This window comes from Astyanax mexicanus, chromosome 13 (assembly GCF_023375975.1).
Source record: "Astyanax mexicanus isolate ESR-SI-001 chromosome 13, AstMex3_surface, whole genome shotgun sequence".
In the NCBI taxonomy this organism is placed as follows: domain Eukaryota; kingdom Metazoa; phylum Chordata; class Actinopteri; order Characiformes; family Acestrorhamphidae; genus Astyanax; species Astyanax mexicanus.
In genome coordinates this window covers 45,999,962-46,072,050 of record NC_064420.1, presented here as the reverse complement: position 1 = coordinate 46,072,050, position 72,089 = coordinate 45,999,962, and the positions used below count along the sequence as shown (strand labels likewise).

Genomic DNA, 72,089 nt, shown 5'->3' with positions numbered 1-72,089 from the left:
TAGATTTTTTTTTTTTTTACCAGGGTTGTACTGGTACATTTATTTAACATCAATTCTTCTTTTTTAAGTACATTTCAAATATACCTGGTATATAATAAATAGTGATACAGTTGTAATACTCATTAAATGTATTATAATTTTACTGTAAGCATATTTAAAATATGTGGATACATACATGAAGTAGTTTAAATGTTTAAATGTTACTTAAGTATATTTAAAATAGTTCCATTTTAGTACAGTTAAGTACACTTAGCACAATTTAAGTAAGACTTTTGTACTATTTTTATACTGTAATTAAAATATAATAAGTATTAAAAAAAGTTGTTCCATTTAAAATTTTAACTCTTTAAATATACTGATTAATAGTAATGAGGCTACAAGAACACTTTAGTGCACTAAAGCATAATAATAATGCTTAGTATACTTTAATCTACTTTTTTTTTATATCACTAGGGTTAACAGTGGTAACAGGTTTGAGCAGTATATTGAGTGGAGTCCCACAGGGCTCTATGTTAGGGCCTATTAAACTGCAGTATAGCTGGAAAACCACGACGTCACCTGCATGTCGTTTTCGGACCAAAACAGGAGGTCAAACATCAGAGGTGAACTTTTAAACAGACCATAAACACAACTGAAGTGGAGCTCTGTGGACTGAGGGAGGTTATGCAAATGGGAAAGGGCAGCAGCAGGGCATCTTTATGAATGTGTGCGGTTATGGAAATCATTTAGAAAAAAACAGGTTATTTTTATTAATATTCACCTTAATTTCCGTGATGCTCATTTTGAGCCCTATTTTAGTGATCTATAGCTCAAAAAAGAGCTCAAAACACGCAAAAGACATGAACTAATTCTCTTTATTCTCTTAATTAATCATAGGTGTGTTTTGGGTGCAACATGAACCAAAAATAAACCCGTCAAATCAGTGTGCCAGTCATCATTCCCTTTAAGAACCAGGTGAGCTCTGACTTTGGCACGTTCGTATCTTAACAGCGCAACGCTTTTGTGTGTCTAAGCAGATCCAGATACTGACCTGAGTGTTCATGCTGTTTAGATACTCCAGCAGCTCATTTATTATGGGAACAGTAATGTTATTTTATTCTTTATTCTGTTAATTGTTAAGTTAAATATCAGGTTTGCACTCTGCAGTGTGTCCATGTGTATGTGTGTTTAACAAGCAGGGCTCCTGCATGGCTGAGATAGGATTGTGCAGCTGATTGTTGACTGTTGTCAGGGTTTTAATCAGTCAGTGGAGCACCTGTATGGAGTCAAAAAAAGGGTCATAAAGATTTTGAGTTTGTAAAACAGAAGTCACAAATGTACTGAAACTTGTAACTGCGTTTAAACAACTGCATGCACGAAAATCCAAATCCACAAATTAACTGGAATGTGCAAACTTGAAACAGAAAGTAATATTAATAATAATTCAAATGTACAAATGCGAAAAAATATTTTAATTATATATAAATATATATTTTTTAATTTGTAAATCCAATCTCTTGAATGTGTGAATCAGTACTGCTCAAATGGCTTAAGCTGGGTCAGACCAAAAATCACATTGAATTTGTGAGGTTGTAAATGTGACAGTGGGTGTTTTTCACTGTGGAGCTAAAAATCCTCTCATTCACCTTCTCTGCTGCGGGTGCGAAGCTCTAGCTGCAGTTGCGAATTTTGACCCTGTTTTGACGCCTGATTGATGAACCAATAGGAAAGCTTTATCTGGACCAATCAGATTACGGGGTTTGTTTAACCAATCAGAACAACGGGTGGGTCTCTGCAGCTCAGAGTACTGGGCATGTCGAAAGGTGGTCGTCTATTGGTCTATTGGAGCTGACGTTCCACGTGGCCGACATTTTGGAGTCGGCCACCATGCGCCCCCCAGTGGATCAATTTACACTGAGGAAGGAGTTTAATAAACCGATAATATTCACAACTCTACCAATTTACACACGGTTTGGTTTGTTACAAACAGCAGAGATGTAGTAATGATACAGGACGCTGTCACACATTACAAATATGTGCTTTCATGCTGAAATACTTTACATTATGCTCTTTATCAAAGACAGACATATGGTATAGCATATTAATTAGTACATAAATTAATTAATTTATTAATATATATATATATATATATATATATATATATATATATATGTGTGTGTGTGTGTGTGTGTGTGTGTGTGTGTGTGTGTGCATCTATGTACATAAATATAAAATTAATTCATATAATTAGAACATAATATAAAGTATTTCAGCATGAAAGCACGTATTTGTAATGTGTAAATCAGGTAAAAAATTGGTAGAGTTATGAATATTATTGTTTTATTAAACTCCTTCCTCTGTGTAAATTAATCCACCGGGGGCGCATGGTGGCTGACTCCAAAATGGCGGCCACACTTTCGACACGCCCACACCTTTCGACACGCCCAGTACTCTGAGCTGCAGAGACCCACCCATTGTTCTGATTGGTTAAACAAACCCCGTAATCTGATTGGTCCAGATAAAGCTTTCCTATTGGTTCATCAATCAGGCGTCAAAACAGGGTCAAAATTCGCAACTGCAGCTAGAGCTTCGCACCCGCAGCAGAGAAGATGAATGAGAGGATTTTTAGCTCCACAGTGAAAAACACCCACTGTCACATTTACAACCTCACAAATTCAATGTGATTTTTGGTCTGACCCAGCTTAAGCCATTTGAGCAGTACTGATTCACACATTCAAGAGATTGGATTTACAAATTAAAAAATATATATTTATATATAATTAAAATATTTTTTCGCATTCGTACATTTGAATTATTATTAATATTACTTTCTGTTTCAAGTTTGCACATTCCAGTTAATTTGTGGATTTGGATTTTCGTGCATGCAGTTGTTTAAACGCAGTTACAAGTTTCAGTACATTTGTGACTTCTGTTTTACAAACTCAAAATCTTTATGACCCTTTTTTGACTCCATACACCTGTGCTTTCCGATACTAAAATATATATAGAAACACACCAGAAATGTACCTGAACACACCTCACTTCCAGCCACCAGACCAAACAATCAGTGTAGATTTATTCCTAAACTCTGATGCTATTTTAGAAGCGCTGGCATAAAACGTGAAAACTGACTGTTGACAGGGTGTAAGATAGCAATGAGCATCGCAAAGCTCCTTGCACAGTGTGTATGATAGGACCATATATGTTAGAACTTCCAGTACAGAAGCAGATCCTTTGATATAGTTGATATATTATATACGTGATATGAGTAGTAATTTAAAGCAGTATGAGTAATTTTGCTTTGTTAAGATTTGTTGTTGAGAATGTTCTAGAGCTATATATATATATATATATATATATAATGCAGATCCACCAGAAGAATGTGGTTGAATGAGCTAAGAAAATATATATAAAATATATACATCTGTCTTTATCTATTTTGGAGGAGAAACCAACACCAGAACTTCCTTACCCCCCAAAGTATTGGCTTGCTTCAAAGTTAAATCCTCTTAAACCTAGCTTAAATATCTGAAAATTCTCATTTGTTCATTGTTGCCAGACATTTATAAGAACATTCAACTTACTTCTAATTAGTCCTTGTTTAAGTTTTATTTAATCTATTCAAAGTTTCTTATTCCATTAGCAGATATTTAACTTTTTTTTAAACACTATTTTTTTTTGGCAAAATATAAATTGTGTTATTTTCTGAATTAGGCAAAATTGTCCACAACAATACAATTATCACAGGATGATCAAGGATTAGACCCAAGCCCAAGCCCAAAAAGCCCCTAAAAAATATATTTTTAATATTATTATTTACTTATTTATTTTTTAGCTGCTGATATGAATGGTTATAATAATAGGATGACGTAGGGACACTGACAGGGACTTTTAACTGAGCGAGAGGGATTACACCCCCTTAAACAAGAAGAGAAAAAAGGCGGGAAATGAAAACAAAGGAAAAGCAACATAGCATAGAAATAGAAAAAACTTGCTGTGAGCAGTCTTTTTATTTTTTTCTTATTTTCTTGTAAGATCCCTTTCATTTCTTTTAAGATCTCTTTGATTCTTTTAAGATATCTTTAATTTCATGCAGGATCTTTTTGATTTCTTTGACTCTTTTAAGATCTCTTTGATTTCTTTTTTATTTCAAGAAAGATCTTTTTGATATTTGTTTATTTTAAAGACTCATTTTTATTCCTTGGCTTTTAACCCAACTTAAGACTTTGTTCTTGTTTTATTTACTAATTAATTAATTTTTTATTTTTTTTTATTTATTTTTATTTATTTTATTTCTGTTTTTATTTTATTTTGTTTTTACTTTTACTTTACTTAGTTCTTAGATTTATCTGAAACTTTTTATTGATACCTATATTTTAATTTGTCATTGTTTCTAGTATTTTGTTTCTTATCTTATAATGTGCTATGTACAGCACTTTGTTGCAGCTGTTGTTGTTTTTAAAGTGCTCTATAAATAAAGTTGAGTTGAGTTGAGTTGAGAGTTAAGATCGTTTTGGTTTCTTTTCAAATCTTTTTGATTTCATGTAAGATCTTTTTAATTCTTTTAAGATCTCTTTGATTTCTTGTAAGATCTTTTTGATTTCTTGTAAGATCTCTTTTATTCTTTTAAGATCTCTTTGATTTCTTGTAAGATTTTTTGTTTGTTTTTTTTAAGATCTCTTTGATTTTCTTTTAAGATCTATTTGATTTCTTGTAAGATCTCATTGATCTCTTGTAAGATCTCTTTGATTTTTTTGGTAAGATCTTCTTATTTTATTTTAACATCTCTTTGATTTGCCTGCCCTCTGTTACAAATCTCCCCTCTATAAAGGTGTGGAAAAGGTATGCTGCTTGCCATGGCCTTATATACCAGTTCCAACAGGTGTGCCTGGTTTGCACTGATCACCGCTTGGAACTCTGGGATTTGTAGTTCCTTTGGGTGACAGTGCATTTTTGTCTTCGCCCCCTGCTGGCAGCTAGAAGCACAGGCTGAACCCTTACAGCAATAAGACATTTTTAGTAGATAAAATCTCCTAAAACAAGTAAAGGAACAGTAGAAATAAGTTATTAATAATCATAGTATTGCTTTAATAATCTCAAAAAGCGAATTAATAATTAGACATTTAAGCTACATTTAGATGATTTTATTGCCAAGATACAATGTTTTGCAGTGTATGAATCAGTGCTCCTGTGCTTGTAGATTAGTTTCTTAGGCTATCCTTGTAAAAGAAAAGTGCATTTAAGTATATTTTTTTAAAGTATACTTAACATGGAAAAGTCCATAATTTTAGCATTAAAATTCATACACAATTAAATACATACTAAATGTACTATTTTAGAACAACTTGAGAACTGAAAGTACATTTCAATTGTATGAGCGCAGAGTGGTCCACTATGATCGGGAGATTGAGGGTTTGAATCCAGGTCAGGCAGCTTGCCATCAGCTGGTGGAGCCCTGAGAGAGCACAGTTGGCCTGGGTGAGTAGAGGGCGTCTGTGAGCTGATGTATCGAAACCGAATTGCTGCACTTTTTTTGGCAATATTTTATGCCAAGACATATATACAGTATTTTCTATCAACATAATGTTTAATTTAAAGCATATTGCATAAGATTACATTATTTGGAAATACAGAGAAAGTGTATTTAATGTGCATTTTTTTAAAGCACAATGAATTGAAAATGTACTTTTAGTATTCTTTCCCTAATTTTACGTAGCACCTTTCCTAACGTTTTAAATTTAGCTCCTTCAACCACAGACGCAGCTCCTCTTCTATGGAAAGTGGTGGATCTACGTACTGTAAGTATGCTGTAAATAGCTGTAAACAATGTAAAATAGGCTGTTAGAATGTTGAATTAGCATAGCTAGCTACTTATTGATGAGTGTCTGCAATAGTAGCTACTATTTGTAAGGCACTTACAAGTCAAACACAAATGCAGAAGAAATGGACTCTTAAAAGTGGGTCAAGCCTTCATTCTCTGAGAATTCTCTTTGTTCTCTCTGAGTCTTTTCTTTGTTTTTTTGTGTGTTTTTAGTCCTTTTTTGTTATTAATTCACAAAATGTTCATTGATCAGTCACTGCTAATGTTCATGGTTGCCATAATCAGTGTGTTGAGGGTCTCAGGACCACTTAGGGTGGCTGGATGAAGATTAAAATCAAGTCAAAGTCCATTGATTCTTCACCAGCCATTGAAACAACACTAAGTCTTTGGTTTCTGGTTTCATTTTTTTTTGTTTTATCTTTGATCCCGTCCACCAATCAGCTTCTCAGGTTGTCTCAAACTGGATGAACGAACTGGTAGACGAGTCGCTGAGAGACGTCCGGCTTCTTGATGATGCCCTTCTTGTAGTACTGGCGGATGGAGCGGCTCAGCTTGTCGTAGTTCATGGCCGGGCGGTTTTTCCTGATCCCCCACAGTTTGGCCACGTGAGCCGAGTCCTCGATTTTAAAGATCCCTGCAAAGTAAGAAGAGCAACACAATCTAAGCTCCAGGCTAATGAATAATAAAGCTGTCACTCATGTTTGCTTCCAGTGCGTGCCAAAACAGGCCAGATCAGGTGTCTCTACATCTGCCAGGACTTCTCTGGAGAAGATCCTAATAGCTTTTTTATTTGCCTGTAGATGAGATGATCATTTCCTGATAAATAATGATACAACTAATTCCAGTTTAGCCACTGCTTAAAGTGAAACTAAAAAAGGTGTCAGTACTTTATTTATTTTTCAAGTAATTAATCATGTTTATTTGAAATGTGAGCAGAGTTGATAGCTTGCTAATAGAGAATGTAAATATATGATATGTAAATATAATGATATTGTACACCCTGTGCAAGGCATTCAATTATTATTACTTATGGGGACTATATCTTTTCTTGTCTTTTCTTTTTTCTCTCTCTTTCTTCTCTCTTTCCTCCTTTCTTACTTATGCATTTTGTACATTTATATATAAATATTTTTTTGCATGTCTTATCATGTTCCCATTTATAGCCAAAAAAAAAAGGATTCCAAGTAGGTCCCCATTACTTTTCTCCCATCACCCAAGTTCCCAAAACCCAAGCTACACATGAAGGATCTCACAAACAGACACAGACAAACATTACCAGAGGTACACAGACAGGATCGACAAAGATTAACACTACAAAATATATATATACACGCAAATATATATTACAATACACAATAAGCTGTTTCGACCATCTAAGCTGTCTGTCAGACTAGATAAACAAGAAACCTGGACTATGCTATTATATAGAATCTTATTGCCTTTAGTGATGACAAATCCAGGTTCTTGGATCTGGCAACAGTGGGGTTTCTCACTTGTCAGATAGCAAAATAAAGGCAATAAGATTCTGATCACTGATCACTTAAATCCTGCCTTTGCTTTGAAGCAACACACAAACTGCAGGTGTGACGATGTGTAAAGCCATCACTTACTGCAGTCATTACATTACATTACATTTGGCAGACGCTTTTGTCCAAAGCGACTTACAATAGTCAAGTACAAAAGTAATAGAAGTTAAAGGTAAAAACATTTTTTAGATAGGGCTTAAAGGAGGTCGAAGGGAAATAAGGGGATAGAGAAATGAAGGAGGGGAAGAAGGAAATGGGGTTAGAAAAGGTTAGTTTGTTGTTAGGGGTGTTAGGAGAGTAAAGCTCTTTGAAGAGCTCTGTCTTCAGGAGTTTATTAAAGATAGTGAGAGATTCTCCTGATCTGGTAGTAGAAGGTAGTTAGTTAGAGGTGTTAGGAGAGTAAAGCTCTTTGAAGAGCTCTGTCTTCAGGAGTTTATTAAAGATAGTGAGAGATTCTCCTGATCTGGTAGTAGAAGGTAGTTTGTTCCACCATTGGGGAACTCTGTATGAGAACAGTCTGGATTGCTTTGTGTGACAGTCAGTCACCCCTAGTAGTGATACGAGGCACTCTAACAGCATAGTCACTGATATGTGCAGAATATCTTATGGTATGGAGTTGCAACTGACATATACACTAGTTCAGAGCACATATGTGGCCTAGTTGACCATAAAAGAGGTCTTCTACAGAAGCTCACCTTTCTCTTTGTTGAGCCAGCGGATGGAGCGTCCGTAGTTGTGAGGTTTGAGGAGCAGCTCCCGGAGGAACTGCCACAGGTGGATGGGTTGACCAGTGCAGGAGGAGTCGGCTTCAGTACACACCTCATCTGCTCCTGAACACAAAACACACCAGTACAGTACAGGTCAGTCTTCTGAGTCACATGTTTCTTTCCATCTCAAAACTGGGGGTGGAGCTGAGAAGAACCTTACCAAGAAATGTGTGGTTGCTCTCAGAAGAACATCGCTCTTTCATCCAGGCAGCTAAAGGGAAAGAAAAAAGACCAGAATGAGTCATATTAATATTTATATTTATTGATAGCAGTTTCTGCTCTTTATCAACAATAATGATACACACTAAGAAAAATAAGTACAGATTTGTACTTAAAAGAGTACAAAGCTTGTCGCTGGGGCTGTACCTTATATTGAGGTATAAAAAAGTACCTTTCAGTGGGAGTCCTTTTTTGTACCCATGGTTTTTGTTCCAATAAAGATTATAAAGATTATAAAAATTATAAACATTATCATCAACTAAATATGGCTCAAAAACTTGATGATCCAAAATTGTCTGGCTTTCAAATAAAACAATTTTATAATTAAAATATATATTGTTTATTAGTACAGTGATACAGAATACTGAATGTACCTTTTGGCTGGATAAATGGTACAAATTTGTACTTATTGCTGTTAGAAATTACTTTGTACTTCAGAGGGAACAAATCTGACCCCGTAAAGACCAATATTGTACCTTTGAGGGTACAATTATGAAGAGTGTAACTTTGAGTACAAAAAAGTACTCATATCGTACCTCTGTTTTTTAAAAGTGTATAAGTTGATATAAAAATGATCAGTGCACTTTATAATCCGGTGCGCATTATGTGTGAATTCTACCAGTCGGATATTAAGAAGCAGTAAAGCCACTTCCGTAGCATTAGCGCTAGCTCTTTTGCTGTTTAGAGGTGTCTATTATCAGCCTGTAGGCTGCTGCTAACCCTGGCTAGCACTGCTGGAGCAGCATTAGCATTAGCCACAAGCTGCAGCGCTAGCTCTTTTGCTTTTAAGAGGTGAGTATTATCAGACTTTAGTCTGTGCGTTAACTGTTTTAAAACAATGTGGGATAAACCGCTATTATCCCCCTGGCTTACCAGAACACTCAGCTTCCTCAGTGTAGTTATACTGAGACAAATTTATAAGAGTAAAGTTTAAATAAAATTATGAACTCAGAAGACATATTTTTATGGTTCTTTATTTCTCCATGTTTTGTAATGTATACATAGGAAAAATTGGCTATACAAAGACAATATAAATATATTTGTATTTGAAAAACTTAACAAAAAAACTGTTTTGCCAAAATGTATTCATTTTGACTATTTGTAATAGGGATGATTTAGATTAAGATTAGTTTAGGTATATAGATTAGTAATATTTAGATATATTAGATATATTTAGATTAATTTAGTTTTATATATTAATCATATATAGTTTACTTCCTACAATTATTCTTTTTCATTTTTTTAATCTTACATTTATAATTCTTTTCTGTTTGTCTTTTTTATTGACAGATTAGATTTTTAACAATCCCTGATTATCAGTAAATTTTGCATTTTATTTGTCTGGAGGAAGAGTGGAGAGACACACAGTCCAAACTGCTTGAGGTCTAGTGTGAAGTTTCCACCAATCAGTGATGGTTTCCCAAAAAATCTTACACAACTTTTATGGGGATGCAGATTTCATTTCCCAGCAGGACTTGGACACAAGTACCAATAGTACCAAAAGTACCAATAGGTCTTATATAATAGTCTAGTTTTCTGAGACACTGATTTTAAAATAAAATAAATGCTTAAAATAGATCAATCTGTGTGTGTTCTCAACTTCTCAATATTATTCTAATAATAACTTCTCAATATTATTCTAATATTTTGAGACGCACTAGTAGATCTGAAGCAGTTCTTCACTACAGTTACTTTTGATTTCCTAAAGGTACTCTGCTCGGAGAATAGAGAACATCTTCAAGATGTAGGATGATCTTAATTGAAAATTATATCAAGACTGATGTCAAATAAAATAAAGCTTTGATTAGTTTCTAATTACCTGATTTCCAAATGTCCAGGTGTGCGTGCAGCACATCTCCGCACTGTGAGGCTCTCTGTCTGAAATCGTCTTCACTCATCATGCACAGCTCACTGCCGCTCAGGTCCTGGAAGGCCCGGCCCACCGGCGGGAGTCTGTACAGGTGTTCAGTCCAGAGCAGCCACTTCTGAACCTGGCCTGAGGTCCACTCTGCAGGGTCTGGAGAACATTAAATACAAAGATCAGTTAATATAAAACTTGTAGGAGCACTAGAAATGCAGAATTGTACCTGGTTTAAAGTCAATTTCCAAAATTAAAACATCCAGAAAGCCAGTTTTTGAGAAAATGGCAGTTAAGAAGAGACATTTGCTGAAGGTGAGGTCAAACATCTCCTCATGCCTGTGATTGACAGCAGCTCGGGGCCATGCTTTGTAACATAATCCTACGTCTGTATTTTACTCTGTATGTGACAGTCTTGTTTGTGGAATCATCTGATAACACAACAGACAATTTGTCAGACAATAAGAAACAAGACTTGATTGATTATACTTTTTCAACCCCATCGATTAATCCAGGTGTGTAGATTAGCTGATGTTTATGTATATGTACAGTTATAGCATGTCTCACTGCATCGGAATTATCAGATTACAAAGGTTCCAAGCCAGATTATAAGTTAAGTTGAGTTGAGTTTGGAGTCTAAGTCCATTTTCATTTCTTTGGTTTGTTTGGTATCTTGTGTTTTAGCCTTAGTCTTAACCCTTGTGTGGTGTTCATATTTTTGTTACTCGTTTACTTTGTTACTTGTATTTAATTCAGCCAAATTAAGCAATTCTACATTAAAATGCTTTACACATGCTCGCTTCACCTAAATTGCAAACAATATAAACAGCTTACATGGTTAATATTTGCCCTTTACCTTTCTTATGTTACATTTCTTTCAAAAAGTGCTACTCTTTTTTTTATTAGTTTTTTAATCATTTTTTAGTATCATTTGATGAAAAATGAAAACGGGTCCCACAGACCCGAACACCACACAAGGGTTAATCCCTAGAGTTTGAGTCTGTGTCAAATCTTGGGTCTCCAAGTCAAGGACTCTCCAAGTGTGAGTATAGGGTCTAAATCTGATTTTAGTCTCAAATGCACAAATTAATCTTTCTCCACGAGTCTCTTAGTATGCATCCAAATCAAATCTCAAATCTCTAATGTGCAAATCTAAGACAAGTCAAGGATTCTTGACATACTTAGACGTAAGTGTCTAGTGTGTAAGTATCAGTTAGTTTTCTACATTCTTGTTCTGAGACCAATCTCAAGTTTCTAGGCTAAGTCTGGTTTCCAAGTCTTATATCTTTGGGTTTTTAAAGTCACTTTAAGTCAATTCTTGAGTCTTCAAACCAAGGATTGTTGAGTCCCTGATATCTTGATTGATAGTCTGAGTCAAGTCTTGAGTTTCTGGGGTGTCTAAGTCAAATTTATTAAATTTATTGATTCAAGTCGTGTACCTCTAGGTTTTCCCCCAGAGTCAAATCTCAAAACTCTTCGGTAAGGTCTTGAGTTTCCAAATCAACGATTCTCTAAGAAACAGTCTCAAGTTCAATTTGCAAACCTTAGACAAAACATGGATTCTTCAAATGTGACTCTCAAGAGTTGAGTCTCAAAATTCTAGGTAGGTTTAAGTCAAGTCTTATGTCTCTAGAGACTGATTTGGCTCCCACATATAAATGTCAAGGAGTTGAGTCTTGAGTCTCTTGGTTTTTAGTTTGACACAACTTAATCTCAAGTTTCTAGGGTGTGAGTCTGAGTCAAGTCTTAATTGTCTTGTGTGTGAATCTCTAGATTCTTGGTCTCAAGTTTTCAGGGTGTGAGTCTGGTTTATGTGTGTAAATCTGAGTCATCTCAATTTTTTGGGTTTTCAGTCAAGCCAATTCTTGAGTCTCCTTGTCAAACATTCTGAAAATGTGAGTCGGAGTTGAGTCCCAGATCTCCTGCTTGATAGTCTGAGTCCAGTCTTGAGTTTCTGGGGTGTCTGAGTCATTTTTCTTGAGTTAAATCTCAAATTCTTCAGTAAGGTCTTGAGTTTCCAAATCAACGGTTATCTAAGAAACAGCCAAGTCTCAAGTTTAATGTGCAAACCTTAGAAAAGTCATGGATTCTCCAAATGTGACTCTTAAGTGTTGAGTTTTAAAATTCTAGGTAAGCTTAAATTAAGTCTTGAGTCTCTAGAGCCTGATTTGGCTTCCACATATAAATGTCAAGGAGTTGAGTCTTAAGTCTCTAGGATTTTAGTTTGAGTCAAGTCTCAAGTCTCTAGGGTGAGTTTAAATCATCTCTTCAATGTATAGTATGTGAGTCTCTAGATTCTAGTTGATTTTCTATTGATATTTGGTCCAGTCTTAAGTTTCTGGGATTTGAGTCTGGTTTCCAGTGTATATGTGTGAGTCTGAGTCAAGTCTCAAATCTTTGGGTTTTTGGTCAAGTCAGTTCTTGAATATCCAAGTCAAATATTCTGCAAATGTAAGTCTGAGTTGTCTAGAGTCCCTGGATTTTGGGTAAAGTTCCAGTCTTGGATCTGTTGGTTTTAAGTTTGAGTCTCAAGACACCAGGGTGCTAATTTGAAGGTTTGAGTTTCTTAGGTATGGGTCTTAGTTGAGTTTCTAATATAGTCAAGTTGATTTTCTGTGGTGTTATCCTGAGTAAAGTCTAGAGTTTTTGAGGTCTCTAAGTCAAGGAATCTCCAAATGAGAGTCAAGTCTTGAGTATTTAGGGGCAAGTCGACTTCAGCTGAGTCCAGTCTAGGAACTACGTTGAGTCTGGAGTTGTACAGTTTTAGTTTGAGTTTCTACAGTGTGGGTCTGACTCAAGTCTTGAGTGTCTTGGTATTTAGTGTGTATTGTCTTGATTCTCTGGGTTGTGAGTCTGACATGAGTCTTATATCTCATAGTTGACTTTCTGTGGTATTACCCTGAGTAAAGTCTAGAATTTTAGAGGTCTCTAAGTCAAGGAATCTCCAAATGAAAGTCAAGTCTTGAGTATTTAGAGGCAAGTCAACTACAGTGTTTAGGTATTTAGTTTGAGTTGTCTTGATTCTCTGGGTTGTAAGTCTGAGACTCAAATCTCTGAGTTGAATGTTTTTGTGGTGTTATCCTGAGTCAAGTCTAGAGTTTTAAAGGTCTCAAGTCAACGATTCTCCAAGTATGAATCTGACTCCAGTCTTCAGTCTTTATGGGGCAGGTTAACCTCAGCTAATTACCCAAATAAAATGACAAACACACAGTCAACATATCAATAGTCAACTGTTTGTGGTCTACAGAACATTTTCCTGGATGCATCTCCAACCTGGCGTGATGTTGAGCAGTTTGCAGGCTGTCTCGATATCCTTCAGCACCTCCTCCAACACTAGAGTCTGCACCTGCTCCAAACACCTGTCCTCCACCTCCACCTGCCCGTTCATCCCTGGACACAGACCCCGCCCCGGACTGTCAATCACCGGGCACTGTCCCGCGTCCTTGCAGTGGGTCATCTGCTCGTCCCTGGTCAGAGGCGTGGGCGCCTCCGTCTTCCTCACGAGCCAGGCCGTGTCCTCGGCCAGCAGCATGTCGAAGCGCGACAGGTACTCGGGCATGCTGGGAAAGCTGGGGAAGAACTTGGCATGTTCCTCAGCAGGCCAGGGTGATACATGGCTGTGGGGGAATCTGGGGAATTCCATGTAGAGGTGATGCCTCAGGGCTTCAGGATCAGGGCTGCTCATTACTGTCTTCTTTCCTAATATTAGAAAAGCAAAAAATTAATCATATCGCTTAAATTATGCTGAAAGCTGTATGATTATCCTGATTCATGTAATTATGGTTGATTTGATTCAATTTTAATGTAAGGAAAACAGTATTAAATTGGCTTAAATTGGATGAATACACAATTAATGTTTGTTTAGGGTCTTAAATATGTAGAGTACTGTGCAAAAGTTTTAGGCACCAAAGCAAATTAAATTAATCCATTTATCTCAGCAACATCTCAGGTGTTTTTATCTAAAAAAGCACCACAATTTTAACTAGGTTAATGCTATATCCTGTGAGCCGAGCTGAAGAACAAAGTGTAGAGATTCCAGATTTCTCCTGGATGATTTCTCTCAGCCAGCATGTGTATGTTATTATGTTCGGTTCCGTCAGCAGCTCACCTGATTTACCACATTTACCAGTAATTTACCAAACCAGGTGTTGATTAATCTGATGAGAACTAGAAATAAATCACTCTATTAAACTCAGATGAGGAGGAGAGATTAGGAGATGTTTTAAGGAAACATAAGGCTTTTTGTAAATTTGCTGTTTGTATTTATTGTAATGCTGTTATAGTGTTTTACTGAGCTAATGAACACTTACTACACAGATAAGAAGCTTTTTCTTCTTTACTGAAATTCCCACAGGTGCCTAAAACATTTGCACAATACTGTATGCAGTATTTTTTCCTTTGGTTGGAGTATCTGTTTCTAAACTGTTCTACTGTGCTACTTTAAAGCATTGATGAGGTTAGCGTTAGTGATGTCAGGATGTTGCATTACAAATCTGCATCAGCAATGGATGCAACCTAAAGAAAAGTGGCTAAATGCATTGATTTAAGACGGTGCACACAAACACAAAACTTCAGGTACAGTATATAATGCATATAATAGATATATATATGTGTGTGTACAATATATATAGTTTGTTTAATCATTATTACAGTTATGTTAAAGTCTAAGAATTGACAAGAATAAAAAATAAATACTATTAATACAAAAGGAAGCTTAACTCTAAGAGCTGCAACAACTGTCTCTGATATTTCCTTGTCTTCTGATTATAATAAAGGTAGGTAAGCACTCAATCAAACAAAAAGACAAAGACCGTTTGGGAGTGTATTGTTTTGGGTCATCAATCATGCCTGTCACCTGCAGCAAAAACACAAAGCTATGTCTTTAAAAACAACTTGGTTTTGTACCAAATGCTAAAATTATGCTGGAGAAGCCTTAGAAGAAAAGAAAAGTGATTTTTTTTTTTTTTTTTTTGCAAATTAAATAATTATCCACACATTTCCACTTGTTATGGTCAGTCCACTGCTGGTGGTAATGCTGTATTTCTTCTATGGTGCATTCCTGGTACACGAGTGACATTCGCCTCCCAGCCCTGGGGTATTGGGATCAAGTCCCTATCTGGGTGCAGTTTCCATGTTTGTCTAATGTATACATGTTTATACAGAGATAAGGTATATTGGATACTCCAAATTCAGTCCTGGTGTGTGTGTGTGTATATATATAAGTATGTATGTGTAAAAATGTGTGTGTGACTGTATGCCCAGATACGAATTAGTGCTGGATAAACTCCTCAGTGCCCAATGTAGTCCTCCAGTCGGATGGTTGTTTCCGGTTAAGAGTACGCTGTGTGCAATTGGCTGCCGCTTTTCAATGGTGTGTGTGGGTGGATAAGTGCTGAATATAAATGAGTTTTCTTCTGAATATAATTAAGAGGAAGATGGATGATCACAAGCCTTTAAACCAAGCTGAACTGCTTGAATTATTGCATTAAGGCATAAAGTTATCCATAAGCAGTGTGTAAGACTGGTGGAGGAGAACATGATGCCAAGATGCATACAAAAAAACTGTGATTAAAAACCAGGGTTATTCCACCAAATACTGATTTCTGAACTCTTAAAACTTGAATATGAATATGAACTTGTTTTATTTGCATTATTTGAGGTCTGAAAGCTCTGTATCTTTTTTGTTATTTCAGCCATTTTTCATTTTCTGCAAATAAATGCTCTAAATGACAATATTTTAATTTGGAATTTGGGAGAAATGTTGTCTGTAGTTTATAGAATAAAACAACAATGTTCATTTTAATCAAACATAAACCTATAAATAGCAAAATTAGAGAAACTGATTCAGAAACTAAAGTGGGTTCTTAATTTTTTCCAGAGCTGAATGTTCAGTATATTTAGTCATTTAGAGCATTTATTTGCTGAAAATGAGAAATGGCTAAAATAACAAAAAAAACAAAGCGTCCATCTGCACCCAGTATCACTATATCACTATACTTTGATACTTTACTTTATTTTTCCACTACAGTGCTCTTCTCTACTAGACTGGAATAATGGATCATTACACAACCAAACAAACAAAAAAAAAACAGTGTATTGTGGTCAGACCCATCATTATTCCAAATTATTGGGAACATTTTGAGCTTCAGACCAAAGACAATCTGGACTATTCAGAATGTATTCGGCAATAAGTCCAAAAGCCAGGGTCTGTCACAGACTCAGTAGCTACATTCTCTTTTAGAAAATGAAGAGTAATGGGATGGAGTGCTACAGACTAGTAGCTCTCCAGCCCAGAGGGTTGTTGAACCCAATTGCAGAACAGTTGATCTCAAAGCAGGTAAACCCAAGAAGAAAGAAATAAAATAAATAAATAAATAAATGAACACAACACTCCTCACGTGGCATCGAACCCGTGTCGTCAGGGTCGCGATCCAATACACTAGCGCTGCCCCGGCTAGTGAATTGCGACACGACCAGGAAAAAAAATGCCCTTAAAAGGAGATAGGGAGCCAAAGATAGGTGGAAAAACGAGAACAGGCGGAAACTAAAGTCACGCCGAGCGCGACAGAGAGAGAGAGATGGGGAGGATTGTAAACAAAAGCTCACCAGAGAAGCATTTTATTATTTATTTATTTTTTCATTATCGTCCATTATTGTTCAAACAACCTCACGGATTAGATGTTTCATGCTTATTTTACGCCTATTGCCGAACCCTGCTTTAAAGGAACGTCTATGCATTTTTTTTAACAAGACAACGCAAAACTACAAGCTGCTCATTCCGGATCTGTCCCCAATTAAGAGGAAAAATGGGACAAATAGGATAAACGAACTAAAATATCTAAAACTCGTTATTGCTCGGTTTCCACAGTGCAAAACATCTTTTATCATCTTTTAGATGTGATAAAGTGACAAAATAAACAAGCTTCAGCAGCTCGAGATCAACTGTCCTTTACGTCCGGAGTCGATGGATGTCCTCATGCGTGCGTACACACACATACAGTGGCCTGAAAGGTAAACCGTCCACTTACGCATGAAATTTCCCTCTCTGTGTTTGCCGTCAGCTGAACAGGCTTAGAGGAGCCTTTGATACGCTGAAACAGTCAATAAATAATAGGAAAGAGTTATCGGCGCAAACACCAGCAACCGCGAGGGAAAGACGGCGGGCCGAGTCCGCGGTTAAGCCCGGCTCAGGGGTGATGGCTTCTTCTGGCGTAGGGTTGCAGGGTAAAGTGTTTGTAGTTGAAGGTGTGACTGTTTGAGTGTTTGGCAGTGGAGAGAATTACCATTCATCAATAGATGTAATCATTTCTCTCGTGGGAAATGACTGCCCTTTTCACGCTGCTATTAGAGACCTTTTAAAGGGCAGTTTATTATGTGCTTTTCCACAGATCTGAGATCACCATTGAGAAAATTCAAGGAAAATTTCTGATTCTTGAACTTTGCACTTTGACCAATGTCCTGTTTCAGACGTCCATTGGGTGTATTGGGCTCCTAGAACAATGTTTAAGACCCCTGGGAAGCTAATTTACAAATTCTGGCTTCCTTGTCAAAAAATTAATAAATGTCTGCTGAATTTCACCAGTATTGTATTGAAAACTAACATACACATCAGACAAGTGCTAAATCAACTCGCACAGAGTTTACCATCATTACCATCACTGATCATCAGTAAATTTTACATTTCATTTGTAAATCAAGGGAGCAGAGTCTGGAGGAAGAGTGGAGAGCAGAGGCGGTCTTTGCATAGAGGCATTGCTAGGCAACTGCCTTGGGCCCCTCCCACTGCAGCCCACTGTAGGGGCCCCATACTTAGCTGCAAACTTCCCATAGGCCTACAGCTGGTAATTGGGGCCCTTTGGACAGTAATTCACAGATAGTGAGTTCATAAATGGTGATTCTTGTATGTTTAAAATGGAAACAAAGACAACACAATAAGTTACAAAGAAATACAGATTCCGTCCACACCCCCTCTCTTTCCAGTTAAAATGGAATATTCCATCCATGCCATGTGGTCATGCCGGTGAACTGCGAACGCGCTGCTTGTAAAAGAGACGGAATTAAGGTGAAATTAAGTGTACAAGTGGGATGTGAGCGAAAAAAGAAAAAAGAAGGAAGAGGCTAAACTAAAAACAGATGCTCTTCCAAAACTGATAAGCTTTTTTAGTGTGTCAGCACCACCGGACCGAATGTTTTGGTGGAGGAGGAGGATGAAGAGGTGCCATATCCTCATTTATGACCCACGCCCACTTTTTTGTTTTTCCAGAAACATGCACTGACCTTCTTTAGGTCTCCTTCACCTAAAACTTTAGCAGGGATTGTATGGAAAAATATCAAATCAGGTTTATAACTTAAATTAATTAGAGTCAGGGATGAAAAATAAATATAATATGCCTAATTGGCATATTATTATATTATTTATTATTATTCTATTATTATTAAGATATTATTATTTATATCTAGGTTACAGCTTGTCTTTGTTTTTTCTACATGTCTGTATTAATTTTAAACATTTCATGTTATTCAGGCAAATAGAATAAGCCTGCTCGTTGTGCGTCGGGAAACTTGCTCATTGTCAACCAGTGTTGGGCACCTTAAAAAGTAATCAGTTATATTTACTAGTTACTAACGGAGTTACCCCACTATAAATGTAACTAGTAAAAGTAATTGACTTACTTTAAATTATGTAAATTCTATTATTTTTATTAGAAAAATAACAAATGAAAATAAACCCAAAATGTTGACAAAAATATAATCTAACGAATTTCAAAACATAGAAACGAAAAACGTTAAAATGGTATTAATATAACATAATATAATATAACAGCTGCATCAAACAGTTTAGCGTCAGTCACAAGGAAAGCGCGCGGCATTGCATTTAAAAAAAATAAAAAATAAATAAGGTCCTATCAAGTGAAGTAAAATATATGGTAGTAAAAAATATTAAATTCACATATTTATTAATATTTAAACAAGAGAAATCAGGCAAAATGCGCCGCGCCGCACTGCGCTGCCTGCGCGCTCTCTCTCTCTCTCGCTCTCTCTCTCTCTCTCTCTTCCGCAGCGCGGACCTGAATTCAGCGCGAGGCTAGAAATAATTTGAAAACTCAGTTTAGTTTAATAAATTGAGTGAGGACCTGTAAAGTTAATCAAATATTGTCAATATAAAGTATAGGTAGAGGTTTTGGGGAGCTGTTTCAATTATTTGAAACTGAAACTGATATTTTTCTGCGCACTATAGATAGCTTTTGATTGTGTTTTAAATGAGTTTTTATTTTATATTAATTATTTTTTATTCATTTGAAATATTTTTAGTATTTTATCGATCAATATTTTTTTTTATTGATGGGCCCCCAAGCTAAATTCGCCTTGAGCCCCCAAATTGCTAAGTACGCCACTGGTGGACAGACACACAGTCCAAACTGCTCGAGGTCTAGTGTGAAGTTTCCACCAATCAGTGATGGTTTGGAGAGTCATGTCTGTCATCTGCTGGTGTTGATCCACTGTGTTTTATTATCAAGTCACAAAATCTTACAGCACTTCATGCTTCTTCCCTCTGCTACTGACAACTTATATGGAGATGTGGATTTCATTTTCCAGCAGGACTTGGCACACTGCCCACACTGCAGCAGATGACATGTCTCTCCAAACCATCACTGATCATCAGTAAATGTTACATTTCATTTGTAAATCAAGGGACCAGAGTCTGGAGGAAGAGCGGAGAGACACACAGTCCAAACTGTCCCTGATGAAAAAAAGAGTATATTTAAATTATGCTGAATTATGTCTGTAATTAAGTTATGTTATTTTGGAACAACAAATTTGTGCTTAATTACATTAGTTTGTAATTAAAATGATATAAATCCTCACTAAATTTATACTGAGTATACTAGTCACATGTTATTTTTGACACTATTTAATACAATTTAAATATATTTGAGAAAAAGCGTGATTAAAGTGAGATTAGAAGTGTTATTAAAGCACAGATTTAATTTAACATTAATTTTGAGGAGTGAATATAAACTGGTTAAAAAAAAGCAGGATAACCAATTGCTGCATTAAAAGCTGTTAGGTACGTTCTTTTCTAAACTTTTTTTAAAATAAAGTTTAATCAGCACAGATTAATTAGTATAAGCAAAACACAAAATGAATGTTTTGCTGTAAAATTTCACTGAAGTTCAGTTTTATTGCAGAAATATCAGCTATTAGGACACATCTACTAAAAGTATAGTTTTACCATAAAAAGCACAGCTTTATAAAATAATAGTAAGTATATATTTTTATTTTATTAAAATACCACAGCCAACTAAAATATACTATTTTTAAAACTACATTTAAATACTGCTTTATTAGGTAGAAATGTAAGTATAAGGAGTAAATGTATGTTATGTAATTATTCTGCATATAGTTCACATATAGTACACTTTCCACAAGTTTCCACCAATCAGTGATGGTTTGGAGAGACGTGTCATCTGCTGGTGTTGATCCACTGTGTTTTATTATCAAGTCTAAAGTCAGTGCAGTTTTGTTTTCCCACAAACTCTTACACCTGACAACTTTTATGAAGATGCGGATTTCATTTTCCAGCAGGATTTTTGGCTTTTTTTTGGCTGTAAGCCATAATTATCAACAATAAAAGAAATAAACGCTTAAAATAGATCACTCTCTGTGTTTAATACATCTGTATAATATATGAGTTTCACATTTTTTAACTGAATTACTGAAATAAAGTAACTTTTCAATGATAATCTAATTTTTATATATATATATATATATATATATATATATATATATATATATATATATAAATGGTTTCCAGGGGCTTTAAAAGCAGGTGTTTGCAGGTGCACTCTACTGTCGAAGTAGAAACGATTGGGATCCACAGCTTCAGAAACCAGAAACGTTTTCCTGGCTGGCATTTCCTTGTGAATGTGATAGTAATCTATGTGTGTGTGTGTGTGTGTGTGTGTGTGTGTGTGTGTGTGTGGTCCTTCTCTGTCTGTGAAAGCTTTAATACTGGTCTTATTTGCGCTGGATCGAGCCACATCAGCAGATTAAAGCGCTAATCCTCCCCTACTGTTTGCTGTGGATGTTTTTCACGCCACTTTACTGTTTTCCTTCCGTGATGATAAGGAGTGATTTGAGTTCCACCGCACAGGAAAATTTGCATAAGCTTCACACTTCAGTGATCGAGAGAAGACAGTCACAATGCAGGTCTACAGGAGAACATGAAGGATATATAAAAGCATGGGGACACCTGTTCTCCAGCTACACAGAACGTTAAAAGGATGTTTAGTAATATTTTCAAAAGCTTCCAGGAACATTAAGCTGAAATAACTTTCTAGGAACTTTCTAAGAAAACATGTGGTGCAATAACAGGTTAATAGATTGCATCATAAAGTTATTACAACAAATTTGATGAATACCAACATTATGTACACATTAAAAGTGACTAAAACTACTGTCAAAAGAAGAAGCTTCTACCTGATCTACAAACAGGGCTGTAAGGGTTTGATTGCAGTCAGATAACAAGACAAGATAACAGTGTCAGCGAGGTCAGGATGTTCATCCCAGAAGTATTCTATAAATATATAATTATACTATTCTAAAGTCAGTACTTCTCTACAGAAACTAGATAAGCTGTAAGTGTGAATTTGCACATATGTGTCAGCAATTGGAGCCACTTAATGTAGTTGAATGCATGTATTAAAAAAGGGTGTTCACAAACATTGGGACACATAGTATATACTGTATCATTGCTATCCAATGATCCAATGAAAAACATGCATCACCAAAATGATGACTTTACATGGCAAGGCAAAAATATCCATAACATCATTACAGCATTTCTATTGGTCCTTTCATCCAGAATTATGTATACAGCATACAGAGCACAAAAATGGAGATATGCAGTAAAGCTATATAGGATTGTATATATAGTATAGTAGCTCTATATATATGGCGCTAAAAATAATTAAGAGACCACTTCAGTTTCAGAATCAGTTTCTCAGATTTTTACTGAGAAAAATGATCAAAAAATGAACTCAAATAATGCAAAAAAAACAAGTTAATATTCATAACGTTAGAGATAGAGTTCAGAAATCAATATTTGGTGGAATAACCCTGGTGGTTTTTAATCACAGTTTTATGCATCTTGGGATCATGTTCTCCTCCACCAGTCTTACACACTGCTTTTGGATAACTTTATGCTGCTTTACTCCTGGTGCAAAAATTCAAGCAGTTCAGTTTGGTGGTTTGATGGCTTGTGATCATCCAACTTCCTCTTGATTATATTCCAGACGTTTTCAGTTTGGTAAAATCAAAGAAACTAAAATAATTTTAAGTGGTCTCTTATTTTTTCCAGTGCTGTATATAAATATATACAGCTTGGTAGAAACAAAATCAATATATATATATATATATATATATATATTGTTTGTTACATTGTTTAAACATTTCATGATGAAAATAAAAAATAATAAAAATTATACATGCTGAAAAAAGTGTCTAAATAAACAAAATCGACATTTTGGAGGTTTTCAGAATACTTTGATGTATATGTATTATTCGCTTTTATCTAAATTTTATTAAATGTTAATTTATCACTAAATGGCAATACCATTTATTAAATAATGTACTTCAAAATTACAGTAATACAGAATAATATATATATAATAATATATATATATAGAGCTACAGCTGCATATTTGTGATCATATATCCAGAAAAAAAAAAATTAACATTAAAAATATATATTTTTTTTAATACAAACTTTCAATACTTTTTTCTTTACATGGTTCTATTAAAATTCTGTTGTATTATTCCATCCAGTTCTATTCCATTACATTACTATGACACATTCTCATTATATTAAATCATATAAAATTCTGACCCTGATTCTTAAGGAACTGGTAGAGCGAGTTTATGTTTCTAACTGTAATCATTGTTTGGTAGTGTTGGGTTTAGATCAGTATCTGAAGCGTGTCAGTGCTGCAGTGAGGATGAGCTGGATACTCACTCACAGGTCCTGCTGCTGCTGTGGAGGAGAGATCTGGTGGATTCTGGAGAGTTGTGGAGGATTGATTCTGCAGCACTGGGAGTACACAGCCTGGTCCAGCTCTGTCACCTGAAGCTCCTGAGCTGCAGGGTCTTTAGACTGGCCGTCATCTGAGCAGGGGCTGAAGCTGAGGAGCTGTAGGAGGGTCTGGATCTGGATCTGGAGCTGCTGGAGGATCTGCTGCTGGGGGAATGACTTTAAGAAGCTACTGAGGAGGCTTGTCAAGCAGTCAGCCCTGAGGCAGGAGCTATCTGCATATGGAATGTTTAAGTGTGTGTAGGTGTGTGTAGGTGTGCGTGTGTTTGTGTGTGTGTGTAGATGGGGGTGTAGCAGGAGTGTGTCAGAGTCAACGTAAAACCTACTGTTACTCCTTTAAAAAAAGCTTCATCAGGAAATAATTAGGAAATACTTTTTTTTTTAAAGTTTTGTAAACTGAATGATGAATGATGAATAAATAAGAATTACCAAAATAAAACAAACCAAATAATAAAAGAGTAGATTTTCATATATATATATATATATATATATATATATATATATATATATATATATATATATATATATATATATATATATATATAAATGGTCCTAGATCAGGCAAGTTAGGGCTATTATTAAAATGTTTTTACACTGATAAAAATAAAGATGCCTATCTAAGAAACAGATGCTATTTATAGGTTTATGTTTGAGTAAAATGAACATTATTGTTTTATTCTATAAACTACAGACAACATTTCCCCCAAATTCCAAATAAAAATAGTGTCATTTAGAGCATTTATTTGCAGAAAATAAGAAATAACAAAAAAAAAAAAAGATGCAGAGCTTTCAGATCTCAAATAATGCAAAGAAAACAAGTTCATATTCATAAAGTTTTAAGAGTTCGGAAATCAATATTTGGTGGAATAACCCTGGTTTTTAACCCCAGTTTTTTTCATGCATCTTGGCATCATGTGTCATGTCTGGTGCTGAAAGCACGTCTGTGTCTCCCACATCCAGCTCTATCTGCGATTCTCACAGTAACAACTACAATACCCAGAACGCACCACTCCATGACACAACACACACTCCCGATCACATGTCACGTCACATGACGCCACCAGGAAGCCCCGAGTACTGATTACTCAGAGTATTTAAGGACCATGCTCACGCTCACACCTCGCCGAGTATCTGTTTGGTAATTCCTACAATACAAAGCGTTTCTCTTGCCCTTGCTATTTTCCGTGTATGATCCTGTTTTTGTTTTCTACCGACTTTGATTTTTGCCTGCTCCCTTGTGTTGGATTACCGTGTATGACCTGGACTGTTTATTGTACTTTGGATTTTTGCCTAACCTGTGATACTGCCTTCCCGTGTATGAACTCTGGACTGTCCTCCGTTTATGGTATGGTTTCTCTACACTGTGCATTTTTGGTATTGACCCTGTTTCTGTTGACTACCCCTGTTTACTCTATAACTTTAATAAAAGTTATTTTATTGTATCTGCACCAGTCTCCTTCCTGTCTGGCCCTGACAAGATACTCGGCCGTAATGACAGAGACTGCGGATACAGAGTCTATTAAGTCTGGTTTGGCTAACCAGGGTCGGCTTTTAGGTCAGCACCAGCAAACGCTCGCTGGTGTGACCCAAGCTGTTGACGAGCTAGCACGCCACCAGGTTAACCAACAGCAGCAGCTAGCCGAGATTATGAGTCACCTCCGGGGTTTGTCCACCCAGAACCCTAGCCCAGTGGTTAGTCCTGTAGCCAGCCCTAACAAAACCACTACTCCCTTTTTCGCTGTGTGTAAACCCGAAGTCTATGACGGAAACACTGAGAAATGTAATGGGTTTCTGCTCCAGTGCTCCGTGTTTTTTAGCAACTCACCTCCTGCTTCTGATAAAGCTAAAATCGGGTTTATAATTTCTCGACTGTCTGGCAAGGCTTTGGACTGGGCTACAGCTATTTGGGAGAACATTTCTGAATCCAGCTACGACACTTTTTTGTCTATTTTTCGCAGCGTTTTTGATCATACACGCTATGGGCAATCTAGTGGAGAGCTTCTGATTACCTTGAAGCAAGGTAAACTATCTGTGGCAGCCTTTGCTCTGGAGTTCCGTACGTTAGCTGCTAGCAGCGGTTGGAACGACCCTGCTCTCATCTCCATGTTTCGACACGGACTTAACCCTGAGATTCAAAGAGAACTTGCATGCAAGGACGACTCACTCACCCTGGATCAGCTGATCGCTCTGTCTATCCGTCTGGATCAGCTCCTTTCCCGTAAGCCCAAAGCTGTTAGCCACACTCCTGCGGTTCGCCCTGCACTACTCCAGTCCGGGAATCCAGTTCCGGAATTTGCGCCTGCACCCAGCCCTGAGCCCATGGACATCACACGATCCAGACTATCCGTCGCTGAGAGGCAGCGTCGCATACGCCTTCACCTGTGCCTCTATTGTGGTGGTCCAGATCATCTAAGGGCTAACTGTGAACTCCGGCCCAATTCTGCTCAAGCGTCTGCTCTGGGACAGCGCGTGGAGAGTACTCCACGCGCTAACGTGGTATGTACCCCTGTTTCTAAACTTAAAGAAAAATGTTTCGTGTTGCCTGTTATTATTACCACTCCAACGGATGTTTTTTGTGTCTCAGCGCTTGTAGATTCTGGGTCGGAGGGGAACTTTATCAGCCTGGATTTGGTGGAGGAGCACGCCATACCCACGAAAGTTCTCTCCAAGTCGATCTCCATCCATGCCATCGATGGAGAGACTGTACACTCCAAACCTGTGACCCTGCAGACTCTTCCTCTCACCCTTCAAGCCAGCGCTCTACATGTGGAACAGCTCTCTCTCTATGTGCTCCCACGCACAGAACATCCACTGGTTTTGGGAGCGCCATGGTTAAAGACACACGACCCCGTCATTTCATGGAGCCTGGGAGACATCACTGCCTGGTCTCCTTTCTGTCGTGAGAACTGTTTATCTTTAATTTCACTCTCTTTGCAATCTACCTCTGTCGAAAGCCCTAATTCTGTAGATACCCCTGATATTCCCTCCGAGTACTATGATTTTTCTGATGTGTTTAGTAAAGCTAAAGCTACTGAGTTACCTCCGCATCGCCCCTATGATTGCTCTATTGATTTAATAGAGGGTTCTGTACTGCCCAAAGCTCGTGTGTACCCATTGTCTCGTGATGAGGAGAAGGCTATGGAAGAGTATGTTAGTGAAGCTCTTGCGCAGGGTTTCATTCGCCCATCCAAATCCCCAGTTGGTTCAGGTTTCTTCTTCGTGAAGAAGAAGGATGGGGGTTTGAGACCCTGCATAGATTACAGAGGCTTAAACGACATTACTAAAAAGTTCGCTTACCCGCTCCCGTTAATCCCAGCAGCTCTCGAACAGTTACGTAATGCCGTGTACTTCACCAAACTCGATCTCCGTAGCGCTTATAATCTCATTCGCATCAGGGAAGGTGACGAATGGAAAACGGCGTTTTCCACCACCAACGGCCACTATGAATACCTGGTCATGAGCTACGGTCTCGCTAACGCCCCAGCTATATTCCAGTCGTTTATGAATGACATATTTCGCGATCTCATTAATCACTCTGTTGTCCTTTTTATAGACGATATCCTTATCTATTCACCAGATCTCCCCACACACATTCAGCATGTCCGCCAAGTTCTCCAACGCCTGAGAGAACATAGTCTGTTTGCCAAAGCCGAGAAATGTGAGTTCCACACTCAAAGGGTCACATTTCTCGGCTACGTTATCAGTTCCTCCGGTGTCCTTATGGACGATGAGAAAGTAACTGCCGTTACTAATTGGCCAGTGCCCCAGACCATTAAAGAACTCCAGCGATTCCTTGGCTTCGCTAATTTTTATAGGCGGTTCATCCGTAACTTTAGCTCCATTGCTGCGCCCCTGACTGCTCTCACTAAGGGGGCTGCTAAAATCCTGAAGTGGTCAACCGAAGCAGATCGCGCTTTCAGTGAGCTGAAAGCTGCGTTCACTTCAGCCCCTGTACTTAGGCACCCTAATCCCGAGTTTCCCTTCGTAGTGGAAGTGGACGCTTCCGAATCGGGTGTTGGCGCGGTTCTCTCTCAGCGTAGTGGGTCGCCACCCAAATTGTTTCCTGTAGCCTTCTTCTCACGCAAGCTTTCCCCTGCGGAGCGTAACTATGGGATAGGGGATAGGGAACTTCTTGCTGTGAAATTAGCTCTAGAAGAATGGCGTCACTGGCTGGAGGGGTCCGTTCATCCGTTCACTGTGTATACTGATCACAAGAATTTGGAATACCTCCGCACGGCTAAACGACTTAATCCGAGACAAGCACGTTGGTCTCTTTTTTTCTCTAGATTTAACTTCTCGATCTCGTTCCGTCCGGGAAACCGTAATACTAAAGCTGATGCGCTGTCCAGGGTTTACAGCACTGTGGACAGCGCATCCCAGCCCCAGGAGGCTGAACGCATTCTTCCTCCCTCTGTTCAGATCGCAACCATTCAATGGGAGTTAGACGATCAGATTCGCCAAAGTAACGCTAATCAGCCCAATTCTGAGGACTGTCCTCAGGGTAAAACGTTCGTACCCGTTCAGTTTCGAGACAGGCTCATCACCTGGGCCCATTCCGCTTTAACCTCTGGTCATCCTGGTGTCACACGCACGTTACAATTACTCTCTGCCCGTTACTGGTGGGATTCTATGCGTGCTGATGTTCACTCTTTCGTTACCTCCTGCTCTGTCTGTGCGCAATGTAAAACGCCTAAAACCCTTCCAGCCGGTAAGCTACTACCTCTCCCTGTACCTGAGAGACCTTGGTCGCATATAGCGGTTGATTTTGTTACTGATCTGCCTGTATCTGAGGGTTATACTACAGTTCTCACTATTGTTGATCGTTTCTCTAGAGGGGTTAAATTTATTCCATTCCCAGCTCTGCCTACTGCCTTCCAAACTGCTCAAGCTATTTATATGCATGTATTTAGACACTTTGGTATCCCCGAAGATATTTTGTCTGACCGTGGTCCTCAATTTACTTCTCGTGTGTGGAAGGCATTTTTTGAACATCTCGGTGTACATGTCAGTCTCACTTCTGGGTTCCACCCTACATGTAACGGTCAATGTGAGAGGGTTAATCAGGAACTCGGGAAATTCCTCCGCACATACTGCTTCAAACATCCCACTGATTGGTCACAATACCTCGTCTGGGCTGAAATAGCACAAAACTCCCTAGTTAACACTACCTCTGGCCTCACCCCCTTTCAGTGTGTTCTGGGTTTTCAGCCTCCTCTAGCTCCTTGGACAGCGGTGTCCACTGATGTGCCGGCTGTGGATGAATGGATGAAGCGCAGTGAGCAGGTGTGGGAAGACACGCATCGTAAAGTCTCTGAGGTACTGCGCGTGTACAAGGAGCGTGCTGACAAGCACCGTGGTGACAACCCAGACTACCAACCAGGAGATCGGGTGTGGCTCTCTACCCGGGACTTTAGGTTTGAGGGTAGTTGTAGAAAGCTCCTGCCTAAGTTTATTGGTCCTCTTAAGATTTTGTCACGTATTAATGAAGTTACTTACAAGGTGGAGTTACCCCCTCAGTATCGTGTTAATAATTCTTTCCATGTATCTCTCCTCAAGCCTATGGTCCCGGGTCCGCTCGCTGACGCTGCACCGGCTGATGTTCCACCCGCGGCTGTGGAGGGGGAGGGGTCGTCCACGTATTCTGTCCGGGAGGTGCTGGATTCACGCAGACGTGGGGGTGTACTCCAATACCTTATCGATTGGGAGGGGTATGGTCCGGAGGAGCGTTGTTGGGTGGCTGCCAAAGACGTGCTGGACCCTGCCTTGCTCGTGGAGTTTCATGCTCGTTTTCCTGGTAAGCCTGCTCCTAGGCCCCGTGGACGTCCCAAGCGTCCTCCGACCTCCTCTGCTCCAACTCGTCGGGTTTCTCGCTCTGGTGAGCCCCGTCTGTCTGGCACCTCCGCTCCGACACCTGCACCTCCCGCCGGTACTCCCTGTCCGCCGGGTGGTCGTCGCCGGGGTCGGCCCCGTTCTGCCTCCGCTCCGGTCCCTCAGGGGGAGGGTACTGTCATGTCTGGTGCTGAAAGCACGTCTGTGTCTCCCACATCCAGCTCTATCTGCGATTCTCACAGTAACAACTACAATACCCAGAACGCACCACTCCATGACACAACACACACTCCCGATCACATGTCACGTCACATGACGCCACCAGGAAGCCCCGAGTACTGATTACTCAGAGTATTTAAGGACCATGCTCACACTCACACCTCGCCGAGTATCTGTTTGGTAATTCCTACAATACAAAGCGTTTCTCTTGCCCTTGCTATTTTCCGTGTATGATCCTGTTTTTGTTTTCTACCGACTTTGATTTTTGCCTGCTCCCTTGTGTTGGATTACCGTGTATGACCTGGACTGTTTATTGTACTTTGGATTTTTGCCTAACCTGTGATACTGCCTTCCCGTGTATGAACTCTGGACTGTCCTCCGTTTATGGTATGGTTTCTCTACACTGTGCATTTTTGGTATTGACCCTGTTTCTGTTGACTACCCCTGTTTACTCTATAACTTTAATAAAAGTTATTTTATTGTATCTGCACCAGTCTCCTTCCTGTCTGGCCCTGACATCATGTTCTCCTCCACCAGTCTTACACACTGCTTTTGGATAACTTTATGCTGCTTTACTCCAGGTGCAAAAATTCAAGAAGTTCAGTTTGGTTTGATGGTTTGTGATCATCCATCTTCCTCTTGATTATATTCCAGAGGTTTTCAGTTTGGTAAAATCAAAGAAACTCATCATTTTTAAGTGGTATCTTCATTTCTTTTCAGTGCTATATATATGGAATTATTTAGTAAACAAAAAGAGTTAAACAAACCAGAATATGTTTTATATTTTAGTTGTTTCAAAGAAGAGGTATACAAGAGTTGGTATACAATGACTAGCCCTATTTGAGTAATGTTCTGATACATATGATGGTAATAATTACTCACTACTACCTTTAACCCTTGTGTGGTGTTCATATTTTTGTTACTCGTTTCTTTTGTTACTTGTATTTAATTCAGCAAAATTAAGCAATTCTACATTAAAATGCTTTACACATGCTTGCTTCACCTAAATTGCAAGCAATATAAACAGCTTACATGGTTAATATTTGCCCTTTACCTTTCTTATGTTACATTTCTTTTAAAAAGTGCTACTCTTTTTTTATTAGTTTTTTAATAAAATGTAAAAGAAAATGAATTAAACTCAAGATATGAGTAGAAAATGTGTTTAGTTTCAAATTTACAAATGAAGCAATGTTTATTAGCCCTTGGCCAAAGATACTGTATGTTATATAAATGTGTAGGGGGGGGGGTGTAAAGTGTGTGTTTATCGAAAATGTGTTTTGATATATGTTTTTCACAAAAAATGAGCCAATGCCAATGAGTTTGAGTTAGAAAAAAATTTTTTTAGTATCATTTGATGAAAAATGAAAACGGGTCCCACAGACCCGAACACCACACAAGGGTTAAGAATGAAGTTCAGTCAATATGAAACATTTCCCAAACGTTGGGAGTATCCTCAAGTGCAGTTACAACAACCAACAAAAATGTTGAAAGATGAAACTGGCACTCATCAGGACCGCCCAGGAAAGGAAGAGCAAAAGTTGCTTATTGACTGACTTTATTTTCCATGCCTTTCTTAAGAAGATGTTTCTTCTTAAACCCATTTAAGCAGTTTTCACAGAGATTCTGGACTTATTAAGTTTATGGGAAAAACAGGGACAGAGTGAGGATAAAGAGATATGGGTGTAAAAAGCTTTTAAATTGATTAAAACAGTCTTTTTTTACTTTAACCCTTCTAGTTCTTCATACTCATATCTTGACTGCAGAAGTGTGTTTTATGAAACCAAATATGGTTCTTTTATAGCATCACTGAAACATCTTTATTATTAGGAGTGACAGATGATATGTAGCTTTTGTCGTGTTGTTTAACAGAAAGGAATCACCCTCAGTGGATCTGTTACCCTGCAAATATTTACTCAGACTGTAATGAATTACCAGGAAAGAGTTGGGAGTATGAATGTTCATTCTAAGCTAAAATGTTTCTATACTGTACTGTTTCTCTGTTGTACCAAGAGAGGAACCCTTTTCAGTCTTGCAGAACAAACTACTACAAGATGTTTTCTTCCTGAACCAGAATTTTTCCAACACATGTGAAGTCAGACTCCGCCTCTTTACAAATATTGCTGAGTAGCATCACAGCGCTAACGCTCGGAGGAAAGCGAAGCGGCTCGGTTCTGATACATCAGCTCACAGACGCAGCCTTGTGCTGATCGATCCACATCACCCTAGGAGTGATGAGGGGAAAAAGATCGCAATCTACTGTACCCACCCAGAGAGAGCAAGGACAACTGTGTTCTCTCGGGGCTCCGGCAGCTGATGGCAAGCTGCATGACCGGGATTCAAACCAGCAATCTGCCGATCATAGAGGCAGAGCTTAGCCTGCTGGAAATTTAGGCATTTCTCATTCCCACATCCATCCACACTATCACCTGTGTACTGACAAGCACCCATAAGGCATGGCAAAAGTCATGGGACACGATATATCATGTCAGTATATATCCATCATATTGCCAAAAGTATAGGCTCACCTGCTTTCGCACACATATGAACTTAAAGAAACACTAAATTGATTTTTGCTGATTCAACTCTGAGCTCAAATTTGAAAAAGGCAAAAAAAAAATGTGAGGGGTAGTTTGGGAGGGGCACTGGGTGATGTATGGGTTTAGAGGAGGGCAGGAGAGAGAGCTGATTGGCTGAGCTGCAGCAGAAGGCAGAAATTACCACAATAAAAGCGTTTTTTAAAGGATAGTAACTGTTTTTTTTTTATTAACACATTTTAGCTATTAATGAAAAAAAAATGGTTTAGGGATTAGTGGCTATTTAAGACATTCCATTCTTAAGGCATTAATGTTTAATATGATCAGCTCACACTTTCCAGCTATAACGGCTTCAACTCTTCTGTAGTAAGGCTTTCCACAAGGTTTAGGAGTGTGTTTATGAGAATTTCTGACCATTCTTCCAGATGAGCAGATCTGGCTCACTGTCTCGACTCTTCATTTAACCCAAAGGTGTTCTATTAGATTGAGGCTATCACAACAAACTTGCTCATCGATGTCTTTATGGAGCTTGATTTGTGCAATGTAACATGCAGTCAGTCATGTTGGAATAGGAAGGCACATGTCCCACCCAATATCAGAAATATGTGGATTTTAAAGTGTTTTAAAATAACCTTTAATTTAATTTAATTTAACTTAAAGTGCGCCAAAATCTGTACCCCTGCCATGAAAAGCACCCCCTCTCTGGAGCGCGTTTCTAATTAAAGTTAGCAAAAAGCAATTATCTCCGCTTTTATCAAGAAAACAGAGAGAGGGGGTTTTCATGGCGAGCCCCAGGAAAAGCACCCCCTCTCGGGAGAGGCTGCAGGTGACGTTCCTTTTTCCTTATTTATTACGAGTCGGCATAGCTTAGAACACTATCTTTGGTATTTCCATTTTCTAGGTAAGTTAAAACCAAGAAGACGTGGGTGCGCGCTGCTGAGAGGGGGTGCTTTTCCTGGCGGGGGTGCTGAATTTGGCACAACACCGGCTTTACACACGAGGTCAGTGATGAGAGAAATGAATCATAACAATAGCTATATACTGCAATAAAAACAACTTTGGAGTAACATGTAGAGTAACATGTTTAGGTAGTAAAGTGACCTTTACTTGGATGTAACTAATAATAAACAGAATACAGAAAAAAATGGTTTATTTGTGATTAAATGTAATTTAATCACAAATAAACCATGTCAAACCTTCTCCTACGCATTACACACATCATAATCATTATCCCCCCTCCACCAAACATAGATTCGTAGACTGGTATAAGACAGGTCTGTATGTTTGCTAGAAGAGTCTTCTGGCTGTCTGGCTCAAAAAGAAGACGTGGAAAAAGACAGGTCTCGCTGTTTACACTCATTTGCATGTGCAAATATTTACCGTTGCTTTTCTGTAAAAGTAGCCGGAGGAATTCTTTGATGTGAGACACGAGGAACGCCAAATTATTTCCAACAGCCTCTTCTTCTTTTTTTGAGGTTTGAGAAGGAGGTTGCTTAACATGCAGAGAGAAAAATAAAAATTCCAAAGAATCCAAGAAGTCTTTCTTTTCCGTGTAGCAGCGCTGAAGGCATGAGACCGAGAGCCTAATATTTTAATGTTGTGGTGACGGAAACATGAAACGGTGGCAGCAGGCCAGCAGATAGACTGAGATAGATGTCTAACATCCATCAGAAGATTTGGCGCACAGTGTAAAAAAGTTTAGATTCTCTGCCTGCGCTTAAGAGGAGTTAAAACTCAAGTTCATTTCAACTTAAGTTTCAATCCCTTTAATTTTACGTAAGCTCAGCTATACGGAGGACCGAAACTGCCAAAATTAAAAATAAATAAATAAATAAAAACGTAAGTAAATCACTCAATAAAAGTAATATGGTGATTAAAAGCGCTAAAGAATAAATATAAATAATATAAAAATAAATATACAAAAAAAATGATATCCTAATAATTTGATATTAATGGGTTTCTTTATTAACATTTCTTTTCGATTTACTTTTATTTATTTACATAACTATTTATTTCTGCATTCATTTATTTCCCGATTTATTTATTTCTGCATTCATTTATTTCCCAATTTATTTATTTCAGTTTTTCCTTGTCCTTATATGATAATGAAGGGGGCGTGTTTTTCACGTACAGGCTTAGCAATCAAGCCCAGAGAGAGAGGAGCTGAAATGTCGGGGTGAAGTTCAGTATTGGATCTGCTCAGAGAAGCAGCTGCTCTCCTCAGAAAAATGGATTACAGTCTGTATTACCATCTAAATGATCTTTATCATATAATCTCCCACGTTACCAAAGTAACCGCCAAATGGGCAAAACATATACAATCCATATATGGTATCTGACATCGATCAACCAATAGGAATGCTGAGACACCGTGACATCATTGCTGGACAGCCCCTTCATTATCATATAAGGACAAGGAAAAACAGAAATAAATACACTGAGAAATAAATAAATACAGAAATAATAGTTATGCAAATAATAAACAAATTTAGAAAAAATAAACAACGTTAATTGAAAAACCCATAAATAACAATTTATTATGCTATTTATTTTTATGTATATGTTTTTTTTTCATATAATTAGGTAATGTGTTAGGTAATGTGCATTAAAGTAGACTGCATTGATAAGAACCTGATTTAAAACTAAATCAAACACCTGAATATTTGAATTAAATTGTTTTAAAAAAGTGTCTCAATACTTGTATCCATATACAGTAGTGTATTTTGACACATTTGCTAAATTTGCGATGGAAATCAAATCAAACATTGCAACCAATTTTTTTAATTAATAAAAAATAATGCTTCTTTAAAGCAGTTTTGTAAAAAAAAAATTTAAAAAATACTTTTTGCATTTTTTAAATCCAGATTCTTATGAAATACAGAAAAAGAGATCTATTCATGAGTGATTCATGAATCATGCTAACATGTCAAGTGATTACAAAAGTTTAAACGGTAATAAAAACGTTCTGCTTAAATATTTGAATAAAATGTAGACTTCTCCGATTTCCAGGAGAAACCAGGAAGGCAGGAGTGAAAAACAGAAAAAGAGGCTTGAATTTCCTTCCAGGATGAACTTTACTGCAACTGTTTGAGTACTTTACCAGATTACCCAACAGATTATTTGCCTAAGCTTTAATTCATTGCAAAATAACACAGCACCTCAAAGATGAATAAGATGAACTTAAATGAAACTTGAATACTGTATTTCATGGACTATAAAATGCACCAGATTATTAGACTGGATTATAAAGCGATCCGGATTATAAAGTACACCGGATTATAAGGTACAACAGATTATAAAGTGCACTATCAATGAATGGGTCTACTTACATTCATTACACACAACGGATCATAAAGCGCACCAGTTCATAAAGTACACTGGATTATAAAGTGCACTATCAATGAATGGGTCTATTTACATTTATTAGGCACAACGGATAATAAAACGCACCAGATTATAAAGCATCAGATTATCGCTCAATCAACAGACGGGTCTTTTCCATATATAAATTGCACCGGTTATAAAGCGCACTGGATTATAAAGCTATCAGGATTATAAAGTGCACCGGATTATAACGTGCACCAGGTTATAAAGTGCACCGGATTATAAAGTGCACCAGATAAAGTGCACCAGGTTATAAAGTGCACCGGATTATAAATTGCATCGGATTATAAAGCACACCGGATTATACAATGCTCTGTCTACAGACGGGTCTTTTTCATACATAAATTGCACCGGTTATAAGGCGCACTGGATTATAAAGATACCCGGATTATAAAGTGCACCAGGTTATAAAGCGGACCAGGTTATAAGACTACCAAAATTATAAAGATACCCGGATTATAATGCTACCAAGGTTGTAAAGTGAACCAGGTTATAAAGTGCACTGGATTATAAAGTGCACCGGATTATAAAGTGCTCTATCAACAGACTACCCAGCTACCCAGATTATAAGGCACACCAGAATATAAAGCTATTCAGATTATAAGGCACACCAGTTTAAAAAGATACCCAGATTATAAAGTGCACCACATAATAAAGCGCTTAATCAATGAACGGGTCTATTTCCTTACATAAGGTACAGCAGTTTATACGGGTTCAGGGTTTATTCTTCTCTAAATTATTGTTATAATATTATATAACATGCTCTATTAAACCTATAACGTACATTACTTCACAAACTGTACATTTTGAAGAATTTGAGCATTTTTTTTTTATTTTAGGAAGCTGCTGATTAATAACTGAATGAAATACTTAGGCTAAAAGGTTTGAGGCGCATATTCTGAAAAGAAAAATCTCTCTTAATCATTAGTGATGACACTTTAAAAGACATAACAGACAGAAACTGTGCCAGCTTCCTTAATCAGTGTAAAACGACACTCTTTTTGGGAGGAATCACGAGGGATTGGACACTTTCGGTGGGGATTTCCCCAGGACTGATTTATCTATGGTTTAATCCATATCATTAAAGCTATCGTTGATCTTTGGTGGGTGTAACTATTATATTTTGTGATAATAAACATGTTTTCAATTTGCAAACCATCAACTATTTGAAAAACGATGGCTTTTATTCGTCGTCCAACAAAATATATGTTTTAATCAATCCCAAACTGTGCACATATATCCACTCAGCACAACTTTAAAAAAGTCCTCCAGACTAGACCTCCATCAAAACCTGGCTTTGGGCCCAGAACACACCATGCCTCACTCCTGAAGCTCCACCAGTTCCTCAGTATTTCCCCCTCTTAAAAGTTGCTGTTACTGGTTGTGCAAGGTTGGAGATAATGGCCGGTCAGGTGACTTGATGGTTGACAGGAAAAAATGTTGAATAACAAATTGATAAATAAAATACGAACAGGTTTGTAGTCTGTAAAATCAATGGAACTTAAAAAAATTCAGTCCCCTCATAATTTCTTATTTGTTTATCCCCCTTAAATGTTTCAAATCATCAAACAAATTGATATATAAGTCAAAGAAAACACTAAAAAAATAGTTTTTAGATGAAAGTTTTAATTATTAAGGGAGAAAAAACTGTGTAACAAGTGTTTGCCCCCTAAACCTGATAACTGGTTGAGCCACCTTTAGCAGCAACAACTGCAATTAGGCATTTGTGAGTTTTGGTCCATTCTTCTTTACAGAATTGTTGTAATTCCACCACATTGGAGAGTTTTCAGGTATGAACTACCTTTTTAAGGTCATGCCACTGTAAAGTCTTCTCATTGTTTCTCTCCAGCCACTTGTTTTAGGTCTGGTGAGTTTTGGGTCATTGTCCTGCTGCAGAACCCAAGTTTGTTTCAGCTTGAGGTCACGGACAGATGGCTGGATGTTCTCCTTCATAACTTTATGGTAGACTTTTAGTAGACAGTGGAATTCATGGTTCCAATTAACACAGCAAGTCTTCCAGGTCCTGGAAGACAAAACAGCCCAAGACCATCACACTACCACCACCATGTTTTACTGTAAGTATGATGTTCTTTTTCTGAAATGCGATTTTACTTTTACATCAGATGCAGATTCAATATTCTGCATTCAATATTTCAACTTTAGTCTCGTCAGTCCACAGAGTATTTTCCCAAACATCTTGAGGATAATCAAGATGGTTTCTGGCAAACGTGGGACAAGCCTTAAAAAATGTTATTTTTGTTTAGCAGTGTTTTTCTTCTGGGCAATCACTGCCCAATCTCGTTCTTATGGTGGAATCATAAATGCTGACATCAACTGAGACAAGTGAGGCCTGCAGTTCTGTGGATGTTGTTGTGTTGTCTTTTGTGACCTCTTGGATGAGTTGTTGCTGCACTCTTGGGGTAATTTTGCTTGGCCGGACACTCCTGGGAAGGAGTATTATGTTTCATTATCTGCACACACAGGAAGACATTTTTAATCAAATTCTTTCAATATAATTTAATTATTTTGAGAATAAAATTCTTGTAACCTTTGCTGGCACTATTCCTCATATGTCACATTGAATGATGTCATATCAATCAATGATGATTGATTAAACAGAAAATAAATTCATTTGCTTGTTTTTATCCAAAATCTAACTTTGTGAAATGTGATTGGGACTAGTGCTGTGAGATATTGCGATAAATATCGTGGGGACGATAGAAAAGTGTCGTTTCTACAGTAATTTCATTAATTATTCATGCAAATATATAAAGTAGGCTATGATGAAATGTATTGGAGTGGTCACTTCGCATAAACTCTGTTTATATAAGTGATAATAAAGTAATCTTCACAAAAAAAAAGCTTCATAATGTGGTTTTGAGACATGATGCTGCTTTACGTTATTAAACTCATGAGAGCTGAACAATGGAGACGCATTGTTCTTTTGAAACAATTAGCTACTGCATCTACCTCATCTGTTTTTATTTGATACATATTTATTGCTGCATTAAAAGGTAGTATTTCTTATGCGAGGTTGGGTTTAATGTCACTTGGAAATAAAGTTGGAAAAAAGTAAGCAATGATTTTATTTTGTCATATTTTTCAAAGAATAACTGAAAACATACTTAAATGTGGTATATCATGATGAATTTCATATCGTGATATATGATTTTTCCCATATCGCCCAGCACTAATTGGGACAGTCACATCATATGAACTTTTTCTGGTTTGACTGAAAATTGTAATAAAAAAAAAAAGAATAAAATAATATATATATATATATATATATATATATATATATATATATATATATATATATATATATATATATATATATATAATTATTATTTTATTCTTTTTATTTTTTTATTTTTTATTTATATATATATAATAAATAAAATTGTAATAAAAAAAGAATAAAATAATAATTATATAAATATATATTTTTTATTGATATATATAAATATATATATATATATATATATATAATGCTTTGTAAATTCATATAAAACAGCACTTTCTGAAAAATATCATCACAGTTTTTGACATATTCTTCTATAATTTACATATATTTGACACACTGGACCCCCAAAAAAATCTAAGAATTTTCTTAAATCTGTTCTTGAGAAAAGTCCCAATGAAAAGTCTAATTCAGACTGATGATGTCGTTTTTTTTTTTAAGTGGAAAACCGTTCACAATTCTTCTGTTTAATAAAGAATCACATTGTACTTTTAAACTGAACAAATCTCAAATATGAAAGCACTGGGAAACATGAGAACTAACGGGGAGTTTTAGAATAAACCTCTTGCTGAGAAAAGTTCATGAAAAGAGGCTCAGTGGAATATTTGCATGTGTGTTTCTGAGAACTTGGTAATTATCATATTAGTAATAATATATGAACCTTTGACCCTAACCTATGAACTTTAGCGCCGTGTCCAGTGCTGATAAGAGTGGCAGGCTGAGCCGGACTGTAAACACTAGCGGTTGTGCCTACAGTGTTTTCCGTCAGTCGTCATCAGAGGAGTGAGACTCTAGGCATCCAGTATGAACAGTAACTCTGGAGAGAAACCCGCACTGAAGCGCTGTGGCACGAATTAAGCGAGAATGCTAATGCTAATGCTAATATTGACACAGTGTGTCCAAGGTCAGGTGTTTGCGCTCCACAGTTGTGGCAGTTGGAATCCCACTCACACGGGGTCATGTGTGGCTAATCCTCAATTATAAAGAGTGTTGATTTAGGATCAGATTTCATCTTTTCTGTCTTAAATATTACAGTTTAATTACAAACCCAACCCCAAAAAGATTTTGGGACACTGTGCACAACGTAAATTTTGTGTATAACGAAAATATAAAACAGAAAGAAACGGTTTGTAAAGAGCAAATAGACCCATTTCTCATTTTCTGCAAATAAATGCTGTAAATGAGCAGTGAATATTTTAATTTGGAATTTAGTCAGTTGCAGGGATTCGCTGGTTTAAAAATGATAAACAGCCAGACGAGAGTTATTTATCTCTTGAAAGACCAAGAGAAAGACAGATAGACAGACACAAAGACCTACCGGCCTCCAGACAGACAGGCTGACCAACAGAAAGACAAAGAGAAAGACAAACCAATAGAAAGACAAAGAGAAAGTAAGATAAACACACAGACCTACCAACCTACAGACAGACAGACTGGCCAACAGATAGAGAGAGAGAGAGACAGACCAACAGACATATAGACAGTCAGACAGACTGGCCAACAGAAAGACAAAAAGACAGACAGACAGACCAATAGAAAGACAGAGACAGATCTAATAACAGAAAGACCAAGAGAAAGACAGACAAACATGCAGACCTACCAACCTACAGACAGGCTGATCAACAGAAAGACAATCCGGATTAGCACCCGAACATCCCTTTCAGACAGCTTCCTCTTACAGCGTCCACAGTTAATCCTGTTGGATGTGGTTGGATTCTTCTTGGTGGTTTTCTGACATTACCCTGGATACCGTGGCTCTTGATGCATCACAAAGACTTGCTCTCTTGGTCACAGATGCGCCAGCAAGACGTGCACCAACAATTTGTCCTCTTTTGAACTCTGGTATGTCACCCATAATGTTGTGTGCATTGCAATATTTTGAGCAGAACTGTGCTCTTACCCTGCTAATTGAACCTTCACACTCTGCTCTTACTGGTGCAATAATGTGCAATTAATGAAGATTGACCACCAGGCTGCTCCAATTTAGCCATGAAACCTCCCACACTAAAATGATGACAGGTGTTTCAGTTTCCTTGTCCAACCCCTGTATACACATCACATGGTTTGTTGAAAAACGTATGGACATCCATGGAAGAGATGTTTGCTCCAAAGATCTCAAAGTGCAGGTTAGAGGGGGAGGGGGGCAGTTGTGCTTAAATATGGAACAAGGCAACGAAACTGTATGTGAGTACACTCTCAGTTGTGTCATTAATCTTAACCCAGCATGCCTTTGGGCTAAAGCTCCTGCTCAGCTCCTCTTCAGCAGTGTTGTTGTGGGAATCTACTCAGACTGGAATTAAAACTGCTGAAAAAGGAAAACTGTGTGAAATCTGGGGTCGAACCTGAACATCAGTTCTGATCCAGTTAAAGCCACACCCTTTACCGTGACCCAGGTCACCCCTCAGGCCATCAGGGCCAGGGTCAAACTATCAACCATCAACGTTTTGCATGAGCTGAAAAGCCCTTACTCTTTGTAGTGTTTTTTCATAAACAGTCCACAATTACGTCCAAAGATAAATAAGGTCCAAAAAGGTTGTCTGGCTTTTCTTATAGACTTACTAGAGATATGAGTTTTGTTCAATGGCCACTTTATTAGATACACCTTGCTAGTACCAGGTTGGACCCTCTTTTGCCTTCTGAACTGCCTTAATCTATTGTGGCACAGATTTAACAAGATACTGGAAACATTCTTCAGAAATTCTGGTCCATATTAACATGAGAGCATCAAGCAGTTGCTGCAGATTCATCAGCTGCACATCCATGATGATCCATGAATCTCCCGTTCCCCCACTTCCCGAAGCTGCTCTATTGGATCTATGAGATCTGGTGACTGTGGAGGACATTCCAGTACAGTGAACTCTCTCATTGTCGTGTTGAAGAAACCAGTCTGAGATGATTCTCTTGTGCTTTATAACATGGAGCATTATCCTGCTGGAAGTAGCGTCAGAAGGTATAGGTACACTGTGATCATAAAGGGATGGAGGACATGGTCAGCAGCAATACTCAGGTAGAGCTGTGGCGTTGATGTGACACGATGCTCAATTGGTACTAATGGACCCAAAGTGTGCCACCAGACCATTAAACACCGCCACCACCACCAGCCTGAACCAGCTGTTGATACAAGGCAGGATGGGATAAATCCATGCTTTCATGTTGTTGACGCCAAATTCTGACCCAACCATCCATCCGAATGTAGCAGCAGAAATCATCAGAGACTCATCAGACCAGGTAACGTTTTTTCCAATCTTCAAATCTTCTACTGTGCAGTTTTAGTGATTCTGTGTGAATTGTAGCCTCAGTTTCCTGTTCTTAGCTGACAGGAGAACTGCAGCAGCTCACTGAATATTTTCTCTTTTTTGGATCGTTCTCTGTAAACTCTAGAGATGGTTGTGGGTGAAAATCCCAGTAGATCAGCAGATTCTGAAATACTCCCAACAACAACCAACCATGCCACGTTCAAAACCACTTAAATCACCTTTCTTCTCCATTCTGATGCTCGGTTTGATGGTTTGAACTGCAGCAGATGGTCTTGGCCGTGTCTACATGCCTAAACGCATTGAGTTGCTGCCATGTGATTGGCTGATTCGACATTTGCGTTAATGGGCAGTTGGACAGTGTACCTAATTTCTTATTTTTGTTTTGATGTTTTATGTGAACCTTTTGAGCCTAGCACTGGACTATACAGAATTCAAAATTGAGATTTTCATTTGAGAGAAAAATGTAGCACATGACAAAACTTAATCTTAAAACTTTTTCAGGAAACAGGAATTCTGCTCTTTACCAGAAAATCCTGAAGGAGAATGTCCAGTCATCAGTTTGTGGCATTGAGCTTAAATGTACTTGGGATCTGCAGCAGGACAATGATCCAAATCACACTAGCAGGTCGACTTCTGAATAGCTATTATTCACAAATGGAGAAAACATCGGAACACTGGTGAAGCTTTCCAGGAACAACTGGCCGACCAAAATTACTCCAAAAGGGCGTGAACTACTCATCCAGGAGGTCACAGAAGAACCCAGAACAACATTTAAAGAGCTGCAGGTCTCACTCACCTCACTTAAGGTCAGTTCATGTTGATGATTCAATAATAAGAAAGAAGAGACTGGGTGAAAATGGTCTCCATGGGAGAATTTCAAGATAGAAAAACACTGCTGACCAAAAAGATCACAACGACCCATCTCATTATCATTTACCAAGAAACATCTTATTAATGATTCCCAGAACTTTGGGTAAATATTCTTTGGACTGTCGTGACATAAATGGAGCTTTTTGGAAGGTGTGCAGTCTGTTCGTGACCTCAAGCTCAGATTTTCTTGGGTTCTGCAGCAGGACAATGACCCAAAGCACACAAACAAATCCACCTCCTAAAAAAGTTAATGTCTTAAAAAAATTATAATAACTAAATGAAGGTTTTGGAGTGGTTTAGTTAAAGTCTGATTGAGTTGAGATGCTGTGGATGATCTTAAACAGGATGTTTATGCTGGAAAATCCTCTAATGTGTCTGAATTAAAACAATTCTGTAAAGAAGAGTGGAACAAAATTCCTTCACAGAGATGTGAACGATTCGTTGCCAGTTATCAGTAAAGCTTGATTGCAGTTGTTTAGGGGCAAATAATTTTTCACACTGGGCTAGATTGGTTTGGATAGGTTTTTTTTTCTCTAATAAATATAATATTAAAAGTGATTTAATATATTTTAACTTAGGTTACCTTTGTCTGATGTTAAAGTTTGTTTGATAATGAGAAAAATATAAGTATGTCGTTAATATTTGTCAATAAAATCCTGATGTTATTATCCTTATTCCTGTTGAGAAATCTACTGTAGGTACATTAAATAGTAAGCTATCTTTATTACAGCACCTGACTGAGCTCTCAGTAGCCATTATTTCTGCTGAAGTCTTAGCTTTTTTTTTTGCTGATTAGATTTTGTTTATTTCTGCTGAATCCACCTTCATATCAGATTAACAGCTCAAAAACTCTCCCGACAAAGCAAACGTCCAAAACCACAACTCACACAAGGAAGTTCATCACAACTAAAACAAACAAGCTCAAACAATCAGATCGAGTCGACTCTTGCTTCTCTTTAGTGTTTACTTAAAGTCAAGATCACCCTTCTGATAGTTCAGAGTTTTAATGAAATGAAAGATGAGAAATACAGTGGTGAGAAAATGGTTTTTGCTCCCCTACTTTTTTTTAATTTTTGCTTTTTTTTGTGATTTTCAAATAAACTTTAATATCAGACAAAGATAACCTGATTAAATATAAAAAAGCATGTTATAAATAATTGCTTTTTAAATTTTATTTATTAAAGGAAAAATATGCAAACCAAACTAGTGCCGTGTGGATCAATTAAAATTGACCTTAATTTTTTTTTTTTTAAGTTGAATATGCTAACTTTTTTTTTTTTACAGTTTATATCATTGTTTCGAAAAATACCTTTTTTTATCACTTTCTTCTCATTTTGGATTTATTTTCTTCAGCCATTGAGAGGTAGGTGTACTTCCTGGTGTGCTTTGGGTCATTGTCCTGCTGCAAGACCCAAGTTCAGCTTGAGGTCACGAACAGATGGCCGGACTTAAGTAGACTTTTGTTAGACAGCGGAAATCATGGTTCCATTTATCACAGCTGAAGTCTAACCCAGGTCCTGAAGCTGCAAAACAGCCCCAGACATCACACTACCACCACCATGTTTTACTGTAGGTATTATGTTTTTTTTTTTTCTGAAATGCAGTGTTACTTTTATGAGGTAATATAAGGCCAAATAATCCTTCCAAAATGTTCCATATTTGTCTCTTCAGTCCACAGAGTGTTTTGGGGATCAAAACATGTTTTCTGGCAAAATTAAGACAAGCTTTAATGTTCTTTTTGTTCAGAAGTGTTTTTTGTTTTGGCGCTCTGCCACTCGGCCATTTTTGTTGCCCAGTCTCTTTCTTATGGTTATTGGTCACGAACGCTGACCTTATCTGAGACCTGCAGATATTTGGATGTTGCTGTTGGGTCTTTTGTGATCTCTAGGATGAGTCGTCTCTGTGCTCTTGGGGTAATTTTGCTTGGCTGGCCAGTCTTGAGAAGGTTCACCACTGTTACATGTTTTAGCCATTTGTGGAAATTTAAGAAATGGCTTTTTAACCTTTTATACCCAGACTAATAGATCTCAAATACTTTCTTTCTCATTTGTTCTCAAGTGTTTTAGTTGAATCTGCTAACATTTATGTAAAAAGTGTATGATATTTAAGTTTCAAATCTTCATTTTTTTTTATTTATTCTTTTTCCATTTAACTTGCACACAGCACAGCACCACACATCAGTTCATGACAAATTAATTACATTAAAAGGTCTGGAGTTGATTCTAAGTGTTGAATTTGCATGTGGTGGCTGTTCACAGGAATTCTCAGTCTGAATTCCAGAGAGTGAAGAAGGCAGACATTAGACTAAAACAACAAATGAAACCTGTCAGATAGACATCAGGAGCTGCCAAATCAACAGTTAAATGCGCTGTTTACCTCAGTAACTCCAACACCAAATTTTTTTTTTTTAGACTCTTTGACCTGTTTTTCTGCGCTAGAAATGCACACTCTCTCCGCTTTTAGACTCTTTGGCCCGTTTTTCTGTGCTAGAAATGCACACTCTCTTCGCTTTTAGACTCTTTGGCCCGTTTTTCTGTGCTAGAAATGCACACTCTCTTCGCTTTTAGACTCTTTGGCCCGTTTTTCTGTGCTAGAAATGCACACTCTCTTCGCTTTTAGACTCTTTGGCCCGTTTTTCTGTGCTAGAAATGCACACTCTCTTCGCTTTTAGACTCTTTGACCTGTTTTTCTGCGCTAGAAATGCACACTCTCTCCGCTTTTAGACTCTTTGGCCCGTTTTTCTGTGCTAGAAATGCACACTCTCTTCGCTTTTAGACTCTTTGGCCCGTTTTTCTGAGCTAGAAATGCGCACTCTCTCCGCTTTTAGACTCTTTGGCCCGTTTTTCTGTGCTAGAAATGCACACTCTCTTCGCTTTTAGACTCTTTGGCCCGTTTTTCTGCGCTGACACCTAGCGTTCAAACTTTGAATCTCACATTATAAAAACCTGCTCAACAGCGGGCCAACTTTCATTCTATTTCTAAAATACCTCGCGGGCCGCTCCAAAAAAGGTAACGGGCCGCAAATGGCCCGCGGGCCGTAGTTTGGACACCCCTGCTTTACACCAAACGCAGCTTTTTACAAACGTTCTACCATTTTCCTAAAGCTCACAGAGTATTCTCTAAGATTCCAAGACTCAGTGTAGGATTTGCATGTGGAAAATCAGATTTTGCCAGTAATGGGCAAAACTGAAAACAAAGATGCTGGTAAAACAAGGCTGGTGACTCTGATTAACTTATCCAACAGACTTAACTCTTGCTCTTCCTTTCCTGGGCAGTCCTGATGAGTGCCAGTTCTATCATAATGTTTGTGATGATATTTGTGACTGCACTTGAGGATACTTTTAATGTTCTTGAAATGTGCACTTCAAATCCTTTAATTTTCCCAAAAATCGACCGTTTGCTTTATAATCCGGTGCACCTTATGTTTAAATCCTACCAGTCAGGTATTAAGGAGCAGTAAAGCCACTCTGCTAAAGTACAGCGTTTTGAGGGTTATACATTTTCAGTAACGTTTCACCAGCACTAAGGCTGGGTGCAGCAGCATTAGCATTAGCAGCTAATCAAAGCGCTAGCACTACTTCACCAGGGTGCTATCAGGTGCCATTTTCATCCAGTTAGCACTGTGGTTAGCGGTTAATGCTAATGCTGCTGCACCCAGCCTTAGTGCTGGAGAAACTTCACTGAAAACTCACCCTCAGACAAAATACTGGAAGCACTTTACTAACCCAAATAAACAGTTTTCAGGAGAGAATTCTGTGTAGATTAACATCCAGTGCTCATTTGACTTTGAAAGAAAACGTTTTTTTTTTTTTTTTTTTTTTTTTAACTTAGGCGCTTTCCCCAGCTTCACTTTTAGAAGGGAAACATGACGACACCCTTGTTCATTTTGATGTTTAAATGTAGTTTAACACTTTATAACGCTTTATAATCTGGTGCGCCTTTATGTATTAAAATATACCAGAAAATAAACGTTCATTGATAATGCACCTTATAATCCGGTGTACACTAAAGTCTAAAACTATCAGCTTCTTTGTGCATTATTTCTCTTTTTTTATCTGCAAGTGTAACAACACTTCATTTATTCATTCATTCATTCCATCCCCCCCCCCCCCCCCCCCCAAAAAAAAAAAAAACAAGAACAACAATCAGCTTTAAAGTCTTAAAAGCTTTTAAACAAAGCCTTTAATTCCCTGGGTCAGTCTCGCACGGCTACAGAAACAAAAAAATAAAAATAAAACAGCAAAAGATTTTTTCCAAAGGCATTTTTTAAACAGATGCTCGGTAAAAACAGTAAAACAGTAAACTACATTCAGCAAATGCCTCCAGCATTCAGCAAACATTCTAATAAAGTATAACTAGATTCAGGTGCAAAGAATTAGGCAGTGGGATTTCAGTCAAATTAACACAAATAAACTAAAAAAAGAAATAACAGGAAACACCATCCAAGCAGGAGCTCTTAGTATTTGGCTCCCTCTATTGGTAAAAAAAAAAAAAAAAAAAGACTGCAAAGTGTGTTGATGATGCCTCCATCAGTGATCTGTCAATCTAAACTACTATTCTTCCAAAATAAAAGTAGAGAAATTCAAGCATCCAGTAAAGATCAGTGAATGAAGATGCTTAATAATAATGAATGCTTCACATGGCTTAATCCTTGGTGGCACAGTCCTCCCCTTCACCCAAGTGCACAAACTCCAACACCATGCCTCCTAAAACACGAGGTGAGAAGGCTATGTTCACACTGCCGACCCAAATCAGATTGTTGGCATATCTGGATTGTGGAATTCTGATAGTCTGAATAGTTAGGATAGCTTTGCAAATTGGATGCAAACCACATTTAGAGTTAATTTGGTGTTTTGTGGCATAATTCAGCAGGATAATGCTCACTTACACACAGTAAGGGTTTCGTATAAATGTTTCTATCAGATTGCAACACTTCCTTGGCCCACACCCCTTATTATCACTAGTAATACCACTTAAACTGTAGTCCAATCCGGACAGGATTAGTTTCTCAGGGGGATATCTGGGGGATATCTGTGCAAATATCACGCTTCCACTTGCATGTAAACTGCAATTAAAAAGTCAACAGGAGGAGGACAGGAGGAGTTATTTGGCTTTCTCGGTCACATGACATCACGTTCAGTAGCTCCTCCATTTTCACTCGCTGTTGTGTTTTTAACGTGGATCTCTATGGAAACGTGCACCCAAAGTGTAATTATAATGCGCAGCAGTGGACAAATAGCTATTTTAATAAATGAGAGGAGGCGAAACTCAGAGATGTGCGTCCGGATGGGACTAAAATAACTGGAGGACCACAGGGTTTATCGAAAAACAATAGATAATTCTGTGCCTGTAATTTATTTATCAGAGGACGAGAAAAACAAGTACATTGAGAAAATTACCCCAGGACCCCCTGAGAAACTAACCCTGTGCAGATAGCTAGCATGTGCCACATCCAATCCAAGGGAAAACATCCAGAACCCAGCTCTGATACATCAGCTCACAGACGCTTTGTGCCAACCAACATCACATAAGACATGATGAGGGGAGAGAGCGCCACCTAATGTACCCACCCAGAGAGAAACAGCATGGACAATTGTGCTCTCTCTCGGACTGCGGCTGCTGCGGATGCTGTAGAAGCAGCATGATATCCATGGTTCAAATCTGGTGATCTTTGGATCATAGTGGCTGCTGGTTCGAATCCCGTTCATTTAGCTTGCCATCAGCTGCCGGAGCCCTGAGAGAGCACAGTTGGCCTTGCTCTCTCTGGGTGGGTACAGTAGATGGCGCTCTTTTCCCAACATCACTCCTAGGGTGATGTGTATCAGCACAAGGCTGCGTCTGTGAGCTAATGTATCAGAACCGAGTCACTGCTCTTTCATCAGAGCGTTAGCACTGTGATGCTACTCTGCAATGCTGCGTCAGCAGCAGTTCAAAAAGAGACGGAGTCTGACTTCATGTGTGTCAGAGGTGTTGGGGCATCATTTGTGATAGATTGGGTAATTGGCCTTGTAAATTGGGGAGAAATGGGATTAAAAACTAGAAAAAAAGAACCTCATCAAATCCAGACTGACTGAAGCCAGGGGTCCAAGAAGATCTGATATGAGAAACTAATCTGATTGGCCAGCAGTCTGAACATAGCCAAGGTTGCCAGCGTATCTTAAACAGTAATTCCAACAGCAATTGGATGGTTCCTTCTGAAATTGACTTAAATGCATTATCATTTTTACCTTATTGTCACAAGCACCTTAAAAGTCTGAGTTAATCACTAGACGAATAGGCATTACAGCTCTCTGCAGGGTGTCGACTGAAGACTATAACTAGTGAGGAACACTCTTAAAACAATTACAAAATAAAAATGCTACAAAGGGTTCTTTAAAAATTGCTGTAGTCGAAACAGACGAAACAGTTTTAACAAATATTCAGACATTCAGTAATATATGATGATGACTGGATTAAAGGCCATTTCAGATTTCCAAGAGCACGGTTGGGATAATATTACAAGCTGGGTGCATGACGGATGGCTTTTTGGTAACTCATTTAAAGCATTTAAATCAAAGCATTTATTATCCAGCTTACAATAATTAATTTAAAACATAGGTAATTGTTCAATTACTTAGAAGAAAGCGGCTTCGCTACGCACCTTGCGACACTTTCTCGGTGGGCATATTATACTCTAGTAGGAATGCAGCGGTTCTCTGTATTTTATTGAAGGTAAAAACACAGTCAGCAGATAAAGCACAGTGTGATATCAGTTTGGTATTTTTTTTAAGTATGTAAATGGCTGGCAATATTTGTTGGTTGAGTAAATTGAATAATATTCATGTTTACTTTTTTATATTACTGCACTTTATTTAAATTGGCCTGTTTTTGAATAATAGTAAGAATAAGTGTTTCTTATACTTATTCATAATAAATGTTGTGATTTTAATTTATCTGCTAAATTTTTCTGTTTAATATTGGCTCGTGCTGCATGTTGGAGCTAGAAAATATTAATATATATCGAAACCGAACCGAAACCTTTGCCCAAGAACCATGATATGAACCGAACCATGGCCACACTGTACTGTTGCATCCCTATACTCTGGCACAGGGGTGCCCAAACTTTTTTTGTTGGGGACCAGAAGGAGAAATATATTTGAAGTCATGGGTCACAGACTCTGTAATAAAACAAATAATGAAATATACCACTTTAAATAATACTTTTTCCTGATTACTTTCATTTACACACCATTTTACTTGACTTACTATCTTTATCTTTGACAGTGTTGTGTAAACTAAGATTTTTTCAAATTGATTTTTAATTTCATGATGTCTCTTAATATTAAACTCCTTTATTACAGCAACTTTTAGACTCTTTGGCCAGTTTTTCTGCGCTAGAAACGTGCACTCTCTCCGCTTTTAGACTCTTTGGCCCATTTTTCTGAGCTAGAAATGCGCACACTCTCTGCTTTTAGACTCTTTGCCCGTTTTTCTGCGCTAGAAATGCGCACCCTATCTGACTATTTGGTCCGTTTCTGACACCTAGCGTTCAAACTTTGAATCTCACATTATAAAAACCTGCTTACCTGCGGGCCAACCTTCATTCTATTTCTAAAATACCTCGTGGGCCGCTCCAAAAAAGGAAACTGGCCGCAAATGACCCGCGGGCCGTAGTTTGGACACCCCTGCTCTAGCATATTATTATTATTATTATTATTATTATACTCTGCATAATTGAGGGAGGAGTCATGGCAGGTGTGATGTGTTCGTTCACTTGTGCTTAATTTGATGTTGATTGCTATGTACTAAGAGAAAGTATGTGGGATTCTGCCTCTGCATGGTTTGATACATCTGTATTTTTGTTGGGCATACAGAAAAATTTAGTAGAAAGTCCACACAAGTCTTAGTACATGAGGGCCCTGCTCCCTATGCTCACTGAAGACCTAGTAACACTAACGAGTCACATGACATTTTGGAGGGAAAAATCACAAACAGTGCTCAATTTGGACATTTAGGGGTGAAGTCTCTTAGAGGTGTACTCTGTACACTTTTGTTGCTGGTGGTTTAAACATTAAAAGCTGTATATTGAGTTATTTTAAGGTAAGAATAAGTTTTATATAAACTAAGCTGCACACAGACTACTTTTTTTATTGTGTAAAAATGTAATTTTGTCAGTGTTTTTCCATGAAAATATATACTTAAATATCTATCTGCAGAAATGTGAAGGGTGCATGTATAGCCCCCAAGCCCACACCTAGCTGGCATTAGGCGTGGTGCCAATAGGCTCATGTATTGCACTGTATCTGCTTCAGACATTCGGATGTAAAAGACTCTTAAACCCTTTATAGCACCTTTATTTTAATGTAAGAGTGTACACTTAAAAAAAAAACTGAACATTACAAACACTCACTGACTTTTTGCATTACTTTTTGAGTCTGATAAAAGCTAGAAAACTAAAACGGCAAAAAAAAAATTAAAGGGGGGGGGGGGGAAAAGGGAAAATATTGTTTTTTTTGTTTTTTTCTCCATAAAATATTTTATAAACACTTCTACAAGCACTCTTCTTAAATTAGCATTCACACATGCATACTCAGGGGGCAGCTATTAATTCCCTGGGTTAAAATTCCCTAAATTATAATAATAAAAAACTGGTCATTATAATAACGGTGGTGGTTCCAGGGGTGGGGCAGACTGTGTGCCCGAGTGTCTATTAAAACTGTGTGTTATCTTCCCCCTCCAGACAGAGCGGGCACAAGGCCACAGTTTGTTTATTACTGAACCACCAACAGCGGGTTTTAAGACTCTCCAAACGGGTGAGGTCCGTATGTAGGCTGCAGGAAAAAAAAAAAAGAGAAAGAGAGAATTTATTAAGTTAGAAGAAACAAATGCACAGGGGAAAAAAAGTAAAATTAACTAATTTTAAGGCAATAAATCATTTTTTTCTCTGATAAAAAAATAATGTCTTATAGAGCATTTGTTTATTATTATTTTGCTTATTTTATAAACAGTGGGACTCATTTGTCAAGCATCTCAGAGTAAAGGGGCTGATCTGAGAACACCTCTCATCAGGTGTCTAACAGATTTTGATAAAATTTAACTGGTCCTGGATCAGCTTACTTATGACAATGATCTTAAAATAAAATGAAAATTCTAGGTAAGAGTGAAGTAATTTAAAGTCAAAATAAGCACAAGAAGTCAAGTAATTCTCATTCTTGTATCCAAAATTAAGATATAACAATCAGGCATTTTTACTTGAGTCAAGTTTTTATTTTATTTATTCTGATTTCGCTAGTTTTAATTAATCGTACTTAATATAAAACAAATACGGCTCATTTGTTATATATTTTGGATTTTTAAAGTATGCACTGCACTTTTTTTTTATAAAAGAATTAACAGTTGCATGAAATGTTGGGACATCACAGAATAAAAATTGGCCTAATACTAAAAGATGGAAGCAATTTAACTAAGCATCTTAAAAAATTTGAATATCATTGAAAAGTTACTTTATTTTAGTAATTCAGTTCAAGATGTGAAACTCATCTATTATATAGTATTACACACAGAGTGATCTATTTTAAGTGTTTATTTATTTTATTGTTGATGATTACGTCCTACAGCCAAAGAAAAGCCAAAAATCAGTGTCTCAGAATTAATTTTATATTATAATAAAAAGTACAATTAGTACTTTTGGCACTGTGGGCAGTGTGCCAAGTCCTGCTGGAAAATGAAATCCACATCTCTAAAAAAAATTGTCAGTAGCAGAGGGAAGCATGAAGTGCTGTAAGATTTTGTGGGAAAACAAAACTGCACTGACTTTAGACTTGATAATAAAACACAGTGGATCAACACCAGCAGATGACATGTCTCTCCAAACCATCACTGATTGGTGGAAACTTTACACTAGACCTCAAGCAGTTTGGACTGTGTGTCTCTCCACTCTTCCTTCAGACTCTGCTCCCTTGATTTACTTTAAATGAAATGTAAAATTTACTGATGATCAGTGATGGTATAGAAAGACATGTCATCTGCTGGTGTTGATCCACTGTGTTATATGATGTGGTAGAGTGAATGGTAAAAACTCAATATGTGGTATTAAAATTTGTATGCCACAACAGCCAGAAGAAATTGAATGAAACTTTTTTTCAAGGAGGAAAAAAAAAGAAGTCTGTTAGAAAAAAGGAAATTGCTGGGAGGCAAGTCTCGCAAACTGAGACTCTAATGCAATTAATTTTTACAAGGGGCAACATAATAACTCAGGAATGTTTTGAGGGCCAAAATACCAAATCTCTATTTGGCTCAATGTTAATTGAATATCTTTTAAGAAAATGTAGTAACTATATGGTTTTAAATAGTGGTACTGGTAGGTGTTACAATTAGGCAAGTGGTTTGAGAGATAGGATTTGTATCCGTATTAAAGTGTGTCTCAGACCACCTCCTGAAGTTGTTTGAGAGATAGGATCTGTATCAATATTAAAGTGTGTCTCAGACCGTCTCCTGAAATGGTTTGTGTGATTTGATCTGTATCAGTATTAAAGTGCGTCTCAGACCTCATTCTGAAGTGGTTTGAGAGATAGGATTTGTATCCGAATTAAAGTACGTCTCAGACCGCCTCCTGAAGTGGTTTGAGTTATTCGATTTGTATCCGTATTAAAGTGTGTCTCAGACCATCTCCTGAAATGGTTTGAGAGATAGGATTTGTATCAGTATTAAAGTGCGTCTCAGGCCACATTCTGAAGTGGTTTTAGTTATTCGATTTGTATCAGTATTAAAGTGTGTCTCAGACCACCTCCTGAAGTGGTTTGAAAAACAGGATTTGTATCCGGATTAAAGTGTGTCTCAGACCATCTCCTGAAGTGGTTTGAAAGATAGGATTTGTATCCGGATTAAAGTGCGTCTCAGACCGCCTCCTGAAGTGGTTTGAGAGACAGGATCTCTATCCGTATTCAAGTGCGTCTCAGACCATCTCCTGAAGTGGTTTGCGTGATCTGGATGTATAAACGTATGAACTCACCTGATTGTATGAAACTACTGATAGGTTGTTCTGCAGGTCGCTTGGTGCTAAAGGTACAGAGCTATTTGAAAGTCCATGCTGTTCTGTTTGCATCGGGTCTTTAAGGCTGTCGTCAGGCACACCGTTGCCGTGTTGACCGCTCTGCTTGTTCTTCTGCGGAGAGGCGAAGGGGTTGTAGTCCTCACGGACGCCGCGGTTTGGCTGAGTATTGAATTCGGCTTGAAAGGAGGACAGCTGCTGCGTCACACCCAGGAGACCCCCCACCTCCACGCTCAGGATCACCCAGATAACATCTGCAGTGATTGAAGGAGAGAACACGAAGAATACAGGTTACAAAACACTTTAAAAGGTTCAGAGGATTTTTTTGTAAAACAGTGAATTATGGATCACCCCAGAGTTCGAGAGGTGTGTCAACAATGGGTACAACTATGAAATTTTAACGTGTAGAAGAAAAAAAACAAACAAAAACATAAAAAAAGACACTAATCTAGAGCTGCAAAAACCAATTGATTAAATAGATTATCTATTTGTTCGTCCTACAGTTAGTTTCAAGTGACAGGCAAACTAGAGGAAGCATGTTGAACCATGTTCAATACAATTCGTAGTAATTTAGCGTTAAGTATTTTTTCCCTCCACTCAATATAACTAGAGCCTGCTAGAGTAGTTAAACAAGATGTGCCTCATCCTTTGTAAAAGTATATCTCACTTATGTTTAGCCAAAAAATGTCTCTTAGCATTTGCTTTCCAAAGTTTCCCTTCCACCTTAAATGTGACAGCATGGACAGCAGACATTAGCAACAATTTCTATTTTATATCTCACTCTATAGCCTGCTAGAGTAGTTAAACAAGACATGCCACATTTTAGCCAGTTTTCTGTTCCACCTTAAATGTGGCGGCAGTTATATTCAGTGTAAAAGAAAATCAATCCAAGCATTTTCAATAAAATATATAAAGCCTTTTTCAAGCTCTTTTCTGAGTCGGACGTTGCATAGAAAAGTTTAAGAAATCACAGACAAGTGTATATTCACATTACACGCACTGCTGCTGGAGGTCTAGTGTGAAGTTTCCACCAATCAGTGATGGTTTGGAGAGACATGTCATCTGCTGGTGTTGATCCACTGTGTTTTATTATCAAGTCTAAAGTCAGTGCAGTTTTGTTTTCCCACAAAATCTTACAGCACTTCATGCTTCCCTCTGCTGCTGACAACTTTTATAGAGATGCGGATTTCATTTTCCAGCAGGACTTGGCACACTGCTTACACTGGCAAAAGTACCAATTGGTCTTATATAATATTCTTATTTTCTGAAATACTGATTTTTGGGTTTTTATTGGCTGTAAGCCATAATCATCAACAATAAAAGAAATAAACGCTTAAAATAAATCACTCTGTGTGTAATACATCTATATAATATATGAGTTTCACATTTTTGACTGAATTACTGAAATAAAGTAACTTTTCACTGATATTCTAATTTTCTGTGATGCACCTGTATATCCCACTACTCAGAACGCAGACAAGACAAGCTATATGTCACGAGAGGTTCCACAATACATTTTCCACTAGACTTAGTTAGACTGTTCTATATTAATACCACAATTAAAAAAATTAAGATGTTTAAAAAAGGGTTCAGATGACACCACTCCCATACTTCTAATAACTAATATATATGTTTTCAACTCTGAACAAAATATCAGCCAGTTTCTCATAGCATCACTGGACGGTAAGCAGCTTGCCCATGAAAACCTGCCTTTGACTTTCACTGAATTCTGAAATTAACGTCTTACAAATTCAAACAAAGGCTTACGTGCTACTTTCCTCTACGTTGTTAAAAATTCACCTCCGTAGAAGAGTCCCGTGGCTGTGCACATCCTCCACTGTCCCTGGTACATTCCTGGAGCAACAGGACTGCGCATCTGCACACTGACATCATACATCTCCTGAGGGTCCAGTGAACGTACCATTACAAAGTTGACGTGGCCAAACTGGTCCCCGCCAATGTACTTTAGACACACTCCGGGAGGCCAGGATTCAGGACCTGCGACACAAACAACACGTTTATAGGTTTAATTTGAGGGTAAGTGTGTATATAAGCTTAGGAATATATTTTTAAAACATCCTCAACATTAGTTAGTGCTAGGCCTGTCACAATAAAAATGATCATTTTTGTGGACGATACATTGTTCCAGAAATTATTGCGATACATGATTTTTTTTTTATTTTAAGACTATTAAATGCAACTGATATAATGATAACAGAATAGCATAATAAAGCAATTATACACTTTTTAAAGTTAACAAAAAATGAATTAATCATTTATTATAATTAGTTTGAGAATTATATACTTATTTCTTCACCTGCTTTAGTCCATACTGTGTGTATGGGGTCACAGTTATTGAAGTATGAGTGGGTAAAACACTGTTCACTGTTATATATGTGAAAAAAATACAAATAAACACAATAGAGGATATCACGATTATTACAATTTATTGAGGTCATGTTCATTTATTCTACGATAAATCGATATTGCAATTATTGTGACAGACCTATTTAGTACTGAATAGGGGTGTGCCATATCGTATTATACACAATAATAGGGTTGAACGATATTATATCCTGAACCCACCCATAATTACCTAATTATCACATCAGGGTTCTACTTTTTTGCTGTTTTTAGCAAAAGAAAAAATCACAATGTTCTCATTTCCCATTATATGTCTACTAGATACAGATTATATCTGTCCAGTGTCATTTATTTTACTTTAACCATGGGTATATTTGGAGTACATTATTATTAGTATCATGACATTCTGGATCATTGACTTCTGTTACAAATCTGATAAATTCATTTTTTATTTAAATATCTCAGTTAGCCATATCAAATTGCATGCAATAATAAAATTCTAAATAATTTTTCTAATTAAGTGTTTTGTCATATCGGCAAAAGTATTGTTATTGTGAAAATAACATGAAATATCGTGATATTATTTTAGAGCCATACTGCACACCCCTACACAATAATACAGCCAACATTTTTAAATATCGTGAACGATATTATACCCTGAAATATTGAGCCATATCACCCACACCTAATTTTCACACCAAGGTACTATTTTTTTTGCTGTTTTAACAAAATAAAAAAATTACACTTTTCTCATTTCCCATTATATATTTACTAGAGACAGATTATATCTGTTCAGTATCATTTATTTTACTTTAATCCTGGATATATGAAGATATTAGGAGTGCATTATTACTAGTATCATGACATTCTGGATCATTGACTTCTGTTATAAATCTGAAAACATTTTTGAATTTTTTAAAAATATCTCAGTTAGGGGTGAGCCATATCATATCATATGCAATAATAACATTTAATTTTCATTTTGTTGCGGTAGTGTATTTTTGAAATATTTTTTTTAATTAATGTCATATTGCAAAGTGTACTGTTATCGCAAAAATACAATGAAGTATCATGATGTTCTTTTAGGGCCATATCGCTCACCCCTATAACTGATATTATAAGATACACTGTGTATAATTTTGATTATTTAACCGTAATTCATAAAATGGTTTTCCAGGCATGATTTGCTCCAATTTACTATGCATGTCAAATGCATTCACATTCATTACTCACCTGGCAAAGCAACTCGCCAAACTTTGTAACTAACATTCTACAAAACAATTAATATGAAGTCTGAAGAGACACCACCCATGTAAACTTTCACTAAACTGCAGTGTGAAACCAAAACTAACCGGATCAAATACTGTACACTATGTAACAAAGACACAAATCTTGTTGCGGACTCTGGTTTGCCTAAGAGTCATTTTTGTATGAAAGAAAAAAAAAAAAACTTTTGGAAAACCCAACCGAACTGGTAAAGACTGAAATAAAGTCCTGAAATAAAATCTGATCACATTTGGATCACTTCAGCCTGTAAATGTCAATATAGCCAATAAAACTGCACTTTGCCATGGCCTCTGTAAAGTCATTTTGAGCAGTATTACAAAAGAAAAGAAAAAAAATACCTGTGTTTTGTATCCTCCAGGTCTTGGTAAAAGGCGTATCTGGTGGAATCGACTCTCCTTCTCCAATGGTCACATCTTCCACAAAAGACATAGATGGAGCTGTAGTGCTGGGGCTCTCAAAGTCATAATAAGCTCCAATAGCAGCCTGGAGGTTCCTACAGGAGAACAAAAGAAGAAAACTTTATCATAAGAACATCTCTCCAATCAGAAACCTGGAAATCTTTTTACATTTAAACACACATTGTTTTGGTTACAGTAAGTTCAGTAACTGTTGAGGTGTCATTTATGTTAAATGAGAATTTTAACCTTACAATATTTGCAGTCATGTGCCCACAATAAGAATAATCATGAATGAGCTGCTCACTGAATTTATCTGATTCCATTTTAAATTTGATATCACTATTCAGAAATGAGTCTGGGGGAAATGTTTTATGGAGTACCTTTCTAATTAAATAACGTGGCTAGGTTAACTTATACTTTTAACAGTGAGTTAGCTAGGTTAGCTTAATTTGTTTATAACATATCCATGTAAAACGTGAGCACAAACAGACAGCCAACCCATCAAGCCAGCTATATCCTAGGTTCTTATAAAATAAAACCCTTTAACTGTATTATTAGCTGGTTTTGATAACCTAGCTTTTTGTATATCCAGTGTTTGCTGCCTGACCTTTCTCAAAAATAACAAACCAGAAGGAATACATAAGGAATCATGTAGTAAAACTTAAACATTAAAAAAAAAAAAAAAAATACCAAAAAGCAAAAAAAGCATTTAAGTGGCTTATCTTCTGTGCTTGGTCTTGCTTTTCCCTTTCCTGGGGCGGTCCTGATGAGTTCCAGTTTCATCATCATAAAGTTTTTGATGGTCTTTGCTGTGACTGCACTTGAGGATATTTAAAAAGTATTTGAAACGTTTCAGATTTGCTGACCTTCATTTTTTCTTTACTTAATTGAGTGGTTCTTGCTTTTCATAATATGGATTAGAACATTACTAAAATAGAGCTGTTCACTGTATACCTGTAACTCTACCTCTTCGCAACTTTACAACTGATGCTCTCAAACACATTAAGATACAAGAAATTCAAGTAAATAACTCTTGAGTTCAGCACAGCTGTTAACTGAAAGCCTGAATTCCGGGAGACTCTACCTCATAAAGCTAGCTAGCTAAGTTAACTTATACTTTTAACAGTGAGTTAGCTATCTAGATGAATTTTTACTTTTAACAGTGAGTTAGCTAGGTTAATTAGCTGGCTAGCTAGGTTAACTTATACTTTTAACAGTAAATTAGCTAGGTTAGCTAGCTAGGTTAATTTATGCTTTTACCAGTTAGTTAGCTAGGTTAGCTAGCTAGCTAGATTAATTTTTACTTTTAGCAGTGAGTTAGCTAGGTTAGCTAGCTAGCTAGATTAATTTTTTACTTTTAGCAGTGAGTTAGCTAGGTTAGCTAGCTAGCTAGGTTAACTAATATTTTTAACAGTAAGTTACATAGGTTTGCTATATTATTTTTTTACTATTAACAGTGAGTTAGCCAAGTTAGCTAGCTAGCTAAGTTAACTAATACTTTTAACAGTAAGTTACGTAGGTTTGCTAGATTATTTTTTTACTATTAATAGTGAGTTAACTAAGTTAGCTAGATGGGTTAACATACTTTTAACAGTGAGTTAGCTAGGTTAGCTAGCTAGGTTAACCTATACTTTTAACAGTGAGTTAGCTAGGTTAGCTAGCTAGCTAGATAATTTTTTACTTTTAGCAGTGAGTTAGCTAGGTTAGCTAGCTAGCTAGCTAGGTTAACCTATTCTTTTAACAGTGAGTTAGCTAGGTTAGCTAGCTAGCTAAGTTAACTAATATTTTAACAGTAAGTTACATAGGTTTGCTATATTATTTTTTACTATTAACAGTGAGTTAGCTAAGTTAGCTAGCTAGTTAAGTTAACATACTTTTAACAGTGAGTTAGCTAGCTAGATTAATGTAAACTTTTAACAGTGAGTTAGCTATGTTAGCTAGCTAGCTAAATTATTTTTTACTTTTAGCAGTGAGTTAGCTAGGTTAGCTAGCTAGGTTAACCTATAAGTTACTTTTAACAGTGAGTTAGCTAGGTTAGCTAGCTAGCTAGATTAATTTTTACTTTTAGCAGTGAGTTAGCTAGGTTAGCTAGCTAGGTTAACTTATAATTTTAACACTAAATTAGCTAGGTTAGCTAGCTAGGTTAACCTATACTTTTGACAGTGAGTTAGCTAGGTTAGCTAGCTAGGTTAACCCATACTTTTGACAGTGAGTTAGCTAGGTTAGCTAGCTAGCTAAGTTAACTAATACTTTTAACAGTACGTTACATAGGTTTGCTATATTATTTTTTACTATTAACAGTGAGTTAGCTAAGTTACCTAGCTGGGTAGACATACTTTTGACAGTGAGTTAGCTAGGTTAGCTAGCTAAATTAAAGTATATTTTAACAGATGAATCACTTAGCAAGATTAGCTAGCTAACTAGGTTAACTCACTTAATTAGTTTGTGAAATATCCATGGAAAACACACGCACAAACAGACAGCTAACCTTTCTAACCAGCTATTACCTAGTTCTTCCTAAGATAAAACCTACTAACTCTATTATTTGCTGATTTTATGTTAAATTGTTCCACTTCTGATAACCAAGCTTAGCTAACCTAACAGCAAGCTAATAAAAACAACCTAAGGCAACGTGTAACTATGGGTTAGCTAAGACAGCTAACGTTAGCTAGATAAAACCACTAGCCTAGCTTAGCTTAGTCAAGCAGGGAAACATGGCTTAGTTAAGAGACTAAAACTTACATACTGTATAAAGTTGATTCATTAAAAAGTACAAAATATTTTTTAGACAATTAAACTAGGTTAGATAACTGTAACTTTTATATTGTTGGAAATAGGTCAGATAAATACCTAGCCTAAACCTAACTAGCTAAGCTAGTTAGCTAGCTAATGTAGCTACCTAAATAGAGCCAAGTAAGCTAGCTAATAAAACGTTAGCTGGGCTAACTAACTTAGCTTAACCAAGCAAAACACACACAGACAGACCCTTAAACCTGATCTAAAATCCTAATTAACAGCAAACAGATAAAATACTGGGCTAATCTCGCCAGAAAGACTGTAGTTTCTGAGCTGCGGTTCAGGCTGAAGGCTGGATCAGCTGCTGAACCCCGACCCACCAGTTCGTCATGTCCAGGAAGAAGGCGCATCCCGCGGGGTTGAGCTGGAAGCCCAGCAGCCTCTGGAACTCGGTGATCAGCGTGTCCTTGTCCGTGGTGCCCATGCAGCTGAACTTCTGCACCAGGTCCAGGTCCGTGTCCGTCTCCATGGCCTCCATAGCGGCACAGCGGCTCAGGAACAGCGGGGTCCTGCGCGGAATTCAGCCCGAGGCTCCGCAGCCTTCAGACTGGACCTTAAACGCACCAAAACACAGCGCAGCGCGCATGCGCACGGAGGGACCGAGGGTCAGCGGTCAAGGGGGGAGGGGGCGTTACGTTTCCGCCTCACCTTATTCTGCCACGCCCACTTTCTTTAAGAGTTCGCTTATTTATTTATTGATTTATTTAATTTACTTAATTTATTTAATCACATTTTCTGTCTTTAGCAAACAATTAAAAAACAAAGGCACATAAAAATACATTATATTACGTTATATTCAATTATTTAATCATATTTATTGTTTCAAACCCTTATTTATTTATTATACTGATGTAGAACTTATCATAAAAAGACCTAGAATTCTTAACCACTGCAATGGACATTATGTGTTTTCTTCTTTTTTGTGTATTCTTGCAGATTGAGACCTGTTGTCCATTTTTAGCCAATCATACAACAGCTTAGCCCCTCCAACTGCATTGAAAACATAAATATCTGCACACTGAGAGTAAGCATTTTACCCTGTTTATTATGTTTATTTTAGTGCTAAGAAATTATTAGTGATCATACACAAATAACAAACAAATAACTCCACTGCAATGAAATAAAAAAGCAATACTCATTTATTTACTGAATCTTGTTTTTAAATGCATTACAGACAAAAAAAAATCTTCTATATATATTTTTTTATTAATTGAACATAATTCAGATATGTAAGGGTTAATATCTCCAATATATATAGTGTGAAGTTTCCACAGTCAGTGATGGTTTGGAGAGTCAGGTCATCTGCTGGTGTTGGTCCACTGTGTTTTATTATCAAGTCTAAAGTCAGTGCAGTTTTGTTTTCCCGCAAAATATTACAGCACTTCATGCTTCCATAAATAATTCCACAAATAAATAAACACTTTAACATAGATCACTCTGTGTTAACTTTTTAAAGCGTAGGAACAAAAAAAGTCCTGGTTATATTATTATTATTATTATTATTATTATTATTATTATTATTATTATTATTATTATTGTTATTATTATTATTATTATTATTATAGTAAATTGTACGGTGTGTTTTTCCTCCTAGTTTTTTTTCCCCAAAAAGCTTTATTTACAAGTTTTCACTACACAACAAAAACAGGTACCCATTCTTTACATTGAACAGTTATATTTAAAAAAGGCGCTTTGACATGTATTATCAATAATAATAAAACAATGATATAATAATAATAATAATAATAATAATAATAATAATAATAAAACATAAATTAACAAGGGCCAGTAGTAAGTAGTGTTATCATTAAAGTATATATAAATAAAGAGTTTATACGAGGAAATGAAAACTTTCCAAAAAGTAAATAAATTTACCTGCATTTTTGTACCATCTTTAAAGATTTTGCATACGATTTTAATTCATTCCTCCAGTGTGTTTTTCCTCCTAGAAAGGATGGACGAAAGGCTTCAGTATGGACGTACAGTTAGTTGAACATGCCACGGCTGTAGGTGGCAGTATCGCGGCTGTTTCTGAGAGCAAAGCCGGAGAAAGCTTCAGTTTCCCGGAGAGCTTTAGGGAAACGTGGCCTTACCGGAGAGCAGATCGCCGCGGTTGTTGTGACCAGGCGCTCCGGGAGAACCGTGCAGTTCCTGCTTCTGATACACACACTCACACACACACTTCTACACATCTCTCACCCTTCCACACACACTCTCCACCCATGGCTGATATAGAGCAGGGCTCCGCGGCGCCGCTGCCCGCTGACGGCGCCCCGCTGCAGGAGGCGAACGGCACGGACGCGCTGAACGCCACCGCCGCCAAGTTCGTGGCCACGGCGGAGGGCACGGCGCTGGCGTACGGCAGCCTGGTGCTGATGGCCCTGCTGCCCATCTTCTTCGGGGCGCTGCGCTCCGTCAGCAGCTCCAAAAGCAAGGTGGGTCCTGATGAATAAACTGAGAGATCTAGGCCACAGAGCTCTGGATCATACCGGCCTGGATCTGATACCCCTTTATCCTGCTGCATAACGGTATTATAACCTAACTAACAGCGTTATAATGCACAATAGACTGTGCTATTTAATCTAATCCTGGGCTGTTATTACTTTATATTAATCCTTTATACATTTTCCTTTTATTACTAACCTAGCTGCACAGCTGACTCCTCACAGGCTGCTCTGATCATCACCATATGCCAGATGTTTGCCTACTCAACAGCTGTTGCTCTCCGTAGTTATGAAAGAAATAGAAAGGATAAAAAAAGAATATTCAATACTAATAATATCAGTCTTTTTTATAGCAGATATACAGTAAACTAAAGTAATATTACAAAGCTTTCTATTGTAAAATTATAATCGACTAAATTAATATTCTAATGGTTTCTCCTGTAAAAAATATTATTATTATTATTATTATTATAACTTGTAGCTTATAAGATAATGTAAAGCAGACCAACATAGTATTGTACTGCTTTTTCCTGTAAAAATATTATTAATTTTGTAGCTTATAAAATAATGCAAAATAGAATACATTAATATTCCAATGCTTTCTTTTGTAAAAAAAAAATAATAATAATAATAATAATAATAATAATAATAAATTACAATTATTTTTATTGTAGCTTATAATTACAATTATTAATTAAAATTATTAGTTTTAGAAAAAAAAACTGCTCCGTGGCAGCCACTTATTAAATTGTGGGAATACGATATCAATTTGTGTCCACCACGTATAAAAGTGTAGGAATGAAATAATGAAGTCCTGGCTCTATATGTTATCCCCACAACTAAATTATTTTGATCGCACGCTTTAATAAGTCACAGCCATGCATTTGGAGCTCTTGCCGGACTCAAAATAAAAAGTTGTCACCATTCATTTTTTTATGTGATGTTATATTAGGGGCTCTGCTTTACACCTCTTATCATAAAACTGTAGCAAATAGTCCAACCTGTTTAGATGAAACTCAGCTCTATATCCCCCATCACTAGAATCACACTCAACACCAGAAGAAGGTAGCATCACAGTGCACTCAGAGGAAAGTGCAGCGGCTCGGTTCTGATGCATCAGCTCACAGATGCAGCCTTGTGCTGATCCACATCACCCTAGAAGTGATGAGGGGAAAGAGCACCATCTACTGTACCCACCCAGATAGAGCAAGACCAATTGTGCTCTCTCAGGGGCTCTGGCAGCTGATGGCAAGCTGCATGATCGGGATTCGAACCAGTGGCAGCTATTTAGACCACTGAACTGTAGCTTTTGTTTATTAACTAACACCAAAAAGATCCCGATGTTTTACAGGGAACTAAGTTGCTCAAGTTGGCTTTTTGTTCATGGCTGTTGTGGCTGTTGTCTTCTAACCTTGAAATAATAATAATGCTTTATTAAATATTGCACTACTCTGCTAAATGCTACTGTAGCAGTTCTAAGCTTTATACGTACTGTTGCTAATTTCCCAGACCAAGATAAAGCCAAAGTCTAGACTGAAAAGCATGATCACTGGTGACTCACTGTAGGCTTTAGCTCAGTGTGGGAAATCAGTCTGCAGCCTGTAGTGTTTCCTCCTGGCCTTACGCTTCTTATTTTGTCCGTAGGTCGGTGCTGAGAATGGTTATGAAGTGAGTATTAGCACTGATAGCACAGCCAGTCTCTGCTTACTGACCGTCTGTCTCATTCCTGTCTCATGGTCTCATGGTGGACTGCAGTGGCGCTCTCGCGGCCGGCTGGTGGTGTGATCAGCTTTGTAAATGTTGTGTGGAGTCGTGTTCTGAGCTGCTGGCTGATGCTGCTTCTGATGGCTGCGAAAGCAAAACGAGGAAGCTTTGATTGGCTTTTCCCCATTTCAGCTGCTGTGTTTCACTGTATACAGTCTTGTAATATTTTAGGACACCCAATGAAGATCTTTGGCTTTAGGGTACTTGTATTAAAACATGAACTTTTGATCTTCATTCGGACAGTACTGGATCTCATTGAGATCATTTAGGTCAGTGGTTTTCAAACTTTGGTATATAAAGAATGCCAAGGTAGTATACCACCAAATACATGTTTTTAACTTATTAAAAAACAAATATTATACAAGAATTAATATAAGCACCAGTGAATTGTCAAATGCCATACCTGGTTTTGTTGGAGACAATGACATATTGTAGCTGTCAGACACAAAACATAATTTTCTTCTAATGTCATGAGCATTTATATTGAAATTGAATATACATTTCAATAGCATTATTTGTCCATATTGTTTATTCATAGTTGTCTGGCATTTGTTCCTGTGGATGACATTTAGGTGGAGCATTTTAGTTATATGTTTTATATATATATATATATAATGTATACTAATACTAGTGACATATTATATCTTTCCAGCATAATTTATTTTACATTAATCCTGGAAATATGGAGATATTATTATATTTGGAGTGCATTATTAGTATCATGACATTCTGGAACATTGACATCTGTTACAAATATGATAACATTTTTTTTTAGTTTTTTAATATCTCAGGGTTATGACATATTATATTGTATGCAATAATAAAAATTAATTTTCATTTTGTTGCAGTAGTTTATTTTGAAAAATAATAATAATAATAATAATTATTCAGTGTTTTGTCATGTTGCCAAGAGTATCATTGTCACAAAAATACCATGAAATATTGTGATATTATTTTAGGGCCATATCGCTCACCTCTAGTGAGTATATATTATTATATCTTTTAATGGGACAACACTGAAGATATGACACTTTGATACACTGTAAAATAGTCAGTGTACAGCTACAGTATAACATTTACAGTAAGCTTAGATTTCCTGTATTTAGGCCAAGGGTGAGTTTTCAGTGCAGTTTCTCCAGCACTAAGACTGGGTGCATCAGCATCAGCAGCCTTAGCATTAGTCGCTAACCACAGTGCTAGCTCTTTCGCTGTTTAGAGGTTGAAGATATTGAACTGTAATCTGTAGCGGGTTTACCATGTTAAAATAAGCTTCATGGGAAGACCTGCTAGCTGATACCGCCCTGGGTTCCTTTGTTTAGTGCTAAAGGGCAGTGTTTACGTTCCACTAGCGCTGCGGTTAGCGGCTAATGCTAATGCTGCAGCACCTAGCCTTAGTGCTGGAGAAACTTCACTGAAAACTCATCCTTAGACAAAATATTGGGAGTCTAAGCGTACTGTAAATAAACAGAAGCATTTTACTCACCCAAATAAACAGTTTTTAAGGAGAGAAATCTGTGTAGATTAACATCCAGCACTCGTTTGACTTTAAAAGAAAATGTTTTATTTTTGTTAGAATTACAGTTGTGTTTATTAAGGCACTTCCTCCAGCTTCACCATTAGAAGAGACACCTTGCTCACTTCGATGTAGGCGTCCTCACTAGTGTTGCTTAATGTGCCTTATAATCCAGTGTGCCTTAAAAGCAGGAAAGCACCTCATTTATTAAATTGAAGCCTGTTGAGTCACTGACACACTATCCAGCAGCCTGACCCACTTTATAGCAGCATTATTCCACTGTGGCTGCAGTTTAATTTGTGGTATAAATCCTCTGTGGCAGTGTTTGGCATGTGACATTGAAGCTCACCTAAGTGGGTTTAGTTTTAGTGTGGGAATGACTTTTTCCAGCATGTGATACTGGAAATCATTTTCTCATTTCTCAATTTTCACTCTTACTGGTTTGGGTTTTACACTGGTGTCACAGCTACCACCTATTAATCCTTCTAAAGTAACCAGATCGCGACCCTCAAGCTGCTGTGGTGTGAGGTTTGGAGCTAAAGAGTGAGGCTGGTTGTTTTTGCTAAGTGTGTTAATGTGTGTGTGTGTGTGTGTGTGGTATAATAATGGTTTACAGCTCTGGAAAAAAATGAGACCACTTAAAAATGATGAGATTCTTTGGTTTTACCAAATTGAAAACCTCTGGAATATAATCAAGAGGAAGATGGATGATCACAAGCCATCAAATCAAACCAAACTGAACTGCTTGAACTGTTGCACCAGGAGTAAAGGCATGAAGTTTTCCAAAAGCAGTGTGTAAGACTGGTGGAGGAGAACATGATGCCAAGACGCATGAAAACGAAAACTGTGATTAAAAACCAGGGCTATTCCACCAAATATTGATTTCTGACCTGTATGAATTTGAACTTTTCTTTGCATTTTTTGAGGTCTTAAAGCTCTGCGTCTTTGTTTTTGTTATTTCAGCCACTTCTCATTTTCTGCAATTAAATGCTCTAAATGGCAATATTTACAATGTTCATTTTACTCAAACATAAACCTATAAATAGCAAAATCAGATAAACTGTCTCTCTTATTTTTTTCAAGAGCTGTAATGTGAGGTACATTGATTTATTATATATTTTTTTGATAAAGTCTAACTATCTTCTTTTTATCTCTGTTATTTTTTTTTCTGTCCCAGAATGCCTCAGACATGCCAGAAACCATCACCAGCAGAGATGCAGCTCGTTTCCCCATCATCGCCAGCTGCACTCTCTTCGGCCTCTATCTCTTCTTCAAGGTGAGCAGCAGCATTCTTCTCTTCCTCCTTGTCCTCATCACTATCTTTCATAACCAGGGTTTAGATGTTTTGTCCTTACAAACTCTTTACAATGCATATGTTCACACAGCACTTAAAAAAAGCCCAAATCCAATTTTCTAACAAAGTCTGATGTTTTTTTTGGGCTTTTTATGCAATCTGTTTAAATGTGACCCAAATCTGACATCTGTCTGAACAGTTTACACTGTGTGTGATAAAACAGTGTGTAAAACAGTGCGTGAATCGGTATCGCTTCACGTGAAGTTTCGGTTTCGTGCTTATTTGAATAAGCTATGGATTTGAAGAGCTATGAATGAGTTCAGGTAGCTGCTGAGCTTATTGTTACTCAAAAAGATGAACTTTACAATTTAAAAACTGGTCTTTTATTGTCCTTCGCCAACAGTCAACTGCACAGCAACTCCCGCGCATTGGCCTTTGCCTGGTTACTTCACGATAAAAGTCTCCCTCTGGAGCCACAGGGCATGGAGTTTCTTTTAATGCTAAATATAAGGTAACCAATATAGAGGAATATGAATAAAACTAATCATGTCTAAATTATAAATTTCACATTATGACTGAGAATTCACTCCAGCTCACAACCGTAATATATTTGGCTGCCGCCATTATCTGTAGTCGCCATTGGCCATTTTATTAGAAACACCTCACAGTTGCACCACAGATACAGTCCAAATATTTATGATCTGTTACCTTGTTTTTTCCATCGTTAAAGTCCGAAACTCACTGCTACTGTCTGTTTTCCCATCTTCTAATAGTAATTTTGCTGTATAATATCAATATATTCTTACACCCCTGTGCACCTGCCTATTATTGTTTTTTCTTTAGCCAAGGGTGTTAAAAAAAGAGTGGATGTAATATTAAAAAAAAGCTATTTTATGTTGCATCCCATTGTTGAGACAGATGTGTAAATGCACAAACAGGTTGCCTAGTTCCTCTCAATAGAGTAAAAGTTCTACCAATAGAATAAGACTCTCTGGAGCACTGGAACTGTGTTCTCTGGAATGATGGACCAACGTTTCAAAAGACAGTTACTCTAACTACAGCAAGACAACCCCCTTATCTTTTAAATATGTTTGATTTCAGAAGAACATTTTTTGCACCAGGAGTGGCAAAGTTATCCAAAAGCAGTGTGTAAGACTGGTGAAGGAGAACATGCCAAAATGCATGAAAAACAAATATTGATTTCTGAACTCTTAAAAGTTTATGAATATTTACTTGTTCTTGTTTTCTGTGCATTATGTTTTTTTGTTATTTCAGACATTTCTCATTGCCTGCATATAAATGCTCTAAATGACAACATTTTTATTTGGAATTTGGAAAAAATGTTGTCCGTAGTTTATAGAATAAATAATTAATGTTCATTTTACTCAAACATATACCTATAAATAGCAAAATCAGACAAACTATGTGATTAATTATAATTTAAATTTTAATATAATCTTCTGAAAACTCGATTAAAATAAAAAATCTTATTTTTTTTTTTGTTGTGAAAAAATAATAGGCCATAATCTCCCAGCACTAGTGTTCTAGTGTTGTTAGTAATAATGTGGAACAGTTAATCTGAAGTTCTCCTCTCTGTGTTTGTGTAGATTTTCTCTCAGGAGTACATTAACATGCTGTTATCCATGTACTTCTTCGTGCTGGGGATTTTAGCTCTGTCTCACACCATGAGGTAAGAGCCACTCTTAACTTAACTTAATTTAACTTTCTCATAAATTGAAGCATTTCCAGAGTTCCAGCTGTGATATCAGTGTGATGTAATCAGTAGTGTCTGTTTTATCTCAGTCCCTTCATGAACAGAGTCTTCCCTGCCAATCTGCCAAACAAGCAGTACCAGCTCCTCTTCACTCAGGGATCAGGAGAGAACAAAGAAGGTGAGGAATGATGGATTGAAACTGTGAAGAAAATGAAAAGCCTGAACAGGAATTTATACTCAGTTTATTCTGAGTATTTACTATATTGTGCTTAACTGTAATGTCGGAATAGAAATATCCATATTTGACACCACATATCTATAATGCATTGGAAAAGATGATGATATGAAATAATAGCGAATCTTAAAAAAAAATGAATATCATTGAAAAGTAACTTTATGTCAGTAATTCAGTTCAAAATGTAAAACACTACATAATACATTATATAGATGTATTAAACACAGAGTGATGTATTTTAAGTGTTTATTTTATTATTTTTTATTGTTGATGATTATGGTTTACAGCCAATGAGAATCCAAAAATCAGTGTCTCAGAAAATTATAGTATTATATAACTAAGACCAATTTGTACTTTTGGCAGTGTGGGCTGGGCAGTGTGCCAAGTCCTGCTGGAAAATGAAATCCACATCTTCATAAAAGTTGTCAGCAGAGGGAGGCATGAAGTGAGCTGGTGAGATTGAGGAAGGGAAGGATGGTGACGGTTATAAGCAGGAAGTGAGAGATAGAATCTGGTAAAGCTCAGGCAGTGTATTGTGGTTAGAAGCTGATCCAGGATCAGCAGAGTGAGAGAAACTGAGAACGCTGTCTGTGCTGTCTGAACTGATGTTTTTTCTAATCTATTTTTAAAGGGAAAACGTAAAATGTTTTTTTAAAGCTCTGAAACAGGACTGAAACTGAATCTCTCCCCACAGAAATCGTAAATTATGAGTTCGACACCAAGGACCTGATCTGCCTGGTGATCAGCAGCGTGGTGGGCGTCTGGTACGTCCTTAAAAAGGTACAGTTAAACTCCAGTTCTGCTGTTCAGAATAAAGTCATGCCTGTTCACATTATGGCCTGATTTGTATAACAGTGTTTTGATTAAAACAGTAGATTAAAAGGGAATACTATTGATTTTTCAAAGTTGCTACATTAAATAAGTAATGTACAGGGGTTGGACAATGAAACTGAAACACCTGTCATTTTAGTGTGGGAGGTTTCATGTCTAAATTGAAGCAGACTGGTGTTCTATCTAGGGTTGTCACAATACCAAAATTTTGACTTCGATACCGATACCAACTGTAGTATCACGATTCTCGATACCAAAACGATACTTGGAAGAAAAAAAAAAAACAATAAAAATATCTGAACATAAAATGTTTATTTTTGACTGAACTGGATTGAACACTGAACAATCGGTGCAAACGTTTTTATTCTAAAATGAAACATTTGAACAAAAAACAAGTTTCGTTATTATAACCTTAACTGTAACATAATTATCTAAACACTTCCTAAAAACTAAAACTAAAACCAGAGGTAATGGTAGCCTGACTGTGTGAACCTGACGGGCGGGCAGAAGTTAAGTTCTGAATAAGGAAAATAAAGAGACAGAAGAACATTACAATGTTATGTTCATTTTAACACTCACTGCTCCGTTTTATTAATCAACCGTTTACCGTTTTTAATAAGCCCATGTTCAGTGTAACGATCAAGCAGGCTACGTGCCTAACCACAGATTTGCAATGGAAACGCGAAAACGTAAACATCTCGAGTTCATGTTTCACAGCCAATGGGATAATGGAGAAATAGAGAAAACCACGGGTCCAAAACAAAACTCCTGCACACTCCTCTCCGTGTTAATGTGATTTCCTAGCAGTCGCTAGTAAATCTTAGTAAAGCTACAGACAGAGTGTATCTTGACTAACTCCACTAACCTGTCGACTTCTCAGCTCTTTGTAGAGATCAGGGTGCTTGTCTGCTAAATGAATGAGCGAAATATGATCAGAATTATGTTACCGTATTTTTCGGACTATAAGGCACACTTAAAAACTTTTAATTTTCACAAAAATTGACAGTGCGTCTTATAATACGGTGCGCCTTTTGTATGGATTTTACTCGTCAGGTTGTAAGGAGCAGTAAACACACACTCCGTGCAGCGTTATAGAGAGTTTCAGTGCTATACAGAGTCCAGAGCCGTGCAGCTCCGAGGCTGGAGCAGCAAATAGCATTAGCTAGCTTATTCACTGTTCAGAGATCAGTATTATCTAAATTTTACCCGTCAGGTGTAAGGAGCAGTAAACACACACTCCGTGCAGAGCCGTGCCGCTCCGAGGCTGGAGCAGCAATAGCATTAGCTAGATGCTAACCGCTTAGCTAGCTAGCTTTTTCACTGTTCAGAGATCAGTATTTTCTAAATTTAGCACTTTTAATACTGCTGGAGCAGTATTATTAGAGTTAGATGCTAATCGCTAAGCGTTCACCGTTCAGAGGTGAGTTATCGGCCTGTAAGTCTGTGCTGCTTTGCCTGGCTAGCATTAGCTAGATGCTAAGCGCTAACTCTCTCAGAGGTGAGTTTTATCAGCCTGTAATCTGCTTGTTTACCGTGTTAAAACAAGCTACGGGGGACGAATCGCTAGCTAATATCTCACTGTCTTACCAGAACACGCAGGATTACTCAGTGTAACGCTGTCGTTTAAGTTTGGGTTAACTTTACTAGTTTAGGTGACTAGCTAGCGTGCTAGCGGATAGCTATGCTAACGCTGGTGCAGCAAGCCTTAGTGGACATCTGGAAATCTAAGCTTACTGTAAATAAACTGAAGCACGTTACTCACCCAAATAAACAGTTTTCAGGAGAGGAATCTGTGTAGATTAATATCCAGCACTCGTTTGACTTTG

The 72,089-nt window shown here is 37.3% G+C and overlaps 3 protein-coding genes across 4 annotated transcripts in view; 1 reads left to right on the top strand and 2 right to left on the bottom strand.

Annotated features, from left to right (window-relative positions):
• Positions 1-5,058: 5,058 nt before the first annotated feature.
• Positions 5,059-13,863, bottom strand: LOC103035055 (SAM pointed domain-containing Ets transcription factor-like). Its single transcript, XM_049463163.1, has 5 exons — positions 13,444-13,863; positions 10,132-10,329; positions 8,254-8,304; positions 8,022-8,156; positions 5,059-6,434 (listed from the first exon to the last, which is right to left on the bottom strand). The coding sequence occupies exons 1-5, from the start codon at positions 13,853-13,855 to the stop codon at positions 6,256-6,258; spliced, it is 975 nt and encodes a 324-aa protein (XP_049319120.1). The 5' UTR covers positions 13,856-13,863; the 3' UTR covers positions 5,059-6,255.
• Positions 13,864-51,064: 37,201 nt separating this feature from the next.
• On the bottom strand, positions 51,065-61,059 carry LOC103032302 (protein ILRUN). Its single transcript, XM_007236306.4, has 5 exons — positions 60,789-61,059; positions 57,613-57,767; positions 55,424-55,621; positions 53,585-53,877; positions 51,065-51,404 (listed from the first exon to the last, which is right to left on the bottom strand). The coding sequence occupies exons 1-5, from the start codon at positions 60,944-60,946 to the stop codon at positions 51,369-51,371; spliced, it is 840 nt and encodes a 279-aa protein (XP_007236368.1). The 5' UTR covers positions 60,947-61,059; the 3' UTR covers positions 51,065-51,368.
• Positions 61,060-62,426: 1,367 nt separating this feature from the next.
• Positions 62,427-72,089, top strand: part of hm13 (histocompatibility (minor) 13) — a 22,750-nt gene continuing 13,087 nt past the window's right edge. For both annotated transcript variants that reach the window (XM_022676811.2, XM_022676812.2), the window contains exons 1-5: positions 62,427-62,903; positions 67,367-67,465; positions 69,091-69,173; positions 69,287-69,375; positions 70,127-70,212. In XM_022676811.2, the coding sequence (XP_022532532.2) occupies positions 62,442-62,903; positions 67,367-67,465; positions 69,091-69,173; positions 69,287-69,375; positions 70,127-70,212 (819 nt within the window). In that variant the 5' untranslated portion in view covers positions 62,427-62,441. The remainder of the gene's footprint in view (positions 62,904-67,366; positions 67,466-69,090; positions 69,174-69,286; positions 69,376-70,126; positions 70,213-72,089) is intronic.

What these genes read in the sequence shown, in the direction of transcription:
- LOC103032302 (XM_007236306.4), bottom strand. Translation starts at nt 60,946, where the DNA reads ATGGAGGCCATGGAGACGGACACGGACCTGGACCTGGTGCAGAAGTTC. An exon ending in CTGGAGGATACAAAACACAG is followed by an intron (nt 55,622 to 57,612) that starts GTATTTTTTTTC and finishes TTTGTGTCGCAG; the next exon opens with GTCCTGAATCCTGGCCTCCC. An exon ending in CAGTAGTTTCATACAATCAG is followed by an intron (nt 51,405 to 53,584) that starts GTGAGTTCATAC and finishes TTTTTCCTGCAG; the next exon opens with CCTACATACGGACCTCACCC.
- LOC103035055 (XM_049463163.1), bottom strand. Translation starts at nt 13,855, where the DNA reads ATGAGCAGCCCTGATCCTGAAGCCCTGAGGCATCACCTCTACATGGAA. An exon ending in CCTGGACATTTGGAAATCAG is followed by an intron (nt 8,305 to 10,131) that starts GTAATTAGAAAC and finishes CTTTCCCTTTAG; the next exon opens with CTGCCTGGATGAAAGAGCGA. An exon ending in GAGCAACCACACATTTCTTG is followed by an intron (nt 8,157 to 8,253) that starts GTAAGGTTCTTC and finishes TTTTGTGTTCAG; the next exon opens with GAGCAGATGAGGTGTGTACT.